Consider the following 51,152-nt stretch of genomic DNA (forward strand, 5'->3'; position numbering starts at 1 on the left):
TTAGGCCCTGTTGGGAAAAGGCAGAATGAAAGATTAAAGATAACACACAGTGTCACCTCTTAGAATAACTTTTAAGAAGGGAGTAGAGGGAAGACAGATAGGAAAACAACTAGCTCATTCAAGGCATAATGAAGCCATGTACTAAACGGGGTTCAGGTTACATGTTGAGGAAAGCCAAAAGAAGAATTGATGAATTCTGTCTGGAGGTAGTATGTTTGCCTGGAATCCATCCGTATGGCACAAAAGCAGATCACTGTTTTCATGGCAATAAAACATATTGCGTCTGTTTGAAGTCAAAAAAGTTTGAAGGTCTGGGAGTAGCAGATAAACATGGAAAGGAGTTTCCCAAAGAAAACTTTGAAAAATGCCTAAGCATTCATAATCACTCCCACACATTTGGGGACGTGGGAAGGAAACAGTGACCTTCATTTTAACGGACAAATGAAGTATTCAGTACCAAGGATAATGTGAACAGCGTAGAAAATGAATCGACATGGCCCGAGCCATGTAGAAATTATGTGAAAATAAGTAACTCTATAGACGATAGACTGTTTCACACACCTGGGTGTGAATCTTGCGAAAACATAGAAGCCACAGTTGAGAACACTTCAAACTCAAATCTTAGGGCCTCTTTGGTTCTAGACTCCCTCTAGTGGTTCAACATTGGTGCTGTAATTGGTACTCTTCCGTTGATAGAATCCACCAAATTTGGGATCATATTAAAAGCAAATAAGCAGGGAATTCCCTGGTGGTCCAGTGGCTAAGACTCCACACTCCCAATGAAAGGGACCCCGGTTCCATCCCTGGTCAGGAAACTGGATCCCACATGCCACAACTAAGAGCTCGCACGCTGCAGCTCAATGTCCTGCATGCCACAGTGAAGACTGGAGATCTTCACTGAGTGCCGCAACTAAGACCGGTGCAGCCGAATACATCAGTAAAAGCAAATAAGCAAAAGAACCACACAACTCTTATTAAAATGGTTTCTCACAAAAAGAAACTATCTGATTGAATGGTATAATTTCAATAGTTGAAATTCCCTTGGACCACCAGGGAATAATAGGGCTGCAAATGGTCTGATCTAAAAAGGAACACAGTGGATATCACAGGCTGACTGGAAAAGCCAGCTATGGTTCTGCTGATGTGTGGATAAGAGCTGAAGGTCGAGGAGCAGGGTTCCTGTATGCTTTTGTTTGCAAACTAAGGTGAGAACTCAACTTTTTAGGGATAGAGAGAAGTGGATATTTTCTGGGTATATGGATCCTACAGGGTCAGAGAATTCTAGCTTGGCTTTGTATAAAGTCAACCTTTAGACTAACCCAAAGAAATATGTAGTTTCTTTCATATCGTATTCCTAATATTGCAGCCTCTACATCTGTATTAAACCAAATTCAGAAAATTCTAAGAGTGATATAACTTTGTTTCCCTGCATTGGTTTTGGTTACGCCCTTTGGCTATGTCTTTTAAAAGTCTCCTACCTCCGCTACACGACCACATGGGGAGGAAGAATTCTGTGTTTCCCTTCCTGCCAGTTCTGCATTATAGATACACATAAATCTGCCAACTCTTTAATATGACAGCCCTTTACATCCTTAAGAGTGTTATCATGTCCTCATTAAGTCTTCTTTCCCTTTTTTGGATTTCCAAACCTTTTTGGAACCAGAATAAAGGACCCTCTGTGAGGTACAGCTATCACGATTGAATAAATTAATGGGCATTTGTTCACACCTTCAGAGGTAAAAACACTGGCTTAAAAAAATATGTATTGGAATATAGTCGACTTACAATGTTGTGTTAGGTTCAGGGGCACAGCAAAGTGAATGAGTTACATATGTACATATATCCATTTCTTTTCTTAGACTTTTCCCCCATATTACAGAATATTGAGCAGAGTTCCCTGTGCTATTCAGCAGGTTCTTGTTAGTTATCTATTTTGTATATAGCAGTATAGTAGTGTGCATATTATGTTAACCCCAATCTCCTAGGTTATCTTCTCTCATCCCTTTCGCCTTTGGTAACCATAAATTTGCTATGTCTGCAAGTCTATTTCTGTTTTGTAAATAAGTTCATTTTTATCCTTTTTAAAGATTCCACATGTAAGTGATATCATATGATATTTGCCCAAGTTCATCCATGTTGCTTCAAAATACAATGGCTTTTTATTTCAGAAAATACAAAGCTGTTCTTCAGGATAGAAAGCCCAGAGATGAATCCATGCACCAATGGACACCTAATTTATGACAAAGGTGGCACGAATATACAATGGGGAAAAGACAGCCTCTTCAATAAGTCGTGCTGGGAAAACTGGACAGCTACATGTAAAAAAATGAAATTAGAACATTCCCTAACACCATATACAAAAATAAATTCAGAATGGATTAAAAACCTACATGTAAGACCAGACACTATAAAATTCTTAGATAAAAACATAGGCAGAACACTCTTTGACATAAATTACAGCAAAATCTTTTTTGACCGACCTCCTAGAGTAATGAGAATGAAAGCAAAAATAAAACAAATAGGACATAATTAAACTTAAAAGCTTTTGCGCAGCAAAGGAAACCATAAATCTGACAAAGAAACAGCCCTCAGAATGGGATAAAATAATACCAAATGAAGCAACTGACAAAGAATTAATTTCTAAGACATACAAACAACTCATATAGCTCAATGTAAAAAAATCCAATCAAAAAATGGGCAAAGACCTGAATAGATACTTGTCAAAGGAGACACAGAGATGGTCAACAAATACATGAAAAGATGCTCAACATTACTAATTATTAGAGAAATGCAAGTCAAAACTATAATGAGGTATCACCTCACACTGATCAGAATGGCTATCATCAAAAAACCTACAAACAATAAATTCTGGAGAGGGTGTGGAGAAAAGGGAATCCTCATACTCTGTTGGTGGGACTGTAAATTGATATAGACATTATGGAGAATAGTATGGAAGTTCCTTAAAAAACTAAAAATATGTATAACCCAGCAATTCCATTACTGGGTGTATACCCAGAGAAAACCATAATTCAAAAAGACACATGCACCCCAATGTTCAATGCAGAACTGTTTACAATAGTCGACATAGAAGCAACCTAAATGTTCATCAATAGAGAAGTGGATAAAGAAGGTGTGGTACATATATACAATGGGATATTCCCTGGTCATAGAAAGAAATGAAATTGGGCCATTTGTAGAAATGTGGGTGGATTTAGAGACTGTCTCACAGAGTGAAGAAAGTCATAAAAAAGTGGATATCATTATTAACTCATATATGTCGAATCTAGAAACATGGTATCAGTTCAGTTCAGTTGCTCAGTTGTGTCTGATGCTTTGCAACCCCATGGACTGCAGCACACCAGGCCTCCCTGTCCATCACCAACTCCTGGAGTTTACTCAAACTCATGTCCATTGAGTCAGTGATGCCATCCAACCATCTCATCCTTTGTCGTCCCCTTCTCCTCCCACCTTCAATCTTTCCCAACATCAGGGTCTTTTCAAATGAGTCAGCTCTTCCAATCAGGTGGCCAAAGTATTGGAGTTTCAGCTTCAGCATCAGTCCTTCCAATGAATATTCAGGACTGATTTCCTTTAGGACTTACTGGTTTGATCTCCTTGCAGTCCAACACTATAGTTCAAAATTCTTCTCCAACACCATAGTTCAAAAGCATCAATTCTTCTGTGCTCAGCTTTCTTTAGTCCAATTCTCACATCCATACATGACTACTGGAAAAACTATAGCCTTGACTAGGTGGACATTTGTTGGCAAATTAACGTCTCTTCTTTTTAATATGCTGTCTCAGTTGGTCATAACTTTTCTCCCAAGGGTCTTCTACAACACCATAGTTCAAAAGCATCAATTCTTTGGTGCTCAGCTTTCTTTAGTCCAATTCTCACATCCATACATGACTACTAGAAAAACTATAGCCTTGACTAGATGGACCTTTGTTGGCAAAGTATTATCTCTGCTTTTTAATATGTTGTCTAGATTGGTCATAACTTTTCTCCCGAGGAGCAAGCGTCTTTTAATTTCATGGCTGCAGTCACCATCTGCAGTGATTTTGGAGCCCCCCCCCCCACCAAATAAAGTCTGCCACTGTTTCCACTGGAAGGAAAAAGCAAGGAACTCTCTTGCTTTTTCTAGGATCTGGCAGATTTTGGCAATTTGATCTCTGTTTCCTCTGCCTTTTCTAAATCAGCTTGAACATCTGGAAGTTCATGGTTCATGTACTATTAAAGCCTGGTTTGGAGAATTTTGAGCATTACTTTACTAGCATGTGAGATGAGTGCAATTGTGTAGTAGTTTGAGCATTCTTTGGCATTGCCTTTCTTTAGGATTGGAATAAAAACTGACCTTTTCCAGTCCTGTGGCCACTGCTGAGTTTTCCAAACTTGCTGGCATATTGAGTGCAGCACTTTCATAGCATCATCTTTTAGGATTTGAAATAGCTCAACTGGAATTCCATTACCTCCACTAGCTTTGTTCATAGTTGTACTTCCTAAGGCCCACTTGACTTTACATTCCAGGATGTCTGGCTCTGGGTGAGTGATCACACCATCATGATTATCTGGGTTGTAAAGATGTTTTTTGCACAGTTCTTCTGTGTATTCTTGCCACCTCTTCTTAATATCTTTTGCTTCTGTTAGGTCCATACCATTTCTGTCCTTTATTGAGCCCATCTTTGCATGAAATGTTCCCTTGGTATCTTTAATTTTCTTGAAGAGATCTCTAGTCTTTCCCATTCTTTTGTTTTCCTCTATTTTTTTTGCACTGATCACTGAGGAAGGCTTTCTTATCTCTCCTTGGTCTTCTTTGGAACTCTGCATTCAAATGGGTATCAGTTCAGTTCAGTCGCTCAGTCGTGTCCGACTCTTTGCGACCCCATGAATCACAGCACACCAGGCCTCCCTGTCCATCACCAACTCCCGGAGTTCACTCAGACTCACGGCCATCGTTTCTGTGATGACATCCAGCCATCTCATCCTCGGTTGTTCCCTTCTCCTCCTGCCCCCAATCCCTCCCAGCATCAGAATCTTTTCCAATAAGTCAACTCTTCGCATGAGGTGGCCAAAGTACTGGAGTTTCAGCTTTAGCATCATTCCTTCCAAAGAAATCCCAGGGCTGATCTCCTTCAGAATGGACTGGTTGGATTTCCTTGCAGTCCAAGAGACTCTCAAGAGTCTTCTCCAACACCACAGTTCAAAAGCATCAATTCTTCGGCACTCTGCCTTCTTCACAGTCCAACTCTCACATCCATACATGACCACTGGAAAAACCATAGCCTTGACTAGACGGACCTTAGTCGGCAAAGTAATGTCTCTGCTTTTTAATATACTATCTAGGTTGGTCATAACTTTTCTTCCAAGGAGTAAGTGTCTTTTAATTTCATGGCTGCAGTCACCATCTGCCGTGATTTTGGAGCCCAAAAAAATAAAGTCTGACACTGTTTCCACTGTTTCCCCATCTATTTCTGATGAAGCAATGAGACTGGATGCCATGATCTTCGTTTTCTGAATGTTGAGCTTTAAGCCAATTTTTTCACTCTCCTCTTTCACTTTCATCAAGAGGCTTTTTAGCTCCTCTTCACTTTCTGCTATAAGGGTGGTGTCATCTGCATATCTGGGGATATTGATATTTCTCCCAGCAATCTTGATTCCAGCTTGTGTTTCTTCCAGTCCAGCATTTCTCATGATGTACTCTGCATAGAAGTTAAATAAGCAGGGTGACAATATACAGCCTTGACGTACTCCTTTTCCTATTTGGAGCCAGTCTGTTGTTCCATGTTCAGTTCTAACTGTTGCTTCCTGACCTGCATACAGATTTCTCAAGAGGCAGGTCAGGTGGTCTGGTATTCCCATCTCTTTCAGAATTTTCCACAGTTTCTTGTGATCCACCCAGTCAAAGGCTTTGGCATAGTCAATAAAGCAGAAATAGATGTTTTTCTGGAACTCTCTTGCTTTTTCCATGATCCAGCGGATGTTGGCAATTTGATCTCTGGTTCTTCTGCCTTTTCTAAAACCAGCTTGAACGTCAGGGAGTTCATGGTTCATGTATTGCTGCAGCCTGGCTTGGAGAATTTTGAGCATTACTTTACTAGCATGTGAGATGAGTGCAACTGTGCGGTAGTTTGAGCATTCTTTGGCATTGCCTTCCTTTGGGATTGGAATGAAAACTGACCTTTTCCAGTCCTGTGGCCACTGCTGAGTTTTCCAAACTTGCTGGCATATTGAGTGCAGCACTTTCACAGCATCATCTTTCAGGATTTGAAACAGCTCAACTGGAATTCCATCACCTCCACTAGCTATATGGGTATATCTTTCCTTTTCTCCTTTGCTTTTTGCTTCTCTTCTTTCCACAGATATTTGTAAGGCCTCCTCAGACAAAGCAAGAGTAAAGACAGAGACATAGAGAACAGCTGTGTGGATACTAAGAGGGAAGGGTTGTGGCCGGAATTGGGAGATTGGGATTGACATATATACACTATTCATGTTATGTATAAAATAGATAACTAATGAGACCCTACTGTATAGGGAACTCTACTAAATGCTCTGTTGTGACCTAAGTGGGAAGGAAATCCAAAAAAGAGGATATACGATTCACTTCGCTGTACAGTAGAAACATTATAAAGCAACTATACGCCAATAAAAATTTTTAGAAATTACAAAGCTGTTCTTGAGAAGTCTGAATTTAGTCTTTATTCTTCAAAGAGAATAGAAAGCAATAGGATTAAGAGAAAGAAGAAAACAGGGTTTAATTGGTGATTTCCCCATCTCAGGATCTCTCAGTAGTTTCCTGGTTCCTTTTAGGTTGTTCCAACCTAGGAGCTGGAAATAGCAGAGATCAGTGAGTGACTATGGACTCTAGAAGTCAGTCATAGTGTCTGCAAAGCTATAAAAAGGGCCACGAGATTTTACCAAACCCAACACCGTGGCAAACTAGCCTGACGGTCCCATCATTGTTTAACTTAGTCTAACTTCCCATTGGTCCTTTCCACCTATCAGGGAACCCGCATCAGCGGCTTCCCTGGCGCATGCGCATCACCTGCTTCCGGCCACGGTGCGCCGGTCTTTCCGGCCCGGTGGAATTCCTGTCCTATTTTCCTGGGTTTTGAGTCTTTCGTGAGAAATGGCTCCGGACTCGGGTTCCTTTCCGGAAGGACCTCCCTTAAAGCTGCTACCCGTAGAAACTAGGGATCGGGGCACCCAGCGCTGTCGTCTGGGTCCTACCGCCCTCCGCGCCTTAGGCGCCCACCTGGGCTCGGCGGTGAAGATCTCGCTGCCTGACGGTGGCTCCTGCCTCTGCACCGCCTGGCCGCGGCGGGATGGAGCGGACGGCTTTGTGCAGCTGGACCCGCAGTGTACGAGCCCGGGGACGGCAGTGGGCGCGCTGGGGTCTGGGGGCATTATTAATCTGAACCGACTCCGCTTAGTGCCCTGCCCGCCCCTTCGGCGCCTCGCGGTGTGGCCGGAGTTGAGGGAGCAAGCGGGTGCGTCTGGTGCCCCGAGTCCAGCCGCTGTGCTGGAGGCGGTGCAGGAGCTGCTGAGGAACCGTCCAGTCTCTCAGGGCCACGTGGTGGCCGCTCCTCCAGGCACTCCGGGTCCAGTGGCCGCCCTGCACATCGTTAGCGGGGCGCCCAGCCCGAATCCGGCTGGGCTGGTCACCCCTCGCACCCACATCAGTCTGAGCGAGGTGCCTCCGTCGGAAGAGGAGCCGCAGCCCGAGGTACCCCTGGGGGGCCTTTCGGAGGCCGCCGACTCGCTGCGGGAGCTCCTCCGCCTGCCGCTCCGCTACCCCCGCGCCTTGGCCTCGCTGGGGCTAGAAGTGCCACGCGGGGTGCTCTTGGCCGGCCCCCCAGGAGTGGGCAAGACCCAGCTAGTGCGGGCAGTGGCGCGGGAGACGGGCGCGGAGCTGCTGGCGGTGAGCGCCCCCGCGCTCCAGGGCGCCCGGCCCGGGGAGACGGAGGAAAATGTGCGGCGGATCTTCCAGCGCGCCCGGGAGCTGGCCAGCCGCCGTCCCACCCTCCTCTTCCTGGACGAGGTGGACGCCCTGTGTCCCCGGCGGGGCGGCGCACACCAAGCCCCCGAGAGCCGCGTGGTGGCCCAGGTGTTGACGCTGCTGGACGGCATCGGTGAGGACCGCGAGGTGGTGGTTGTGGGATCCACCAACCGGCCGGATGCTCTAGACCCAGCGCTGCGCAGACCTGGGAGGTTTGACCGAGAGGTAAATAAAGGCTCAGCCAGTTAGCGCATTGCCCCTGAATCCGGCCTCATCTGGCCCTGGTTGGCTGCCCCGAGGCGTTTCCCACTTAGCTTTGGAAGCCAGGGAGACTGTAGTGGGGCTTTTATTTAGAGAACCTGTTCTCTGGTTAACAAATGATCTGCAAGCCAGGACCCTTTCCCTCCCAGAGTCAAATTGCTCTGAGAAGCCAGGGGGCCGTTTGGGATTGTTGCAGGCCCTGAGGATGAATACTGTTATCAGTAGTGTTAGTTTTTAAGGACTCCTACAAGCTGTGGTGTTGGAGAAGACTCTTGAGAGTCCCTTGGACTGCAAGGAGATCCAGCCACTCCATTCTGAAGATCAGCCCTGGGATTTCTTTGGAAGGAATGATGCTAAAGCTGAAACTCCAGTACTTTGGCCACCTCATGCGAAGAGTTGACTCATTGGAAAAGACTCTGATGCTGGGAGGGATTGGGGACAGGAGGAGAAGGGGACGAGGATGAGATGGCTGGATGGCATAACCGACTCAATGCCCTTGAGTCTGAGTGAACTCCGGGAGTTGGTGATGGACAGGGAGGCCTGGCGTGCTGTGATTCATGGGTTCACAAAGAGCTGGAGACGACTGAGCGACTGAACTGAACTGAACAAGCTATTAAACTCTTAGGATTTGGAATGAGAATCTAAAGTAGAAGGATAGCCTCAAGAAACAAATGTGTTGAAATAAGAAAGAAGGCAGGGAAGAACTAAATCAAAGCAGACGTTAACTCTTCTATCTAGATTTATGCATTCCTTGTCTGAATGCCAGCATCCTGTACCACAGTTGCTCTCTTAGTTGTCAGGAAGATTGAATATTCAAAATATTCAAATATTCAAGTATTATTTTATAAACTTCAGCCCTAAATTGATTCTTGATTTCTGTTAGATAGTTTGAATAGTGGTTGTGATGTTTGAACTTTGTGGTAGGGTTGTAAAGAGACAGCTGATAATTGCAGACTTTAGCATAATCTGTTTAGAACTTAAGTGGATTTCTTCTTCACGCCATCTAATACCTGTCTGCTGAATAAGCTCCATAAGGGTAGGGACATAGACTTTCTGGTTTACTGGCTCCTAGAAAGTGATAGGTTCTCAAAAATAACAAAATAAAAACTTCCTGACGTTGTTGCTGTTGTTCAGTCACTAAGTCATGTCTGATTCTTTGCAACTGCATGGACTGCAGCACACCAGGCTTCCCTGTCCTTCACTATCTTCTGGAGTTTGCTCAAACTCATATCAGTGATGCTAAGTAATCATCTCATCCTCTCTTACTCCCTTCTCCTTTTGCCTCCAGTCTTTCCCAGAAGCAGGTTCTTTTCTAATCAGTCGGCTCTTTTTATCAGGTGGCCAAATTATTGGAGCTTCAGCGTCAACATCAGTCCTTCCAGTGAATATTCAGGGTTGATTTCATTTAGAATTGACTGGTTTGATCTCCTTGCAGTCCAGGGGACTGACTCTCAAGGGTCTTCTTCAGCACCACAGTTCGAAAGCATCAATTCTTAGGCACCCAGCCTTCTTTATATGGCCCAACTCTCACATCTACATGACTACTGGAAAAACCATAGCTTTGATATATGGGACCTTTGTTGGCAAAGTGATATCTCTGCTTTCTCATTTGTTGTTTAGATTTTTGTCATAGCTTTCTTTCCAAAGAGCAAGCATCCTTTAATTTGGTGGCTGCATTCACTGTCCACAGTGATTTTGGAACCCAAGAAAATAAAATCTGTCACCATTTCCACTTTTCCCCTCTTCTACTTGCCATGAAGTGATGGGGCCAGATGCCATAATCTTAGTTTTTTGAATGTTGAGTTTCAAGCCAGCTGTTTCACTCTTGAAAATAAGGATTTTCTCATATTCAGAATCTAAGATATGTACTTAAGAGTACCTAGTAATAGTTCCAGATTTGTTCGCTAAATTATTATACATTTGTGAGGATAAAAAAATATTTTTAAGCTGTAAATGTTTTCTTGCTTTGCACATAGGTTGTCATTGGAACTCCCACTCTTAGACAAAGAAAGGCAATTCTACAAGTGATTACTTCAAAGATGCCTATCTCTGGTCAAGTTGATTTGAACCTCCTTGCAGAAATGACAGTTGGCTATGTTGGTGCAGACCTGACTGCACTCTGTAGGGAGGCTGCCATGCAGGCTCTCCTTCATAGTAAGAAGGTAAGAAGTATTGGTTTATGACATATGTTAACCCTTTTATTAATGTAACAAGTTAATTTGGGGACTTAAAAAAGTGGTAAGTACCTTTTCTTGAAACTTTTGACACCTTAGACATCTGTTTCTTATATGTATTTTTACATCTGAATTCCATATATAACTAGTGTATGACTGAAAGTGGGGACAGAGAGCTGACTTCTCTAGGTCAGCCGAGGGCATGTTCCCGTTCTCCCATACTAACTCTTTAGTGCTAAAGCCCAGTGCAATAAGGAAAAAGACACTGTGACCCCAGAAGAATCAAACGTGTCTTTAAAATTTTCGTTTTATTTTGAATCTACTTCAGACTTAGAGAAAAGTTGCAAAAATAGTACAAAGAATTTTTTCATTTTCTTCACCCAGATTCTTCAAACGTAACATTTTACCACCTTTGCTTTATCATACTCTCTTCATGTGTATGGATGTTTATGTATATATACTCATACTCTCAAATGCAGCCAGAATGCCCGCATAGCTTTGAAAAGTTGAGTTGTTTATTTCCTAAAATCAGACTAACCAGTAGTACAAACAATAATCAAGATGAAGAAATTAATACCAACTTTCACTTAATCTATATAGACCTTATCCAAATCTCACTATTTGTCGCATTAATTTCCTTTGTAGCAAAAATTTTTAAAGGAAAAAAGAAAAAAAATATTTTTTGATCCAGGATTACACATTGCATTTATTAGTTGTCATGGTTTCTTAATCTTTAATCTAGAAACTTCTTCAGTCTTTCATGACTTTAATTATTTTTAAGAGTACAGTTTAGTTGTTCTGTAGGATATTCCTCAGTGTAGGTTTTACTGCTATTTTCTCATGAGTTGATTCAAGTTTTGCATTTTTGGCAGAAATATTCCAGAAATGATACTGTGTTCTTCTCATTGTGTCTGTTAGGTAGAAATGATATATCTTTGTCCTGTTACTGATTTGATATCTTAGATACGGTGGTTATCTCTGAGATTTCTCCATTGTTATGATACTATTTTTCCCTTTGTTATCAGTACACATCTTGTAGGGAAAAGAACCTTTTCTTACTCTGGAGAAGATTAGGTGCCTGGAATTTTACTTAAATTCATCTTTGACATTTAAATCCTTAATTCATGAGTGCCTTTTGAAAAAATAGTTGGGATATTAACTTAAATGTAGTAGTTTTCAACACTATAGATTGGAACATCTGTTCACTTTGTAAGTAATAAGTCATCCTGAGTCCCTAAACTCCTCCAGAAAAAAATTAATTTCATTGTGCTAGGGGTTCTGTTATAACACTTAAAACTGTCCTTTGATCTTAACCCTAATTTTTTTTAAGGGGTTTTTTTTAAACCATAAAAGGATGATTTATCCTAGATTTTGAAAACATTTTTGGCTAATTAATTTATATCCTTCCTCATCTTCTTTTCCTTTATTTTTACTCTTACACTGAAGGTAGGGAAGGAATTACGTGAACTTTAAGTCCTCATCTTTGGGGCTTAGAACCAGAAGTGCTTAAAGATTTAATGACAAGTCCCGTGTGTGAAGATGTGAGAATATATGCCTCTTGAATGGAGGACGAGAGTACAGGATGCGGGAACAGAGGTTTACATTTAGAATTCCCTCTGCTTTGAAGTTCCAGGCTTGACCTAAAGCACCTTGGCTTAGGTGGACCAGCCAGCTGCAGTTGTCCTAGGGTGGAGCCCACTGCTACTTCAGGAGGGCCTGCCTAGGCATGGTTAGCACAGGTGATGGCTGAGTTCATAAACAACCAGGGGAAGTGGAAAAAAGAAAGGCAAAAAGGAAGAATGGACAGAGACATCTGGGCAGGTACTGGTTCCATCTATTTCTTTTTCCATCTCCAGGCAGCTGAGGGGCTGTTGCTGCCTCTATTACAGGGCAGATGAGGACACATTAGAGTTTGTTCAGCTTTTTGTCAAGTATGTGTATTAAAGCATTGGAAATACAGTTTAACACATAAACATATACACATGGAAGGGAAAGGATTTTATCTGCCTGAAAGGGTTATGAAAATCAAGTGAATAATATATACACACTAATGATTTGGAAGTGTAAATGGGATTTTCAAATGTTAGTTGGTGTTCACCTAAAGTATATTAGTATTCATTTACGCAATATCTGATACTGCTACCTAGTGGAAAAAAAAAAAGATGCTATTTAAACAAATTATTTAATAACATTCTTTGTGAGAAATTAAACAAGATAAAAATTGTCTGAAAGCTCATCTCCCAGAGATTATAATTATTAGCATTTTTAGGAACAGTTAAGAAGAGCTCTGTGTATACATATTCACTTATTTAATCTTACATAAATGGGATAAAATAGTTTGTTATTGAAAATGGGAATTTTGGGACAACTAAATATTCAGAATTTTATGTAAGGCTAAATACTTAAATATAATACAGATATTACAAATAGAAATATGAATTTTTAATAGCCAAAAAGTAGATAATTTATGACCATTTTAGAATGGCAAAACAATACTATTTTTAAAAAAGATGACAAGTTCAAAAGCAAAACAAACAATACTATAAACAAAGGCAAGGACATGAGACAGACTGGGAAAAATACTTTCAGCCCATGACAAAAGACCAATTTCCTTGGTATAGAAGGAAGTCTTACAAAGCAATAAGACCAATCTAAGAGAAAATGTATATAAAATATGAACTGATGAACTGGTAGTTGACAGTGAAAGGATTACAAATGACTAATAAACATGAAAAATCCTCAACTTTCTTTAAAGATTAGTCTTTTTTGATTCTTTCTCTTTTAAAAACTTATTTTGAAATAATTAAAGCTTCAGGGGAAAATTTTTTTAAATTAAACAAAACTTCAAGGAGAGGTGAAGGTAGAGGACTCCTGTTAATTCCTTTATCCAAACTGACAAGTTTTTAACATTTTGCCATATTAGCTTTATCCTCCTCTCTTTTCTCTCATCTCTCTGTCTCTATATATGTAGTTGATTTTTGAGCAACATGGGTTTGAACTGCGCCAGTTCACTTATGCATAGATAGTTTTCAATAGTAAATCCTACAAGTAGTGCACGGTCCAGGACTGGCTGAATCCACGGATGTGGGGAACAACAGATTTGTTGGGCTACCTCTACTTAAATAAGGATTAACCTCCATGTTGTTCAAGGGTCATCTGTATACATATACACATTGTTTTTTTTTTCTAAATCATTTGCAAATGGGTTGCATGCATCTTAACCTGTTATCCCTTAATATTTTAGTGTCCATTTCCTATGAACGAGTATGTATAATCTCATTATATTCAAGAAATTTAACACTGATCAAAATGTTGTCAGATCTACAGTCCCTATTTTGATTTTGCTGGCTGTTTCAAGTTTTGTAGCACCCTTTTCCTTCAGTGTAGAATTTAGTCCAGGACAATGTATTATGTTTAGTTTTTGGTTTTCTTTAATTTTGAACATTTCCACAGCACTTTCTTGGTGTGTGCGTGACATTTTGACACTGACATTTTTAAAGGTTTAAAGTCAGTGATTTTATAGAGCGTCTATCAGTTAGGATGTGTCTGTTTGCTCCTAGTTAGATTCAGGTTATGCATGCCCGTTGGGAGCACTGCATTAAATGTTAGTGTGTCCTTCTTAGGATGTCATTTGTGGAGCCTTAGTGTGCCCACCTGCTCCTCACTGGGGGTGCCCCTTGTGGGTGACTGGTGCGATCAACTAGTCAAGCATTGGTCCGGTTTGTCTGCTGTAGAGCTGTTATTTTTCCCTTTGCAACTAATAAGAAATCTGTGAGGAGACCCTCTGAGACAATGCAGACATCCTGTTCCCTGTCAGACTTTCTCTCCCCTAGATTGGCATCCACTGATGATTCTTGCCTCAAATAGCCATTACTGTAATGGTTGAAGAATTTATTTTCTAATTCCATTATTCTTTTTACCTCACTCTTGATTGAAGAAATTTAATTAACGCAATAGTAAACACCATGTCTTCTGTCACAATGGCAGAAATTTAAGGTTTGGTCATGTCCACTGTTAGAGAGATGTGGGGAAAATAGCTTCATATTATTGGTACAGCTTGGAGCACATTTTAATAGTAGCTATGAAAATTGTGAGTGTGCATACTCTTAAGCACAGTAATTCTATTTTGAGGGAAGTATTATATAAAATACTTGAACATGTGTACAAAGACATTCAGTTGCAGCTTTGTGTTGAGTACCAAAAGACTGGAAAACCTCTGTTCAACAGAAGGGTGTCATTAAAATACTCAGGCAATGTTATGCAGTTGTCAGAAAGAATGAGGTATTATTGTATTCGTGGACATGAAAAGATTCCTGAGAGATGAAAAAGTACAAATTAATGTGTACAGTATGGTCCCATTTGTGTGTCTCTTTGAAAGGATATACACATGTCATAAACATACTGGAAGAATACACAGGAGACTGTTGACATTCTCTGGGGATGAAGATTGGTGGGAGTTGAGGGGGAGACATTTAATTTTTTCATACCATGTGTTATAAATTTCTTTATAGTGACAACAAAATAGATGTATAAATTCAAATGAGGATCACAATAAAAAAGTAATCATGTTTGTGTGCCACAAAAAAGGCCCACCTGATTTTTGGTTTGATTTCACTTTTTGGGGTGGATTATTTCAGAACCAGGACAATCCGACAATTGATGAAACAGACTTCCTTGAAGCTTTTAAAAAGATCCAACCCTCGTCATTTCGAAGTGTCATTGGACTGACAGACATCAAACCTGTTGGCTGGGAGCAGATTGGTGGCCTTGAAGATGTAAAACTGAAATTAAAGCAGGTGAGACAGAGAATCTGCTTAAGCCAGTAGAATATGATGGTCTAAGTGTAATGCACTTGTGGTGTAAACAAGTGGCACTGAAACTTATGGCTGCCTTCACTAATGGGAACCTAACATCTTGCCTGGAAAATCCCATGGACGGAGGAACCTGGTGGGCTGCAGTCCATGGGGTCCCTAGGAGTCAGACACGACTGAGCGATTTCACTTTCATGCATGGAGAAGGAAATGGCAACCCACTACAGTATTCTTGCCTGGAGAATCCCAGGGATGGGGGAGCCTGGTGGGCTGCCATCTATGGGGTTGCACAGAGTTGGACATGACTGAAGCGACTTAGCAGCAACAGCAGCAGCAGCAACATCTGGATCTAATGATTGCTTTTCCGTCCTTGTTTAACTGGACTCTACAGACATCAAATGCCATTTTTCATACTTTCTTTCTTCATCTTTTTGTTTAGTTTTTGCTCTAAAGAGTTTCTAATTTAGATGAAGGGTCAGTAAACTCTTTCTGTGGAGGACCAGAGAGTAAATAATTTAGGTTTTATGGTCTCTGTTGCAGTCATTCAACTCTGCTATCACAGCACAAAAGCAGTCATATGTAATGAGTATTTGTGTTCTGATGAGATTTTATTCATAGACACTGAAGTCATAATTTTCACACCACAGAATATTCTTTTTTTTTTTTTTACATTTAAACATGTAAAACTGATTCTTAGTTCATAGACTGTACAAATTCTTCATTCATAGGCCTGAATTTACCCCAAAACTGGTAAAAACACAAAATTAACAGTCACTTTGGCCTGAGTAGTTACTTGATACTGATTCTCACAGTGGCTGTTAAGGGTCACAGCTCACCGGATTTTCTTACCTGCATTGCAGTTCCAGAAATTAATTTTTCTAATTCCCTTTTGGGTGATCCTGCCATAAGAAAGTAGGTTTCTCAAATCAAGCACACACAAGACTAATTTATAAGTATCCATTATAATTTATTTATCTTAACTAGGAGCTGTATGTACAGTGAACCCTGATATCCTTGTATCCATGGATAGGCACATTTTGTTGTTGCTAAGTCACTAAGTCGTGTCTGACTCTTTGTGACCCCACGGATTAAAGCATACCAGGCTCCTGTGTCCTCCACCATCCCCCAGAGTTTGCTCAAATTCATGTCCATTGAGTCTTTGTTCCTCTCTAACCACCTCATCCTCTGTTTCCCCCTTCTCCTCTTGCCCACCCTCTTTCCCAGCATCAGGGTCTTCTAGTGAGTCAGCTGTTTGCATCAAGTCGCCAAAGTCTTGGAGCTTCGGCTTCAGCAACAGCCCTTCCAGTGAATATTCAGGGTTGATTTCCTTTAGGATTGACTGGTTTGATCGTCTTGCAGTCCAAGGGACTCTGAAGAGTCTTCTCCAGCACCACAATTTGAAAGCACCCATTTTTTGGCACTCAGCTTTCTTTATGGTCCAACTCTCACATCTGTACACAACTTTTGGGAAAAACCACAGCCATTGTCCACAGTGATTTTGGAAGCCCAAGAAAATAAAATCTGTCACTGTTTCCACTTTTTCCCTTCCCATTTGCCATGAAGTGATGGGGCCAGATGCCATGATCTTAGTTTTTTTGAATGTTGAGTTCTAAACCAGCTTTTTCACTCTCCTCTTTCACTCTCATCAAGAGGCTCTTTAGTTCCTCTTCACTTTCTGCCTTTAGAGTGGTATCATCTGCATATCTGAGGTTGTTGATATTTCTCCCAGTAATCTTCGTGCATATTTATATGTGTGTATGTATATATATAGGAGAAGGCAGTGGCAACCCACTCCAGTACTCTTGCCTGGAAAATCCCATGGATGGAGGAGCCTGGTGGACTGTAGTCCATGGGGTCGCTAAGAGTCAGACACAACTGAGCGACTTCACTTTCACTTTTCACTTTCATGCATTGGAGAAGGAAATGGCAACCCACTCCAGTGTTCTTGCCTGGAGAATCTCAGGGACGAGGGAGCCTGGTGGGCTGCCGTCTATGGGGTCGCACAGAGTTGGACACGACTGAAGCGACTTTGCAGCAGCAGCATGTATATATGTATTTTGTGTATGTATATATATGTATATATGTATGTATTTGACTATGTTGGGTCTTAGTTGCATCATACAGGACCTTCCATCTTCATCGTAGCATGTGGGATCTAGTTCCCTGGCCATGGATTGAACCCAGGGCCCCTGCCTCGGGAGTGTGGAGTCTTAACCACTGAACGTCAGGGGTATCCCTCTCCTGGTAGTCTTGATTCCATCTTGGGTTTCATCCAGCCTGGCATTTCACATGATGCATAGAAAGTTAAATACTCTGCATAGAAGTTAAGTACTCTGCATAGAAGTTAAATAAGCACAGTGACAATATATAGTCTTATATACCCTTCCCAATTTTGAACCAGTCAGTTTTTCCATGTCCAGTTATAACTGTTGCTTCTTGACCTGCATACAGATTTCTCAGGAGGCAGGTTAGGTGGTCTGATATTCCCATCTCTTTCAGAATTTTCCACAGTTTGTTGTGATCCACACAATCAAAGGCTTTAGCATAGTCAATGAAACAGAAGTAAATGTTCTTCTGGAATTCCTTTGCTTTCTCCATGATCCAACAACTGTTAGCAATTTGATCTCTGATTTCTTCTGCCTCTTTGAAATCAAGTTTGTACATCTAGTTTTCAATTCACTTCAGCCAGCTGAAGTCTAGGATTTTGAGCATAACCTTGTAAGTATGTGAAATGATGCAATTGTATGATAATTTGAATGTTCTTTGGCATTGCCCTTCTTTGGAATTGTAATGAAAATTGACCTTTTCCAGTCTTGTGGCCATTGCTGAGTCTTTAAAATTTGCTGACATATTGAGTGCAGCATTTTAACAGCATCATCCTTTAGGGCTTGAAATAGCTCAGTTGGAATTCTGTCACTACCACTAACTTTGTTCGTGGTAATGCTTCATAAGACCCACTTGACTTCATACTCCAGGAAGTCCAGCTCTAGATGAATGACCACACCATCCTGGTTATCTGGTTCATTAAGACTTTTTTGTACAGTTCTTCTGTGTATTTTGGCCACCTCTTCTTCATCTCTTCTGCTTCTGTTAGGTCCTTAACCATTTCTATCCTTTATCTTGCACATCCTTACATGAAATGTTCCCTTGATATCTCCTGTTTTCTTAAAGCACATTTAAATATGCTCTAATTTTTTAATATGCTCTCATTTAATCTTCACAAAATAGCCATACTTTCCTATGAGACACACTGTCTTCCTTTAGCTCTGAGATGTTAGGCTTTCCTACCTTTTTGAGCATTCCTCTCCCTTATTTTAAATGTTAATTCTCCAAGCTCCCAAGAGTCCTCTTTTTGCATTTTCTAAGTGAGTCCTTCATCTCTCATCTCCTGAAGCGTGTCCCAGGCTTTAGCTGTCTCCTGAAAGCAGCTAACTCAGAAATCTTTATAACCCGTGCAGATAGTTCTTTTGACCATCAAAACTACTTAACTCCCTGCATACTAAATAACTTCTAGGGATCTCGGATTCAGCATGGCGTGTCCAGAGTTCACCTTACCAATTCCATCTCTATAGCTGGATGCCCTCTCCCAGTAAAGACAGCCAGTTGCCCCATCCCCTAAGTCAGAGACCTGTCTTCTAAATGCATGTCATGTTGCATGTCACATACCTTCCCCTCTGGACTTCCCCCCTGCATAAAGTACACTTACATTGTATGTTTCAGGTCCATCCCTCCCACACGATCTCTGCTGCCTGTGACACATCCAGCCTTATTATTTTTGTAGTCTGAGTCATTGCACTTATTGACCACTGCTAAGTGGTTTCCGTCCCTCTGGTTTCATTTCCTTCTAGTTCATTCTCCATACTGCTTCCTCATTGTTGACTGAAACTGTCAAGGCCCAGTGTGATCTGACTCCTACTTCCACTTCAGCTCCATCACTCCTTGCCTCCCACGTCCTCCACCCTGTTCTGCTTACCACTGGGAGATGAACTGGATGGTTGATGTGTCTCTGTATATATTTGTTCCTTGTCCACGGAATGCCCTACTCTGGCCTGGTTGTTAGTTTTTAAGCCTGTCTCCCCAGTTACAATAGGAATTTCTAGTACGGGATCTTGTCTGTCTTTTTTTTGTAGAGGCAACGTATCGGTAGTTAAGAACTCCCGCTCTTGACCTACACTGTCTGGGATTAGTCTTAGTTCTGCTGCCTCATTCACGTTAAGGTAATAAGGCCTGGGCAAGTTACTTTACTTTTTAAGCCTGAGTTTCTGCATCTCTGAAATTATGATAATAACAAAATCATCTACCTCAGAGGTATTGAAGATTTATTTATAATTCAGCTAACATTTAATGAGTACCTACTTTGTGAAGGTGTCATTCTAGGTGACGGGGATTTAGAGGTGAACTTTGCCTACATTCTGGCAAGAGCAGAATGACAGACTCAGCATGGGAATACAGTAATTTCAGATAGCAAATGAGTTAGTGCTCCAAAAATAAAAAATGGATAGTAGCATAGAGTGCCTAGGAGGAAGAAGGTCTGTTTTAACTACAGTGGTTAAGGAAGACCTCTCCAAGGAAATGACTGTTGAGTGGAGACCTGTGTGGTGCAGAATAGCATATAAAGATCACAAGGGGGTGTTCAAGCAGAGAGACTAGCAAGTAAAGGCCCTGAGATGGGAACAAACTGTGGGGTGTTTGGGTGATGGGTTATGTTAGGCCTTGTAAGCAGTCATAAGTTAGGAGTTTGGATTTGAATATTGTAATTCTGACAAGAAGTCATTAAAAGATTTTAAGCAGGAAGTGATGTGACCTCACTTATGTCATAAGCTCACTGGCTGCTGTGTGGAGATTAGACCCCATATCCAGCTCATAGCAGGTAGCTGAAGATTGTTGAATGAATTTATTGAAAAATGTTTTTTTTCACATTATACTCAAACAATTGTCTCCTTTTGTGTCCTGTCTCTTTTTGTGTTCTTTTAGAGCATTGAATGGCCTCTGAAATTCCCTCGGGAATTTGTTAGGATGGGCCTGACACAACCAAAGGGAGTTCTCCTATATGGGCCCCCTGGGTGTGCCAAAACCACGCTGGTGAGGGCCCTGGCTACGAGCTGTCATTGCTCTTTCGTTTCCGTGAGCGGAGCTGATCTCTTCTCGCCTTTTGTTGGAGATTCAGAGAAAATCTTATCTCAGGTTGGTTTGTTTATTTTCCCTCATGTAGTTAAGTTTACTTTTGAATTTTTGTTTCATGCCTTAAGGATAAACCTTATTTTTTTAAATGTAACTGGCTATTTTTCCTGTTAAGAACATTATACCTATTTGTGTATAGAAAACTTAGAAAATATAGAAAAGTATAAATAGGAAATCCTCCACAATCTTTCTACTTACTGCTAACATTTGGGTGAATTTTCTTTGTCGTTTTGTTTCCTTGGTCAGGGGAATGAGTGGATATTATATATATAATACTATAATGAGTGGATATACATATATAAAATGAGTGGATATTATATCTGCTCATTATAGATATATATATATACCTATCCACTTCTTATATTTAGGTACTATCCACTCATTTTATATATGTATATATATATCTGGGCTTCCTTCATAGCTCAGTCGGTAAAGAATCTGCCTGCAATGCAGGAGACCTGGGTTCAATTCCTGGGTCGGGAAGATCCCCTGGAGAAGGAAATGGCAACCCACTCCAGTATTCTTGCTTGGAGAATCCCATGGACAAAGGAACCTGGCAGGCTACAGTCCATGGGGTCACAAGAGTCGGACACGACTGAGTGACTAAACCACCAAACCACCATATATATATCCATTCACATATGTATACATATACATACATATATATCTTTATTGTGATTTAGCTTAGTGTTAGCACTTTTAAAACTCAGTAATATTAAATGTTTTCTGAAAATAAGATTTTTAACCCCTGTATAATACTGTTCTTTATTTTATTTGTTCATTCCCCAGTTCTTAGACATTTAGAATCTTTCTTTTTATATTTTAAAAATTATAAATAGTAGTGCAGAAAGCATTCATTCATATGAATAAGGCATGATGTATAGCCTTTTAATATTTCCACTTTTGAACAAAAGGTATTTCGACAAGCAAGAGCAAATACACCAGCAATTGTGTTTTTGGATGAAATTGATTCAATCTTGGGCTCTCGATCAATCAGCAGAACAGAATGTAATGTTCAAGATCGTGTTCTTTCTGTTCTCCTAAATGAATTAGATGGTGTTGGATTGAAGACTATAGAGAGAAGAGGAAGTAAATCAGATCAACATGGTAAATGCAAGCAGCTGGAAAAAAATGAAGAGGTATTTATTAGCCAGGATACACCAAAAATCCAGGCCAACAATAATTAGACTGCATCTATACTATCTTTTCCTATGCTGGATTCATCTCATAGAATTATATAATTTCAGTTTGACTATTAGGATTTTTACAGAACTGGTAAAATTGTGATTTAGCTGGGAAGATGAGGCAAATTTTATAATAAAGTATCTTAGATATGTATGAATGTGAATTTTCCCCTAAGATTAGAAATGTAACTGCGTATTGCTAGTGGAGAAGGGAGTTTCGTATTTCTGTATCCTGATAAACGAGTGTTTTATGGGAAATGAAAGAAAACAGACTATTATTTCCAATAATCAGTAATGAAAAACTTCCAGTTTTGTTGAGGTTTCCTTGGTTCTAATGCAGTTAAAGTGACCTTTGGAAATCCTGTTCCTTCTAAAGCTTTTATTCATTTTTTCTTGTTTCCATTTCTTAAATTGTTCCATAGAAAGAGAATCTTATAGCTCCTTAGGAGCATATGCCACTAGAATTTGAAGGCACCCATGAGGTGTTCTAATCATTTCTCATAAAGCAGGAATTCCTTCTATAGCCTCTGACAGGTATTTACCCAGTCTCTGCTAAAATACTTGAAGATACAGGGAACTCATTGCTTTGAGAGATCACATTACTGGGAAACTGCTCTGAAAATTAAGTTCAACAATTCTGAACGCTTAGCATGTGTAAGGCCTTGCTGTAGCAGCTCTTAGATATTTTTTAAAAAATCTTCATCTTGGATTTATATACATGCAACTTATATTAGTTGTCATATTTTTTGCCTCTGTGAAGAAAAAACAAAAAAAGAGGTAAAGTAAATCTCCCTCTTCAAGAACATGAGAGCCAAGACTTTTCATAGGTATACTATGTGCTAGTCAGATGCTTCTGTCTTTTCAAGGCATGCATTTAAGTTGTAATCATTCGCTGGGGCTCAGATGCATTCAGGTCAGCAGATGAATGTTCTTTGCTGTGGTGTAGGGCTCTTTTCATCAGTTCTCACATGGAAGATGCCCCACTCGGGTTGATCACTCCCTTCACTGTGTGCGTGTTGTGTAGCTCTTTGATTAATAATTTGTTTCTAGGGTGCCTTGATATTGAGAAGGTGGTCTGGATAGGAAATGTAAGCATTCTAGTCTGAAGAAAACAGCATTCTCCTATTTTAAAACAAACAGACCTGCTGATTTGTAATTAAAAAAAAATACATTTAGTAATTAACAACTTATTGATGTTACTTTGTGTTGTATATTTTCCCTCAGCTAGAGTTTCAAGAAGTTTTCAATAGCAACATCATGGTTGTTGCAGCAACAAATAGACCTGATGTGTTAGATGATGCCTTGTTACGGCCTGGAAGACTAGATAAGATTATTTATATTCCACCTCCAGATGAAAAGGTAATCACTGTGCACATTTACTCTGTGTGAGCATTCCTAATAAACATCAGTGTCTGAGTTCTAAGAAGATGGCAGAGTTGAGTTCCTGACAGGATGTAAGTGTACATGGTATGTGTCCTATGTTGGATTCTGTGTTTTTCCTTACCTAATGGCCCATCATAAATTATCATTTTCATCTGCTTTTGCTGGGTACTCTGGCCCTGTTTTCAGAGAAACATAAACCTAAAAAATGGTAGTAATTTCAGCTTTGTGGAAGACTCAAAATACTGAGTTTATGGAGTATCCTCAAAATTATTTTGCAGCTAGAATGGAAGAATCCTAAAGCATTAAAGAGTTTTGGAGATTATCTGGGTGAGCATCCTTATTTTACAGTGGAGAAATCTGAGTTTACAGAGATTATATAATGTATCCACAGCCAAAGAATCAATAAACCCTTTGTCCTTCACATCCAGAGCCACTGGCAGTGAGTGGTGAAAGACACAGAAAATGCATTTTTTATTTATCAGATTTTGAAGGATGAAAAAAATTTTTTTACTCTATTTTACTTTTTAAAAATTATAAAAATATTAAAATTTATCTTGATGTCACATTTACTTTCTTACCTCTTGAGAAAAAGTGATTCTTATTTTTTAATTCTTAAATATATATACTTTCTCTGTAATATAGAAAATTCTGTATGTCTTAATATAACATTATGTCAAACATTAAGCTTCTAAACATATTATGTTTTATTTTGTTCCAGGGAAGGCTTTCTATTCTGAAAGTCTGTACAAAAAACATGCCAATGGGGCCTGATGTTTCCTTAGAAAAGGTAGCAGCAGAAACTTGTTTTTTCTCTGGAGCTGATCTTGGAAACCTCTGCAAAGAAGTAAGTTAATGAATTAGTGAAGAAAATTTACATATTTCTGCATTTATTCAGATCTTCATTCACTTGGCAGTCTGTACTGAAAGGGAGGCACCATGGGAGGTGAAACAAGCCGCCCTGGTTCCTCACCTTCTCTTCAGGGCTTACAGGTTGATGGGGCAGGGGGTAGTGCCGAGAGGTGATACTGAATTTAAAAATGTAGTGAGTTGGGGAAGTTTAGGGTGCTAGGAAGAATACCAATCCAGTTGAAAATGAGAGAAGGCTTTCTGAGAGAAGGTGTGTGTACCTTGCAAGTGGAAGGATGATTAGGGAGTTGGGAATGTTTGAGCCACAGGGAATAAAACGTGCAGACAATCGGCAGTGAGGGGATGACATTATTGAAGAGGTGGCCAGTTGCCGGCTCACACAGATCCCTGTAAGGCACTCTAAGGCATTTAAACTTTATCTTGAAGGCAGAAAAAAGGTCAGCCATTGTAGGTTTTTCCTTTGTAAAAACTTGTGAAAATATAACATCAGAAAAAAGCACAGATCAAAAGGATACAACCCACTGAATTAATATAAAGTGAACATACTTGTATAACTACCACTTGGGTCAAGAAAGAATGTCATCAGCATGCTAGAAGCTTTCCGTGGGCCTTCCTACTCTATCACAAAAGAACCACTCTCCTGATTTCTAGCACTGGGGAAATGACTTTTGCTGCTTTTGCACTTTATATTAATGGAACCATATGGTATGCTTTTCTGTCTGCTTCTTTAACTCAAGATTATGTCTGTGAAGTTCTTCCGTGGTTTTATGTGTTAACAGTGCAAGTGTTAATTGTTCAGTCATGTCTGACTCTTTATGATCCCATGGACTGTAGCCCGCCAGGCTCCTCTGTCGATGGAATTCTCTAAGCAAGAATATTGGAGTGGGTTATTCTTTTCTCCAGGGGATTTTCCTGACCCAGGGAGTGAAGCCCAGTCTCCTGCACTGCAGGCAGATTTTTTTATCATTTGAGCCACCAGGGAAGCCTGTGCATAACAGTGGTTTGTTCATTTTCTGTTTCTTTATGATCAGTGCTGTGTCCTGTTTAAAAACTCCTACTCTGAGATCAGGAATACAGTCGCTCATCTTTTTTTTTTTTTTATATTGGAGTATAGTTGATCTCATCTATACTCCAATATAGTTGTTCTGCACTCGGCCCTACCCCACCCTGCTCCCCCCTCCACCCCCCCACCCCCGCATTTAAGGCTAGAATGTAATGTAGAAGAAAAGATGGTCCACTGAGAAGACTTAATCACTTTAACTTTTTAGCTTAATGTTTTTATTGCCACGAATATTGAAATTCTGTGAAGTGAGACTGAGATTTTGATGTTCAGATTTTAAAGTATTACCATATATCATAAAACAACAGTGAAGCATATTTATTATTTCCTATTGTTTGTTTGTCTTTTATAGGCCGCCTTGCTGGCTCTGCAAGAAAATGGACTGGAAGCAACCACAGTGAAACAAGAGCACTTTCTAGAATCACTTAAGACTGTAAAACCATCCTTAAGTCATAAGGATTTGACTTTATATAAAAACTTATTTCAGAAAAAAGAATTTTCTATTTTAGAAGATATTTAAAAATTATTTTACATACCTGCTCAAGGCTTAATTGAAATGTGAATATGCACTATAATTTGCAACTTACTTTGTGTGTATTATTTCCTATAAATAAAAAAACTTGTGCCTGATAGGCTAAAATTTCATACAGAAAAGTTAAAAGAATAAGACACTCATATACTTTTAATTCAGATTCACCAATTTTTTAAAAAAATTTATTTATTTGGTTGTGCCAGGTCTTAGTTGTGGCATGTGGAATCTAGTTCTCTGACCAGGAATTGAACCTGGGGAGCTCGGATTCTTAACCACTGGGCCATTGGAAGTTCCTCTAGATTCACCAGTTTTTAACATTTTGCCACATTTGTCTCCTCTCTCTCCCTCTTTCTCCTCCCCTCCACAGTATTTTTTATGAACTATTTAGAAGTAGATTTTACACATCAAACATCTTTATCCCTTTAATACTTCACTGTACATCCTGTATAAATGAGGTTATTTTCTTACATGACCACAGTGCAGTTATCAGATTCAAGAAATTTAACATTGATAACAACATTATTAATCTACTGACGATGAATTTCATCCGTTGTTCCAATAGTGAGTGTTTTTCCCTTAGAAGATCTAGTCTAGGATCATACATTCCACTTAGTTGTCGTGTCTCTTCAGCCTCTCTGCCTCTTGATCTGAGCCAGCTCCTCAGCCTGAGCACCCTTGACCCTTCTGGAGAGTGCAGGCTGCCTTGTGAACCGTCAGTGCTGCCGTGTGTCCGTCTTCCGTGCGTCACGGTGGATTCGTGTTGTGCAGCCATATACGTGCTATCGTGTCCTCAGACCACAGCTGGAGGCACATGACAGCTGCACATTACTGGTGACATTAATTTTGATCACTTGTTTCTGATATTGTCCCCATCTCCACAGTACAGCTGTTTTCCTTTTGTAATTCTGAGTATTTTTTAAGGAGTTAGATTATATGTAAGCTTTTATTTTCCTGTATTAAAAAGGTAATAATGCTACAAAATACAGATAAACGTGAAGAAGACACTTGGGTATTTAACTTTCTAGTCCCTTATACACATACAGATGTGTAAGGGACTTTTTAAAACCAAAAAGCATGGTACTATGTAGCTCTTATTTTTTTCTCACCTGACAATATCTGCTAAGTATCTTACTGCGTCTTCACCCACAAGGTGTCATACAGAGAAGAGTGTGAGTGAAGGAGCCAGACATGGCATGGAGAGGGTAGCTGGGAGCGGGGACCTCAGGCAAATCAAGCAGTGAATTAAGCACCAGATGAGCTTCAGAAGAAGTATATGTATAGTCAGAGCATGGTGCATAAACTATACAAAGTCATAAATGTGAAGCAGTTGTTGGAAAAGTTTCCTGTTTCAGACTGGAGCCACGATTATTACTAAGCAATTAAGGAGCAATTACTTTTGATTATTACTAATAATTACAATTGATTATTACTAAGCAATTGAGCAATTAAGAAAAAGGCCTATCTTATTTATAGGTATAAAATGTAATTCATGGAGGAGGAAATGGCAACCCAGTCCAGTATTTTTGCCTGGAGAATCCCATGGACAGAGGAGCCTGGAGGGCTATAGTCCAGTGGAGCGGGGGGTCACAAAAGAGTCAGAAACGACTTAGCAACTAAACACCACACACTCAATCCAATTATTGGGAAACATTTAAATATCTTTGGAATAACTTGAGTATGTGAGTTGACTTTCTTAACCATAAATTTTATAAAATTTAAATACAAGAATATCAAACCAGTCCTAAAGGAAATCAACACTGAATATTCATTGGGAGGACTGATGCTGAAGCTGAAGCTCCAATACTTTGGCCACCTGATACAAAGAGCTGACTCATTGGGAAAGACCCTGATGCTGGGAAAGATTGAAGGCAGGAGGAGAAGGGGGCAACAGAGGATGAGATAGTTGGATGGCATCACTGGTTCATTGGACATGAGTTTGAGCAAACTCTGGGAGATAGGGAGGACAGGGAAGGACAGGGACAGGGAAGCCTGGTGTGCTGCAGTCCATGGGGTCGCAAAGAGTCGGACATGACTTAGCAACTGAACAACAAAATGCCCGTCAAAGGTTTCTGATGAAAATTTAACATCCAAATAAAAATGTGCCATAAGTAAAAATGTACACTAGAATTCAGACTCAGCATGAAAAACACTGTTAAGTGATTTATATATTTGTCATTGATTACATGATGTCATTGTTTTACTATATTAGGATAGATAAAGTAGATTACTTTAAAAATTAAAACTATTCTAACAAAGTGACATGCTTTAGAGTAGTAGGGAAAATACCTAGAAACTTATTAGAATTCTAATTATTTTTGTTCATGTTGTATCAGTTGATTTTATAGGACAAGGCAGCTATTAGGCCTTTGGCATCTCTAGGTCTAAGGCACTCTAGCCTGAACCCCTTACCTCTTCTAGCTGTGGGCCCTTTGTTTTTTCCTAGAGGAAGTTTCCAGTCGTCAGCCTAGAAATTTGGTACACACACTTTGGTTTGAAGCTTGAGTTTTGCTTTGAAATTATCTTTTTATAACTTCTCAAGAGAATTTCTGGAAGCTTCAAAATTCTTGAAGACGAAATCCGTTTCTTCTCTCACTGATGTAAATGATGAAGTCAGATTAAGGAGTTCTTTGACTCAGTTTCAGTGTGATTGAAGGTTTGCTCTGGGAAACTTCCAAAAGCTGTGTTCTTAATCAGTGAGAAAACACTTCTGCTTCTAAGTACCTGGGAAGTGTGAACAGTTCAGTTCAGTCACTCAATCGTGTCTGACTGCAACCCCATGGACTTCAGCAGGCCAGGCTTCCCTGTCCAAGGTCAAATCCCGGAATTTACTCAAACTCATGTCCATTGAGTCGGTGATGCCATCCAACCATCTCCTCTATCATCCCCTTCTCCTGCCTTCAGTCTTTCCCAACATCAGGGTCTTTTCTAATGAGCCAGTTCTTTGCATCAGGTGGCCAAAGTATTGGAGTTTCAGCTTCAGTATCAGTCCTTCCAATGAACACCCAGGACTGGTCTCCTTTAGGATGGACTGGTTGGATCTCCTTGCAGTCCAAGGGACTCTCAAGAGTCTTCTCCAACACCACAATTCAAAAGCATCAATTCTTTGGCAGCTTTCTTTATATTCCAACTCTCATATCCATACATGACTCCTAGAAAAACCATAGCTTTGACTAGATGGACCTTGGTTGGCAAAGTAATGTCTCTGCTTTTTAATATGCTATCTAGGTTGGTCATAACTTTTCTTCCAAGAAGCAAGCGTCTTTTAACTTCATGGCTGCATTCACCATCTGCAGTGATTTTGGAGCCCCCCAAAAGAAAGTCTTGTTTCCACCATTTCCCCATCTATTTGCCATGTAGTGATGGGACCAGATGCCATGATCTTAGTTTTCTGAATGTTGAGCTTTAAGCCAACTTTTTCACTCTCCTCTTTCACTTTCATCAAGAGGCTCTTTAGTTCTTCACTTTCTGCCATGAGGGTGGTGTTATCTGCATATCTGAAGTTATTGATATTTTCCTAGCAATCTTGATTCCCGCTTGTGCTTCATCCAGCCCAGCGTTTCTCATGATATACTCTGCATAGAAGTTAAATAAGCACAGTGACAATATTCAGCCTTGACATGCTCCTTTCCCTATTTGGAACCAGTCTGTTGTTCCATGTCCAGTTCTAACTGTTGCTTCCTGACCTGCATACAGATTTCTCAAGAGGCAGGTCAGGTGGTCTAGTATTCCCATCTCTTTAAGAATTTTCTAGAGTTTGTTGTAGTCCACATAGTCAAAGTCTTTGGCATAGTCAATAAAGCAGAAGTCGATATTTTTACGGAACTCTCTTGCTTTTTCAATGATCCATCGGCATGTTGGCAATTTGATCTCTGGTTCTTCTGCCTTTTCGAAATCCAGCTTGAACATTTGGAAGTTCACAGTTCATGGACTGTTGAAGCCTGGCTTGGAGAATTTTGAGCATTAGTTTACTAGCATGTGAGATGAGTGCAATTGTGTGGTAGTTTAAGCATTCTTTGGCATTGCCTTTCTTTGGGATTGGAATGAGAACTGACCTTTCCCAGTCCTGTGGCCACTGCTGAGTTTCCAAATTTGCTGGCATATTGAGTGCAGCACTTTCATAGCATCATCTTTTAGGACTTGAAATAGAGTTCAACTGGGATTCCATCACCTCCACTAGCTTTGTTCGTAGTGATGCTTTCTAAGGCCCACTTGACTTCACACTTCAGGATGTCTGGCTCTAGGTGAGTGGTCATACCATCCTGATTATCTGGGTTGTGAAGATCTTTTTTGCATAGTTCCTCTGTGTATTCTTGCCACCTCTTCTTAATATCTTCTGCTTCTGTTAGGTCCATACCATTTCTGTCCTTTATTGTACCCATCTTTGCATGAAATGTTCCCTTGGTATCTAATTTTCTTGAGATCTCTAGTCTTTCCCATTCTATTTTTTCCCTCTATTTCTTGAACAGCATTACATTAAACTCAAACTCCTTTCCAAGCCACATTACAGCATTAAACAATACATACAGATGTGAGACTTGGACCATAAAGAAGGCTGAGCACCAAAGAACTGATGCTTTTGAGTTGTGGTGCTGGAGAAGACACTTGAGAGTCCCTTGGACAGCAAGGAGATCAAACCAGTCAATCCTAAAGGAAATCAGTCCTGAATGTTCATTGGAAGGACTGATATTGAAGCTAAAACTCCAATCTTGTGGCCACCTGATGCAGAGAGCTGACTCATTAGAAAAGACTTTGGTGCTAGGAAAGATTGAGGGCAGAGGAGAAGGGGGCAAAAAAGGATGAGATAGTTGGATGGCTTCATTGACTCAGTAGACATGAGTTTGAGCAACCTCCTGGAGATGGTGAAGAACAGGGAAGCCTGGCCTGCTGTAGTCCGTGGAGTTGCAGAGTTGGACACGACTGTGCAACTGAGCAACAACAGACTGTATGAAATTTAGCAAATCTATATTGCTAACCCTGGTAACAGTCAGCCACTGAAGGATGGGCATGAAAGAATAATGAAAATGTTCAGTGAAAAAATATTCTATTTTTCTGACAAAGCCTAAGCTGGGCTGACTAAAATCTAAGTTAGATTCCTAGAGTGGGAACCAAGTAGCTGTGGTTTCATGCCCCTGCAAGTCTGGGTTACAGCTAATACCTTCTTGCCCCACCTTTCTGTCTTTATAAAAGCTTTCTGTTTGTACTACCCCTTGGAACACCTTTCTAGTTCATCAGCTATTGAATAAAGTCAATTAGGTCTTAAAATTGATTCCATTGAATTTTATTTTTAACACTATATACAATTTATACATTTAAAAAACATTTTAATCTGAACATTTTCAAACATTTAGTAATATGACAAACTCCCACATATCTATAACCTAGATTAAATAGTATTTTGCTAAATTTGCTTCATTTGTTTTCTAACTGAACTATTTTATGGTAAATCCCATACATCATATTTCTTAATCTCTTTAAAAATGTGCTTTAAAAAAAAAGCCCATAATACCATTATCACACCTGAGAAAATCAACAATACTCCTTTAATATTTCATCTCTGGTCTGTATTTAAGTTTCTCTAATTGCCCCCTAAATGTCTTTTTACAGTCGGTTTGTTTATATTCAAATAAATATCCTCACCTTTGGTAAGATTTTTCAGAGCCCTTTAGTCAGAATTAATCATCTGTCTTAGGCACCAAATCATGTAAGAATTACCCATGGAAAGTAAATTGGAAGAAACGTGATTTACCATGCCCGATTCCCAGAATAGTGCCTAGGCTACGATTACACAAAACTGCATTTTGAAAAGCAACGACTATGGCAAAGCAGAGCTCTGAGTTTAATTCGGCTTGTGGGATCCTAGCTCCCCCACCAAGGATCAAACCCAGGTTCCCAGCAATGGAATCTCAGAGTCTTAATCTCTGAGCCACCAGAATTCCCAAGGGCTACAAATTTTAACTTGTGGGCCATGATAGATTCCTATAAGATTTCCTTTTTCTCCTCCTTTCATCCTATAAACAATTTATCTTTAATTAAAATGAGGCTTTTCTTAGAACCTTCTGACAAGCTTTAGAAATTCTGCAGAAGGAGCATTAAAAGGCTTCTTTGATTCTGTTCAGTACAAATTGTTCAGTCACTCAGTTGTGTCTGACTCTTTGCGACCCCATGGACTGCAGCACAACAGGCTTCCCTGTCCATCACCAACTCCTGGAGCTTGTTCAAACTCATGTCCATCGAGTCAGTGAGGCCATCCAACCATCTCATCCTGTCGTCCCCTTTTCCTCCTGCCTTCAATCTTTCCTAGCATCAGGGTCTTTTCAAAGGAGTCAGTTATTCTCATCAGATGGCCAGAGTACTGGAGTTTCAGCTCCAGCGTCAGTCCTTCCAATTAATACTCAGGACTGATTTCTTTTCGGATGAACTGGTTGGATCTCCTTGCAGTCCAAGGGACTCTCAAGAGTCTTCTCCAGCACCACAGTTCAAAAGCATCAATTCTTCGGTGCTCAGCTTTCTTTATAGTCCAACTCTCAGATCCATACATTACTAATGGAAAAAACATAGCTTTGACTAGTTGGGACCTTTGTTGGTAAAGCAATGTCTCTGCTTTTTAATATGCTGTCTAGGTTGGTCATAGCTTTTCTTTCAAGGAGCAAGTGTCTTTTAATTTCATGGCTGCAGTCACCAGCTGCAATGATTTTGGAACCAAAAAAAAAAAAGAGTCTCACTGTTTCGATTGTTTCCCCATCTATTTGTCATGAAGTGATGGGACTGGATGGCATGAGCTTCTTTTTCTGAATATTGAGTTTTAAGCCAACTTTTTTACTTTCCTCTTTCACTTTCATCAAGAGGCTCTTTAGTTCTTCGCTTTCTGTCATAGGGGTGGTGTCATCTGCATATCTGAGGTTATTGATATTTCTCCTGGCAATCTTGATTCCCGCTTGTGCTTCATCCAGCCTGGCATTTTGCTTGATGTACTCTGTGTCAGTTAAGTAGGCAGGGTGACAGTATTCAGCCTTGATGTACTCCTTTCCTGCTTTGGAAGCAGTCTGTTGTTACATGTCCAGTTCTAACTTGCTTCTTGACATGCATACAGATTTCTCAGGAGGCAGGTCAGTTCAGTTCAGTTCAGTTCAGTCGCTCAGTCGTGTCCGACTCTTTGCGACCCCATGAATCGCAGCACGCCAGGCCTCCCTGCCCATCACCAACTCCCGGAGTTCACTCAGACTCATGTCCATCGAGTCCGTGATGCCATCCAGCCATCTCATCCTCGGTCGTCCCCTTCTCCTCCTGCCTCCAATCCCTCCCAGCATCAGAGTCTTTTCCAATGAGTCAACTCTTCACATGAGGTGGCCAAAGTACTGGAGTTTCAGCTTTAGCATCATTCCTTCCAAAGAAATCCCAGGGTTGATCTCCTTCAGAATGGACTGGTTGGATCTCCTTGAACACCACAGTTCAAAAGCATCAATTCTTCGGCGCTCAGCTTTCCTCACAGTCCAACTCTCATATCCATACATGACCACTGGAAAAACCATAGCCTTGACTAGACGGACCTTAGTCGGCAAAGTAATGTCTCTGCTTTTTAATATGCTGTCTAGTTTGGTCATAACTTTTCTTCCAAGGAATAAGCTTCTTTTAATTTCATGGCTGCAGTCACCATCTGCAGTGATTTTGGAGCCCCCAAAAATAAAGTCTGACACTGTTTCCACTGTTTCCCCATCTATTTCTGATGAAGCAATGGGACTGGATGCCATGATCTTCGTTTTCTGAATGTTGAGCTTTAAGCCAACTTTTTCACTCTCCTCTTTCACTTTCATCACGAGGCTTTTTAGTTCCTCTTCACTTTCTGTCATTTGGGTGGTGTCATCTGCATATCTGGGGATATTGATATTTCTCCCAGCAATCTTGATTCCAGCTTGTGTTTCTTCCAGTCCAGCGTTTCTCATGATGTACTCTGCATAGAAGTTAAATAAGCAGGGTGACAATATACAGCCTTGACGTACTTCTTTTCCTATTTGGAAACAGTCTGTTGTTCCATGTCCAGTTCTAACTGTTGCTTCCTGACCTGCATACAGATTTCTCAAGAGGCAGGTCAGGTGGTCTGGTATTCCCATCTCTTTCAGAATTTTCCACAGTTTATTGTGAATACAAACTACGAAAAATGTTTAATTTTCTTTGAAGTAATCTACACATGTCTCTAGTTACAACTTGGGTTACACAGGAAGAATTAGGTGGTAGTAACTGGGTTAGAAGTTATATTTATGTTCTGCTGTATATAAGACAATTATTTGCAAATAACAATTACTACTGATTGAATGCCTACCTCAGGCAAAACAGAATGCTACATTCTTGGGATACAGTCTACCATTTTTTCCAGCTCCCTGCTGAGCTAAGTTTGTCCCCATTTTACGAGAGTCATAAAGCCTAAGTAGTTTCCTGAAGTCAGTCAGCTAATAAAGTGTGGCTGGGATGGCCAACTGACCTGAACTGAGGTCAGTTTGAACGCAAAGTCCATGACTAGAACTAAAACCGAGTAACAGAGCTGGATCTGGCCCTTCAGAGAACGCTGTCTTCGATTTTACATTGTTTTACAAATTTTTACATTTTTTTAAATAACGGAGCTTGCACTCTTTTCTTAATTCCAGTTGCTAAGAGTGGGGTGCAGAAAGAACAGAGATATTGTCAGACAGAACTGGGCTCTGATTGCATCTCCACCACTTACTGGCTATACGACTAGAGCATCTCTGAGCCTAAAAAACTTATCTTGCAAAAATGTCGAAAAGATTCTTGTACAGCGTCTGGCACACCGATTCTGATTTAATTATTATTCCCGTGATTCTGCAGCCTCCTGCATGTTCCGTGCAAGGTTTGGCTGCTAGCTTGCTGCTGCTACTGCTAAGTCGCTTCAGTCGTGTCCGACTCCGTGCGACCCCACAGACGGGGGCCCACCAGTCTCCCCCGTCCCTGGGATTCTCCAGGCAAGAACACTGGAGTGGGTTGCCATTTCCTTCTCCAATGCATCAAAGTGAAAAGTGAAAGTGAAGTCACTCAGTCGTGTCCGACTCTTCGCGACCCCACGGACTGCAGCCTACCAGGCTCCTCCACCCATGGGATTTTCCAGGCAAGAGTACTGGAGTGGGGTGCCATTGCCTTCTCTGGGCTGCTAGCTTAGGGGGCCTGCTAGCTTAGGGGTGAGTTAAAACTGGACAAGATAAAGCCAGCCTTCAGGGTCGTCTAAGAAATCTCTTGGAAATCTCTCCAGTTGATTCTTTTTGTTTCTTCCTCACATCCTGATTTTTTTTAATGGTTAAAAAATCAAGACAAGGAGGAATTATTCTGAAAGGAACTTTACAGTTATATGTGTGCCACATCCCATTTTTGGAGCTTTTAATGTGACTTGGATTGATTCTAATTTACTTACCTGCACCAAGGAGCCTCCCATGGGGCCCCCATTTCTGCGGCTCCTTTCCCGGATCTCCTTTTACAGGGGCTGCTTTTCACCAGTTTTGGCTATCCGAGCTCTCCTGGTTCTCAGTTGCAGGGGCGCTAACGGTCAGCCTCGGCTCGCTCCGAGCGGAGGTTGAGAATCGTGGCGGGCGGCAGGGGGCGCTCGCGTCCGGCTGCTCGGCGACTGAGGACCCGGAGTCCCGCAGGGGGCGCCCAGTTGCCAGGCACCCGGCAGGGAAAGCAAGTCAAGCACCGCACAGCCCCCGCGCGTCCCGCGTGACCAGAACGCTCCGGCCGGCCTTCCGGAGCGGGCGGGGTTGGTATATAAGGCGCGGGGGTTGAGGTCAGGATTCGGTTCTGGGCGTTAGCATCGTCCGCTCGTGAGGTCCCGCCGGATCCCCCAGGTGAGCCTCCCTCGGATGAAGGCGCTGATCATCTGGCTCGAGTCTGGCTTTGGGATACGTTAGCCGGTTTGGCTCCCACCAGGTTGAGTCCTGTTAGCTGAGTTTTGATCAATATTTTGGATTTTTCCCCCCTCCCTATAGATTTGGATTCTACTCCTAAGTCATCATGGGCTTTATCCAACTCCTGATGAAAAAGAAGGAAGTAAGTTTTTAAAGCAATTGAAAATTTTGACTAAAAAGATTAACTTTTAAAGATGAACAGATGGTGCCGATTTGGAGAAAGTATAAAATGATATAGAGCTATTTTATTATATTTCAAGTATTTCGCACTGAAACATCGGAATATTTTATTCTCTGTTAGCTTATTCCTTTGGTGTTTTTCATGACCGTGGCAGCGACTGGAGCTTCGGCATTTGCTATGTATTCCCTTCGAAAAACCGATGTGATGTAAGTAAGCATTCATCATTTATTGAAACGTTTTTAGTAGTGTTAGGTTGACCTTCAGTTTATGAAATGCATGGTATCAGTTTCCTGGTTTTTCCCAGAGAATAAGAATGTCGAATTGTGAATTGGGAGTCAGGCCAGAAAGCATCCAGGTTTCAGAAGGCTATTAAATGATGATATTGATGGAGTAAGTTTGTTTCTTGTACCTAAATATCCTTTCATCCATTTCAACCTTTCATCCTCCTCTTCTCCTGCGGCAAAATAAAGTTGTTTTTTTTTTTAAGCATACATGTTGAAATGTAAAGTTCTTGGATAGTCTTTTGGGATATATATCATCAATCTTAAATCATCATTTTAATGACATTTTAAAATGTCAGTTTACTAGAAAGGTCTTTCCTAATGTTGTAAAGTTGGCTGATTCAGTTGTCTACAATAAACCTAATTTAAGCCCTGGATATAAGGTAAAATACCATGTATCCTGGACTATAAGGAACAGAAAAACTTGAAACTCATCTTGGCCCAGTGCAGGGCTCCATAGGCAGTAATGGGAGGTTCTGGCAGTTCACCACCTACAGGGTTCAAGCTGAGCCCTTCTGCCCCTCCCAGAAACTGGGGCAAGAGCTTAATTTGCTTGCTCTTAGCCTGGCACTTCTGCTCTCATTGCTCTCAGCTTATGAGAACATTTTCCAGTCTAGCCCCATAAAGGCACTACAGACCTTGTACCCTGCAGAGAAATTGATCCTTAATGTGTGAGCCAAACTGTGAAGCTTTTTAAAGAACTGTTCCATCAATTCAGTTAGCAATGAATGCCTAAGTATGCACTCTTCTGTCCCTAGAGTAGTATAAACCCAATATCAGAGTTGGTTTAAATGCACTTACTCTAATGTTTAATCAGCTTTCTTTTTCCTTTAGCCTTGATCGAAAAAGAAATCCAGAACCTTGGGAAACTGTGGATCCTACTGTACCTACAAAGGTATTGCTACATTAAAATATGATTTATACTTAGCCCAAACCTTAGCACCTTTGTCTGCAAAACAGATGTAATACCTTTCATGTTTAGGGTGCCATTTAGTGTAGTGTTAAAAGAGAGTGCTGTAGGATTGTGGAGATCTAGTTTACATCCTTGCTCTGTTATTCACAGGTGATTTTAGACAATTTGGTCTCTCTGAGGTTCTCAGAATCTATAAAATGGGCATAGTAATATTAGGCCCTGCCTCAGAGATTAGAGGCTTAAAGAAGATAAAGTAGATAAAGCCCTTTAGCATGGTGTCTGGCCCATAGTAAGCACTCAGATAATTAACTTTTATCATTATTGTGATACATCATCTCCTTTTTTAACTTAATTTTTATTTTATGTTGGAGCATAGTTGATTTCCAGTGTTCTGTTACAATAGTTTCAGGTGTACAGCAAAGTAATTCAGTTATATATATACGTATATATACATATATACATATATCCATTCTTTTTCCAATTCTTTTCCCATATAGGTTATTATAGAATACTGAGTAGAACTTCCCGTGATAGGTCCTTGTTGTTTATCTATCTTATATAAAGAAGTGTATATATGTCAGTCCCAGACTTCTGATTTAGCCCTTTTCCCCTCTTTCCCCTTTGGTAACCATAATTTTGTTTTTGAAATCTATGAGTCTGTTTATGCATAATCTCATTTTATCCACTGTTTATCAAAAGTTAATATAAAGTCTATTGTGATAAATAACAGGCACTCCTAAAAACAGCAGTGGCATTCTCTTTAAGCAAAATTAGCTAATATCCACTCATCCAAACGGATAGATTTTTAAGACTCTTGAAAAGATTTTTTTACATTCTAAATATTTTGAAAGTAAACATGTAGTCTATTGGAATGAACACGACTTAAACTGTCTCCGGAAAGTTATGTGTGTGTGTGTGTGTGTGTTTAAACAAAGCATTCAGATGACACAGCTTGACTTAGAGAAGGGCGTCTAGGATCTTTAAAGCTACCTACATCTCCCTGTTCCTGGGGAAATAGAAAACGTGCGCGAATAAATGAGAATCTCTGAATGTGAGTTCTTTGGAAGTCAAGACTTGTCCTCAGCTCTCTGTCTTTCCCCTCATTGTGTAACTTGGATCATTTGTACCTTTGTTGAGTAAACGCAGTGAGGAAATTTTAAGTGCCTAGCTCTGTGCTAGGAACATTATATAGCCACTCACATGGAACAGATACACTTTTTGAACTTATAGTTCACATAAAATCATAGGAAATAAAAAAATCTAGAATCTGTTAAGTGAAAACGGGGTAAATGTATATGATCTTTCTCTCCTATAACACTCAGGAACCCAAAGACTTTATTTAGAGGGATAGAAACAGTACATGTTGCTGTTTTAATTAGAGATGGGAAGAGGTGATTCTTTGGCTGCAAATGTTATGTGATACTTTTTCCAGAGGGAACTATGTACAGATCTGAAAAGGGGATCTGAGGATGAACAGATCCTAACAAAACACTTTAATTTTGTTTTATTTGTTTAAAGCTTGTAACAATCAACCAAGAATGGAAGCCCATTGAAGAGTTGCAGAAGGTCCGAAGGGCAACCAGGTGACCAGTCCTCGCCTTTTTCTTCCAAAGAGTACTCTATGAATCTAGTGGAAACACTTCTGCACAAACTAGATTATGGATACCAGTGTGCGGAAATGCTTCTGCTACATTTTTAGGGCCTGCCTACGTTTTTGGACTCTGGATAAGGAATTATAAAGGTAGCACAGCATAACCACATAGTCCCAAAATAAGATTCTATGTTGCTTTGTGTATTGAAATTTTTGTGTTTATAATGCCCAAATGTTTTCCTATAAAGATTTGTTTAATTCGATTGTCTATAATAAAATACAATCTGTGCAAGATTTCTTAAAGGTCAGGTACATATTTAAATGGAGAGGAAAGAATTTTTTATGGGGGATAAACACATTTTGAAGCATGGAGATTCACTTTTTTTTTTGAGATTCACTTTTAAATTTTATTTATTTTTAATTTTCAAAAGATCTTCTTTTTTTTTTTTTTTACTTTTTGTATTTTGGTCATGCCACATGTCATGTGGGATCATTTTCCCACCAGGGATTGATCCTGGGCCTCCAGTGAAAGCTCTGAATCCTAAGCACTAGGCCACTGGGTACCTTCATGGAGCTTCATCTTGTAAAAATAACACCCTGTGCAAATTTCTGTGTAATTTTTCCAAAGTCATTCATTCACCAGAGAGCTGTTGAATATCTGCTGTTAGCCGTGCACTGTTCTCGTGCAGCCGAGGTAAATCAATGAACAAAACCAAATTTTGGAGGGAGAGGAATAAAAGATGGCAAGTACAATGAGGAAAGGGAAGACGAGAATGGAGTATGAGATTTTGGGATTCGTCTTGGAGGAAGTACTAGGATTCTGGCAGTGGTGGGAATGTGGCATATGTGAGACTGGCCTCCAGATGCCAAGGCTAACGGTGGTGCTCATGTGGGGAGGGGAGGATGGAGAGCACCCCACAAGTTTGGGACTTCTCTTCACTCTGGCCAGTGGTCCAGGGAGATCAAAGATGCAATCAAATCCGGCATGCCGCTTGGCACTCCCCCTTGACTGTTCCTGAAAAAGAGACCAAACAGAAAATAGCTTTTCATTAACTTTTTTTAAAAATTGAGATATAATTCACAGAGCATAGTATTTAAAGTTCTCAATTTGGTGGTTTTTTAGTAAATTCGTGAAGTTTTACATTTCCAGCACCTAATTCCAGAACATCTTCAGCACCCTAAAAGAACCTACTTCTGATCCCTCTGTCCCCAACCTCAGGCAAACACTAAGCTTTGTCCCTGTGGATTTGCCTATTCTCTGTACTTCAGATAAATAGGATCACACCTTATGTGACCTTGGTGCTTAACTCTTAACAGCAGAATGTTTTCAGGGTCCCCTGTGTTGTACCATGAATCAGTACTTGGTTCCTTTTTATGGCTGATATTCCATTGTGTGGATATGCCACATTTTGCTTATCCATCAGCTGACAGACATTTGGGTTGTTCCTACCTTTTGGCTGTTATGAAGAATGCTGCTGTGAACAGCCATGTGCAAGATTTTGTGTAGCCATATATTTTCATTTTTCTTGGGGATATACCCAGGTTCATTGACTCTTATAAAAATCATAAGTCCCTTTTTCTTAATTTCCATCTGAACATAATAGAAATTTAAGAGAAGGGCTAAATTTCAACCACCTTCAGGGCAATAAAAATTAGCTAGATCTTACTAGAGTCTTGGCAATTCTAAAAGGATTAAAGCAAGACTACTTTTGCAACTTCTGCTACTTCCTTATCACCTCAAATTTTCCCAGATAAAAATCTCTATTGTTGATCTCAAGGAATTACATGTACCAATTATGAAGTACAATTTTATTTGCTTAAGCTTCTAAAGAGCATTGTGGCACTGTAGAGGCAAATAAAAATGAACAGCCTTGTGATGGTTGGCCAATTAGAAATTTAAGTGTTTGGGAGGGGGGACTGTGCCTTTCAACTTTAAAACACAAGTCTGATTGAAATGCAGTGGCTTTAGCAGATGAACAAAGTGGTGGAAGGTACCATGCAGTGGGTTTGGGAGGGGAAAAGGCCAACAGCAATATTGAAACATACATTTCAAAAGATTTATTGATTTCATTTTTTATAGTGTTCTCTGCATTTTCCCCAAATGTTTTATTTTGAAAAATTTTCAAATATGCAGAGAAGTTGAAAAACTAGTACAAAGAACACTCACACTTTTTATCAGTTGACATTTTCCCACATTTGCTCTGTCTTTCTGCATACTGTGCTTTTTTAAAATGAACTCTGAAACTAAGTTAAAAGGTAAAGCTATTTATGCCTAAGAGTAAGGATATTCTAGCCATTGTTACACTGTTATCAGTCCTACATCATGAGAAACGCTGGGCTGGAAGAAGCACAAGCCAGAATCAAGATTACCAGGAGAAATATCAATAACCCCAGATATGCAGATGACACCACCCTTATGACAGAAAGTGAAGAGGAACTAAAAAGCCTCTTGATGAAAGTGAAAGAAGAGAGTGAAAAAGTTGGCTTAAAGCTCAACATTCAGAAAATTGAGATCACGGCATCTGGTCCCATCACTTCATGGGAAATAGATGGGTAAACAGTGGAAACAGTGTCAGACTTTATTTTTCTGGGCTCCAAAATCACTGCAGATGGTGACTGCAGCCATGAAATTAAAAGATGTTTTCTCCTTGGAAGGAAAGTTATGACCAACCTAGATAGCATATTCAAAAGCAGAGATATTACTTTGCCAACAAAGGTCCATCTAGTGAAGACTATGGTTCTTCCAGTGGTCATGTGTGGATGTGAGAGTTGGACTGTGAAGAAAGCTGAGCGCTGAAGACTTGATGCTTTTGAACTGTGGTGTTGGAGAAGACTCATGAGAGGCCCTTGGACTGCAAGGAGGTCCAACCAGTCCATCCTAAAGGAGATCAGTCCTGGGTGTTCATTGGAAGGACTGATGCTGAAGCTGAAACTCCAATACTTTGGCCACCTCATGCGAAGAGTTGACTCATTGGAAAAGACTCTGATGCTGGGAAGGATTGGGGCAGGAGGAGAAGGGAACAACAGAGGATGAGATGGTTGGATGGCATCACCAACTCGATGGACATGAGTTTGGGTAAACTCCGGGAGTTGGTGATGGACAGGGAGGCCTGGTATGCTGCAGATCATGGGGTTGCAAGGAGTCAGACACAACTGAGAGACTGAACTGAACTGAACTGAAAAAAATTAACATTAATTCAATACTATCACTTAACATATGACCCATTTCCATTTCCTCTAATTTTAATGTCTTTTTTTTTAGAAGAAAAAAATGAATCTTTCCTTCATTATTTTCTTAGAGTGAAGTCCTTTCTAATCATAACAAAATTGTCAGGTCATGAGAAAATATATTGGTACACTGTGTACATAAAATTAATATGTGCAGTTCAGTTCAGTTGCTCAGTCATGTCCAACTCTCTGCAACTCCATGAACTGCAGCGCGCCAGGCCCCCCCGTCCATCACCAACTCCCAGAGTTTACCCAAACCCATGGCCACCAAGTTGGTGATGCCATCCAACCATCCCGTCCTCCACCACCCCTTCCCCTCCCACCCCCAATCCCTCCCAGCACCAGGGCCATACTGTATTTTTTAGTCCAGAGTCCTATCTAAGCTTCGCTTGTTGCACTTGGTTGTTAGACTCTTGTACTGAACACCCGACAGCTATGTGGTCGTGGAGGTGACTCCCAAGGAGCTTATAGAACTGCTTTCTCTAGAGTCTGATCTGGATGAGATTCTCTTAGATTGTGGGCTTTGAAATTTAGAAGGTTGAGACATCATAATAACATTTTCAAGTAATCTAAATATTTAAGAAGTTGCACAGTTATTGGGCCTTCACTGTCTGGTGGGTGTTGTGCTGACCTCAAGGATCTGGCAGGAAAAGGAGACACACTTATGAACAAATCCAAGCAATGTGATGACAAGGAAGCAAGGGTAGAAACGAGCACATGGTACAAAGGAAACCTTCCTGAAGAACAAGGATCCCTGAAAACCTAGTTTCTTTAAAAACCAGTAGTTAAAATGCAGAAAGGCAATTGAAGTAGAGACACATACTTACCAAGCCACAGAGGGCTCACATAGCATATCTTTAGAAACTTGAGTAGTTTAGTACATGAAATTTAATATTGGAGTGTAAGGTGGGATAGAATATTATGCTATTATTCTGCAAGCACAAAGGAACTAGAATAGGATTTTTATTATATATATAAGATGGGGATGGACATCATACAGTTTATCTAAGGGAGTGTTGACTGTTACCAACTAGAGGTTTGTGATGTGCACTGGAGGAAGCTTTGGTTGGAGTCCAGAGACCAGCTGCTGCCAGTGGTCCTGGGTCCAGGTGGTGAGCCATGACTAACTAAGGAAATGGCAGAGGGAATGGGGAAAGGCAGATGTCCTTGAGCATGATTGAAGTGGGGAAGACCTCAAGGCTTATTGGGCGTGGCTGGGGGATGTCCAAAAGTACTCTCGGATTTCTCACCCCGGTGGCTGGGTAGGTGGTGGTGCCCAGACCCAGCATACCGGAGGGAAATAAAATGGAATGTTCAAGGGAGGGGTAGATAAGGAATGAGTTAGGTTTTGGAATTGTTCATTGGAGAGCCCGATAAGCTATCTAGGTAAATTATTTCTCAAGAACTGCGAAGATGTGTGTTGGAGAGAGTTCAAAGAATGATAATAGCCAGGGTGTGGATAAAACTGCCTTCAGAGGCAGTTATAGGTGGCTCAGACGGTAAAGCGTCTGCCTGCAATGCAGGAGACCTGGGTTCGATCCCCGGGTTGGGAAGATCCCCTGGAGAAGGAAATGGCAACCCACTCCAGTACTCTTGCCTAGAAAATTCCATGGATGGAGGAGCCTGGTGGGCTACAGTCCATGGGGTCACAAAGAGTCGGACACGACTGAGTGACTTCACTTTCACTTTCTTTCATGAAGACTGGACAGAGGAGTGTCATCATGAAGGACATGAGCTGGAAAGAGGATTTGGTCCCTGGTGAGGACTGAGAGAGGGGTTCCCAGGTGACTCAGTGGATAGAGAATCTGTCTGCAATGCAGGAGATGCAAGAGGGTTCAATCCCTGGGTTGAGAAGGTTCCCTGAAGAAGGGCATGGCAACACACTCGAGTATCCTTACCTGGAGAATCCCATGGACAGAGGAGCCTGGTGGGCTACAATCCATGGGGCCTCAGAGAGACATGACTGAAGTGACTGAGCACATACGCTGAGAAATATGGGGACGGAGAATCAGGAGATACATCATGGAGCCCAAAGAAGAAGGAATGCTCTTCCCTCGTTGGTTCCAGTTTGCAATTAAACCAAAGCCCAGAGTCCTTCAGTTAATGGCCTTGAGCCTTAAGCAGACGCCCATAATTCTCTCTTACATAAAAAGAAGATACGGAATTAAGCTTTCTGAATAAAAAGGTTAAAGTCCATATTACTAAAAAACAAGTGAAGTCTAATTATGTACTCAACATTATTTTCTTGGGGAAATTTTCTCGCATTTTAGTTGAGACTTTGGAGAATGAAACTACAGGCTCTGAAATCAGAACACTCTGCCACTTTTCTACCCATGTTTTGTAACTCAGATTCCTGGTCTATGAACTTGGGTTAATCTGTGCCTGCTTGGGTTAGTTGTGAAGATTATGTGAGATAAAAGTACCTAATTTGGTGCTTAACATGCAGTAGTTGCTCAGTTTCATTCAACTCTTTGCAACCAGCCTACCAGGCACCTCTATTCATGAGATTCTCTAGGCAAGAATACTGGAGTGGCTTGCCATTCCCTGCTCCAGGGGATCTTCCCAACCCAAGGATTGAACCTGAGTCTCCTGTATCTCCTGCACTGGCAGGCGGATTCTTTACCTCTAGCATCATGTCATGGTCCTCTTTGCTTTCTAAAGAGTGATTATTACTATAAAAGAGAAAGCTCTTAATGTGTTGAAAATTATATTCTTCCATGAGTAAGAATATTGCCTGTTTGAAATTCACACATGTCGACTTCTGGTAACTGGTCCACCTTTGGCTCACAACGCCCCACTTATAAACCTTTGCCAGAGCACAGACACACCCAAAGGTAAACACGTCTCACCTTTCCTCTTACCTACACAGACACCGAGCTAGAAATAAGAGCCTCTGCATGTGTGCGCACATCTAGAAAAGACATAATAGCGAAAGTAATTATATATATAATATATGGACGTGAACTTGAGTAAATTCTGAGATAGTGGAGGGCAGAGGAGCCTGGTGTGCTGCAGTCCATGGGGCTGCAAAGAGTCAGACACAATTTAGAGACTGAACAACAGCAACATATGTAATGTGAAAAGTGTCACTAGCAACCTACCTATATTTTAGTAATCACCGTATTCCACAAACACACTACGTATATTCTTACGTTGAAAAATGATGGTATGTAGAGTTCCTTGGCAGTCCTCCACTCCATGCTCTTACTGCAGAGAGCCTGGGTTCAATCCCTGGTCAAGGAACTAAGGTCCCACATCCCACAAGCGATGCAGAATGGCCAAAAAAAAAAAAAGTTTGTATGAATAAGGAAGGGAGGTGAAGTTGAATATATGTATGTAAGAGAACACTAGGAATCTAATTAGTTTTCCTGGTAATTATTCCTTATAATATCTTTTCTCCATGCTTAGAAAGTTACTTTCAGGTATTTATGTAGTTTCTCCCTAAAAACTAAGGCTTTGGTTTTGGAAGTGTTTTACTACATCATTTGCCTTTGTGCTTACTACTTAGCTTTAAAATGAAAATTAGAATAAAATTAAGAAAAAAACTCCAATTTGATAACTCTTGCTAACATGCTAAAAGCAAATTGCTGTTTCACCTGGTGTGACTTATGATACATATATAATAAAATATTGCTTATTTGGAGAGCTTATTGCTTTTTTAAATACTATTTAAAAAATTAAACTCTGCTTTTTTGTATTTTCAGCAAGTAATACATGTGATTTTTCCTTTACTTCACTGTGTGTAATCATGAAGTTGATACCATTCTATTCCCTGGGTGTTTGTTCAGGTTACATTTCCTCAGGCAAGTTAACTTGATTATTTTATAATGCCTATGTTTATCTCAATTTTCCTTACCAACATTAACAAGGAATGGGTTCATGTCACAAGGCAAATGTGACTGTTTGCTTGTTATTTTGGAGACAAGTTCATTGACATTCACTGGACATTTCTCAAATTTTGTTTCAGGTTTTTGAAAGTAGCATCATTATTTATTTATTTTTACATTTAGAATATCCTTCAGATACTTGGAGGCTTTCCGGATGTGCATACCCTTGAGGGCACAAAGACTTGAATCTCTTAGTTTGCATAATTTTGTGGGGTTTTCTGGGTCAATTGAATAATGAATCATTTTCAGAGATCACCTCCAGGCCACTTACTGGGAAAGTGCACCATTTACTTTTTAAACTGAAGTATAGTTTAGATAGAATAAAATAAACAGGACATAATGGTTCAGTTAGAAGAGTTTTGAAAATTATATGCACCTAGGGAAGTATCAGGCAAAACAAGTGAAAGTGAAAATCTCTCAGTCACATCTGACTCTCTGCAACCCCGGACTATATAGTCCCTTCTCCAGGGGATCTTCCCAACCCAGGGATTGAACCCAGGTCTCCTGCACTGCAGGCAGATTCTTTACCATCTGAGCCACAAGGGAAGCCCATCAGGCAAAACAAGCTACTGAACATTTCTATCACCCCAGAAAGTTCTCTTGTGGCACAATTTACTTTAAAACCCACCAAACCGTACACTTTAAAAGGGTGAGTTTTATGGTAAGTGAATTATATTTTTTAAAAATCTGCTCTATATTTACTTGCTCTCTCACCTCAAGAAATAACAGAGGCTGGCATAACTTTTTCCATCATATGTAGTAGTCTGCCCCCAGCCCCCATTTATTATTACATTTTGGTTGTTTTCTTTTCTGAAAACAGAAAATTGGAAGTTATTGCAGATTGTAAGGAACATACCAAGACAACCACCCGGGCCAGGCCTTGTAGTTCAGGCTGTCCCTGCAGTGATAACAAGCGGGCTTCCCTGGGCTCGGGTGTGGATAGACCCGGAAGCAGAGTTTGGACACTGGGTTGACCTGGTATCTACATGCTGTAAACATTCCCACCCACAGAGGAAGGGCCCAGGGAGAGTACAAGAGTTACTATAGCAACTAGACTATCCCGGCAATAAATCCTCTCCAGGACAAGGCTGTAACCACGCAAAGCAGAAGTCACAGTTGACTTCACAACTGGATTAGTGTATGCTCCACCAACTCCCCTATGGTGTATGTCAGAGCTTGCCCAGAGAGCAAGGAACTTTCCATATCACCAAACCCAGTCCTTCCAAACTACACTAGGAAGCTGGCTCATTCTTTCAGTAAAAACAGCTGTTCTCAAACACTAGACTCCCCTGTAAAGCATGTTAAAATGTGGATTGTTGCTGTTCTTTTAGTCGATAAGTCATATCTGACTCTTTGCGACCCCGTGGACTGTAGCCCTCCAGGCTCCTCTGTTCATGGGGATTCTCCTGCCATGAACACTGGAGTGTGTTACTATTTCTTCTCCAGGGTATCTTCCTGACATAGAGATCGAACCTGGGTCTCCTGCATTGGCAGGTGGATTCTTTACCACTGAGCCAACTGGGAAGCCCAAAACGTGGATTGCTGTGCTCCCAACGCAACGCTTCTGCTTTAGTGGTTCTGAGGTGGGACCTAAGTATTTGGGGTTCTAATGCCTCCCCCAGTCCAGGCTGCCTGCTCAGTCACATTGACCCCAGCACCCTAACCTGAGGAGTGGTGGGTCTAGAAGGTGTCCATGGGGTTAGATGCAGATGTCTTTTTGACATCTTTGTTTCTCTGCAGAGATGACACTACTGACCACCCGTGTTAGGACAGATGGCAGTGATTCTACCAGCAACAATCAAACCTGACATGAATTCGGCTTCATGGTGGGCACAGTGGGCAGGGAGCAAACAGACAGGTCAGCATGTGACTCCAGGCTCTACCAGTCTATAGCTGGGTGACCTGGGTGGGTTTCCTAACTTCTCAGAACATTGCTTTGCAAAAGGGAATTCATCTCAAGGGTAAGCCAGGGCAATGGGTTAATATTTAGAAATGTCTTCACTGAGATATCTTATTTCTGCAGTATTTCCTCATTGCTCTTCTTCCCTCCAGTGTTCAGTCAGAGCACCTTTTGCCTCAGGGTAAGGACTGAGATGCAAAAACAGTCCTACTCTGGGACTTCCCTGGTAGTCAAGTGGTTAAGAATCCGCCTTCCTCACCAATTTCCTGATGCATTCCCTGACTCAGGTTTGATCCCTAGTCAGGGAACTAAGCTGCTTCCGGTGGCTCAGCGATTAAAGAATTCGCCTGTAATACAGGAGACACAGGTTCAATCCCTGGGTCAGGGCGTTTCCTGGAGGAACTTCTTGCCTGTTCTTGCCTGGAGAATCCTGTGGATAGAGAAGCCTGGTAGGCTAAAGTCCATGGGGTTCCAGAGTCGGACGCAACTGAGTGACTAAACATGCATGCAAGGAGCTAAGATCCCACATGTGCTGTGCTATGCTATGCGCTATGCTCCGTCGTGTCTGACTCTTTTGCTGCCCCATGGCTGTAGCCTGCAGGGCTTCTCTGTCCATGAGATTTCCCAGGCAGTGGGGCAAGTAAGTCCTTCCCCCTCCGCCAGCCACAACTTCTGAGCCTGCATACCACAACTAGAGAAGCCTGCACGTTGCAATGAAGACCCAGCACAGCCTCATCACCTGGGTCTACACCCATACCTCCTGAATCTGCATCTCTGGCAGGGAGGCCCCGGATTCTGGGTTCAGTACACAGCTTCTTCAGGGTCCTGCATGGCTTAAGTTTGAGAAGCTCTGGTCTAGAACAAATACATAGAAACATGGAGGCTTCGAAATCCATAGCTGACACCATAGCCTGCCCCAAAGCCAGTAGGCACATATTTGTGGCAAGTTGGGAGAGAAAGTGTTTTTCTTTGGCAGACAAACCTTGGGAAACTGAGCCCAGAGGCTATGTTCTAAGCCATGGCATCTGGAAGACTTTGTGATGGTGTAGTAGCCATCTGTATATCCCAAAGGAAAACCAGTTTGATGAGCAGGACTAAAAGAGGATGAGAAGGGGCTGAGATTAGATCTTCAAGTACCTGCAGGGTTTTCTGTCTCCCTGTCTGTGGTCCTGTGAAGCCCTGGCTTGAAAAAGGCTTATCGTGTCAGACAGACTCTCTCAGAAGCTTAAAGAGACAAGAGTGACAGCCAGGAGGAAAGTCAGGGACATCATAGTGTCACTTGCACCCTAAGTTACTGAAGGAGTACGGATGGAAAGAAGTCAGTAAGGAGAGAGAGGGGGGACCTGAGCAGAAAATGAGGAAGGGGCCGAGGTGTGGGCAGCTGCACATGTCCAGAGTCACTAGGATTATTGCTATGAGCTCAGGCCTCTGGAAAGGGTGCAGGCAGTTCAGAGGCAGAGCCTCAGTCACCCTGCATCTCCTGATTGTAGATTGTTTGGTCACTGTCTCGTCCAATTGGTCTGAGGGTCACTCCTTCAGGCCTGCCCTTGACCTTGCCCTGAGCAGACCCTGGGGAAGGTTCCATCTGGGGTGGTTCCCTGCAGACCTCTGACTATGGAGGAGCTGGCACTGAGGAGGGGAAGGTGCTGCCAGAGGCAGGGGATTGGGGGTAGGTTGCATTGCCCTGCAGTGTTGGGCAATATGGGAGTGTCCCTGGGGTTCCTGGAGAGTTGGCTCATTCCCTTGACCAAAAACAAAACTGGGACGCCCTTGGTGAAGTCAGTTTCAGTTTCAGCTGCTTTGCACACACACAAAAGATTATTTTTCCTCTTGACTGGAAAACTTACACCTAAAACTTAAGTGTGTTGTTGGGTGAGCCAGGAGATGTGGGTTTCTTCTTACTCTGAAGGACCTTTGGGGAAATGACCCACACAGTCAGCAGGTGGTGGCACCTGTTCAGCATGCTCAGAACACGGTCCATGATGGACGGGTCAGTGGGTGGCTGGATCCATGTGCAGATCTCTTTCTCAAAGGAGCCTTTGCTGAGGCCCAGGCAGATCTTCTTGCCTGCACTTCCATAGTCCTGTGACCCTTTCCTTTAATAACTTTTTCACAGACTCATTTTATGTGCATTTGGGAAACTAATTTCTTTCCCCACAAATCTGGAGCGCCATGGGGACCTATTTTCCACTTGTCATTGGATCACTAAGCCACTGGTGTGTGCCTGGTGTGTCATGGGCACTCGTCATATCTATTTGTTGGATAAATGAATACTTAAATGTATGCCAAAGTTCAGTTATGGCATGAGTCTTTGCAAAAGGACTCATCATGGTTGAATCATCCAGAAAACACTTAAGGGGCATCTGCTACCTGCCATGTGGCGTGCTAGGTGATATGGTGAGAGGGCTTATATGAATGTACAGATAACAAGGGCACAGGTGGATAACCCTGGTGGTCCAGTGGTTAAGATGCCACACTTCCAGTGCGGGGGGTGCAAGTTTAATCCCTGATTGGGGAACTAAGATACTACTTGCCACATGGCCAAAAAAAGAAAAGAAGCACAGGCTGGGGGTAAGGCCCACCCTCTGCTGTGGCTGCTCTGGTGTCTTATCGTGTTGTTCTTCCTGTGAAGGAAGCTGTTTCATACTGGTCATGGTTGGGGGTAATCAAGAGCACATCCTAGATCTCACGGTTAAAGGAACAGACGTCGCCATCCTACGTGGGAGCCTTGCATAGTCAGACAGTCCATGAACCACCTAGATTTAGAATTAGAGGCATAGGAAGTTGGACATGGGAGAGAGCTCATGGATGGCCCATTAAGTCTGCTCATCCTGAACCCCCATACACAGACCAACCTGTGCGTGAGGTTCTGAGAGCCCCAAGCTCTCTGCATCTGAAAAGCTGGGAGAGAATGGCCCAAGTGCTGCGGTGAGGATTCAATGACATGATGCTCACAACACTTCTGTGAAGAACCTGCCAGTGAGGGCAGGGTCCTGCCCATTCCAAACACATGGGCCATACTGCCAACCTCCCTCCTATTGGCCCCAGGCTCTCTGTACTCCGGACAGCACTCTGGGACAAGGTCATGCTGCCCAGAGGGCAAGGGAGCTGAGGTCACTGTCTGCTCTCCATCCTTATCCCTGAGTCACTGCCTGGGCCTGAAAAGGGGAAAGCCAGCCTTGCTGGCTGCAGCCACGCTGCTTGGCTTTGCTGGTTCTGGGGATCCTTACTGTCCCTCAGGGTCTGCTAATGCCTGGGGTCCAGCAGTTGCTGAGGACAGCAAGCAGACAGTAGAGTCAGAAGCCCTCTCTCCACTTCGCTGCCTGTGTCCCACAGAGCCTGCCTCTGGGGAAGCTGTGAGGTGTGTGTTGTTTTTTTCCAGTCCCTTCTGGTTGTCAGGTCGGCTGCCCACAAGCCACCCACCCAGGGTGCTCACATCAGCTACCTTCACCACCACCCACGGCTCTTGGCTCACTCATACTGAAAGCTGGCTGGCATCCTGGCCCCCTCACACGGAAGCCATGGAATTTCCCCAGTAAGGTGTCTTTGGCAACTCCAAGGCCACAGGAAGGTCATAGCTGGTGAGACACAGACAGAATGTGAGGGAGGAAGCACCAGCCCTGGCCACACTGGGGGCCCCTCAAGGGGACAGGAAAGCTCCTAGTCGAGTCTCCGAAGACAAGAATCTGACACAACCAGGGAGCACCTCAGCTGCAGGTGGGCCTCATGTTTCACACCTGACACCAGACTCCCCCATCTAGAGCTGGAGTTCTCAGCCCCGGCTGCACCTTAGACCAGGAACATCAGAATCTCTGGG

The 51,152-nt window shown here is 41.5% G+C and overlaps 1 protein-coding gene and 1 non-coding gene across 2 annotated transcripts; both read left to right on the plus strand.

Moving 5' to 3' along the window:
- SPATA5L1 (spermatogenesis associated 5 like 1) lies at positions 7,049-25,609 on the plus strand. Its single transcript, XM_018054152.1, has 8 exons — positions 7,049-8,221; positions 10,234-10,419; positions 15,069-15,227; positions 20,217-20,426; positions 21,338-21,562; positions 22,832-22,966; positions 23,709-23,834; positions 25,270-25,609. Exons 1-8 carry the CDS (start codon positions 7,127-7,129, stop codon positions 25,435-25,437), a joined length of 2,304 nt encoding a protein of 767 aa, XP_017909641.1. The 5' UTR covers positions 7,049-7,126; the 3' UTR covers positions 25,438-25,609.
- Positions 38,345-38,431, plus strand: MIR147 (microRNA 147). The gene has a single exon (NR_129596.1). It is a non-coding gene; the product is annotated as a microRNA 147 (primary transcript).

The sequence above is a fragment of the Capra hircus genome, chromosome 10, assembly GCF_001704415.2.
Source record: "Capra hircus breed San Clemente chromosome 10, ASM170441v1, whole genome shotgun sequence".
In the NCBI taxonomy this organism is placed as follows: Eukaryota; Metazoa; Chordata; class Mammalia; order Artiodactyla; family Bovidae; genus Capra; species Capra hircus.

Coding starts and splice junctions, on each gene's coding strand:
- SPATA5L1 (XM_018054152.1), top strand. CDS start 7,127: ATGGCTCCGGACTCGGGTTCCTTTCCGGAAGGACCTCCCTTAAAGCTG. Junction 15,228..20,216: donor TAAAACTGAAATTAAAGCAG/GTGAGACAGAGA, acceptor GTGTTCTTTTAG/AGCATTGAATGGCCTCTGAA. Junction 21,563..22,831: donor AGCTGGAAAAAAATGAAGAG/GTATTTATTAGC, acceptor ATTTTCCCTCAG/CTAGAGTTTCAAGAAGTTTT.